The 72,089-nt window shown below is 36.1% G+C and overlaps 2 protein-coding genes and 1 non-coding gene across 15 annotated transcripts in view; 1 reads left to right on the top strand and 2 right to left on the bottom strand.

Moving 5' to 3' along the window:
* The first annotated feature begins 16,869 nt into the window (after positions 1 to 16,869).
* On the top strand, positions 16,870 to 44,048 carry LOC125656401 (pleckstrin homology domain-containing family G member 7-like). Of its 4 annotated transcripts, none has more exons than XM_056144809.1 (20): positions 16,870 to 17,618; positions 17,711 to 18,398; positions 20,757 to 20,899; positions 20,991 to 21,028; positions 21,124 to 21,219; positions 21,629 to 21,708; positions 24,121 to 24,260; positions 24,549 to 24,589; positions 24,727 to 24,825; positions 27,292 to 27,444; positions 27,526 to 27,621; positions 27,707 to 27,808; positions 32,239 to 32,355; positions 36,503 to 36,677; positions 37,239 to 37,354; positions 37,454 to 37,547; positions 39,429 to 39,511; positions 39,585 to 39,720; positions 43,580 to 43,677; positions 43,764 to 44,048. In XM_056144809.1, the coding sequence occupies exons 2-20, from the start codon at positions 17,950 to 17,952 to the stop codon at positions 43,860 to 43,862; spliced, it is 2,355 nt and encodes a 784-aa protein (XP_056000784.1). In that variant the 5' UTR covers positions 16,870 to 17,618; positions 17,711 to 17,949; the 3' UTR covers positions 43,863 to 44,048. The 4 variants fall into 4 exon arrangements, with proteins under 4 accessions (XP_056000784.1, XP_056000785.1, XP_056000782.1 ...); XM_056144807.1 differs by having other exon boundaries at positions 16,958 to 17,356; XM_056144808.1 differs by having other exon boundaries at positions 16,958 to 17,270.
* Trnaf-aaa (transfer RNA phenylalanine (anticodon AAA)) lies at positions 38,314 to 38,386 on the bottom strand. The gene has a single exon. It is a non-coding gene; the product is annotated as a tRNA-Phe (tRNA).
* A 5,429-nt stretch (positions 44,049 to 49,477) lies between the features above and the next one.
* The window catches only part of LOC125655910 (voltage-dependent calcium channel subunit alpha-2/delta-2-like), a 134,263-nt gene continuing 111,651 nt past the window's right edge, over positions 49,478 to 72,089 (bottom strand). For all 10 annotated transcript variants that reach the window (XM_056144819.1, XM_056144816.1, XM_056144818.1 and 7 more), the window contains 11 exons: positions 70,020 to 70,103; positions 68,019 to 68,191; positions 60,298 to 60,365; positions 55,511 to 55,589; positions 55,280 to 55,341; positions 54,555 to 54,581; positions 54,425 to 54,462; positions 52,925 to 53,036; positions 51,462 to 51,592; positions 51,203 to 51,273; positions 49,478 to 51,098 (listed from right to left, as the gene is read on the bottom strand). In XM_056144819.1, coding sequence (XP_056000794.1) covers positions 50,997 to 51,098; positions 51,203 to 51,273; positions 51,462 to 51,592; positions 52,925 to 53,036; positions 54,425 to 54,462; positions 54,555 to 54,581; positions 55,280 to 55,341; positions 55,511 to 55,589; positions 60,298 to 60,365; positions 68,019 to 68,191; positions 70,020 to 70,103 — 947 coding nt within the window. In that variant the 3' untranslated portion in view covers positions 49,478 to 50,996. The remainder of the gene's footprint in view (positions 51,099 to 51,202; positions 51,274 to 51,461; positions 51,593 to 52,924; positions 53,037 to 54,424; positions 54,463 to 54,554; positions 54,582 to 55,279; positions 55,342 to 55,510; positions 55,590 to 60,297; positions 60,366 to 68,018; positions 68,192 to 70,019; positions 70,104 to 72,089) is intronic.

Here is a 72,089-nt window from a genome sequence, read left to right on the forward strand (position 1 = left end):
TAAATTGTGCGCTGGTGTACGTAATCTTGCAAGTGCTTTACGTTGTGCAGGTGGTAAGAGTGTTAAGTAGTTTTCAAAAACAAAATTAGTTTTAAATTTAACATAAGTTTCAAGCTTTCCATATTGTAAACTTCTGATATATCAAATAATGATGGCATAACAATTCCTTACATTTTTTCTTAAAAATTGATAGGTTATTGATTGCAATATGATTGTTTCTAATTCCAACAATTCCAAATAATTTTTGTACCACACCATGCCATGACTGCGATTTTAATGTACAAGCATTATGCTTACTTCGCATGTATGCAGCATTTAGTAGAGGAAAAGAAGTACCCAGATTTTCTAATCTGTTTACATATTTTATTATATTTTTCACTACATCAAAATGTAGTGGAAACCTGCCAAGTTCGGATAGTGTTGCAAAGTTTGAGCCTTTTCTATGAAGACCTAGAATAAATTTACAGAATTTCACATGGAGGTTTTCACATTTTAATTTAGAGTAAAAATCATGTAAGGAGATATCATTGCGATTGAAAAAAGAAGGGCGATTAAAAATTCCCCAAATCTCACTGCCATAGAGTAAAATTGGCTTGATTGTGTGATCAAAGACATGAAGGGATGTTTTAATGCTAGGTTGTAATGATAAAAAATCTTTATGTAATTTGAAATATGCTTTCATTGCCTTTTTGTACAGATCCTCTTGAGCATTAGAAAAATTTCCAGCTGTATTGAAATATATTCCCAAATATCTGTAAGAGGGGACACACTGTATTTCCCTTTTCTCCAAAATAAAATTTTGCTTGAGAAATCTTCCTGCCTTGTTAAAGATTAAAACTTTAGTTTTATCAATATTGACTTTCAGGAACCAATCAGAACAAAAATTTTGCAATTTATCAAGGTTACATTGTAAACCAACTGCTGAGCGTGACAGTAATATTACATCATCTGCATACATTAAACAGTGTATTATTTTATTGTTTAGAACTATTGGGTCACTTGTATCTTTGAAGTACTCTGGTAAGTCATTGATAAATATATTAAACAAGTTGGGACTGAGGTTGTCTCCCTGTTTTACACCGAGTTTGATTTGGAAAAAGTCTGTATGGTGACTTTTTATCTTAATGCATGATTTACTATTATTGTACATACTTTTAATAAGCATATAAAATTGGGTTCCAACACATAATTTGAGTAATTTGTATTTGATACCCGAGTGTATGACTGTATCAAATGCTTTTCTAAAATCTACAAAACAAGCATATACTCGCCCCTCTTTATTATGGCAATAAGTTTCAATGATATTTTTAAGAATAAACATGTGGTCTGATGTCCTTACAGATTTTGTGAAACCAATCTGGCATTCATTAATTATTTTATGTTTTTCAAGAAATTTGTCTAGCCTCCTATTGAGGATACTATTTAATGATTTACCTATTGCACTAGTTATGGTTATTCCACGATAATTGTTTGGGTCGTGAGCATCACCAGACTTGTGTAGTAAAGTTATAATACCATATGACCATTGATTAGGATAAATACCTCCCGATAAACAGCCATTAAATAGTTTATGTAAGCTATCGATAAGTGCGGTTTGTCCATGTTTCAGTATGTGACTAGTTAATCTATCTAATCCTGGAGATTTGTTACATTTTAATTTACATATTGTTTCAGAGATTTCTGTTTTAGAAATCCTAGAGTCTAATTCATTAAAACATGCTTTAGATTACATGAACACTAAAGACGGCATCACAATCTTCATTGAGTAAATTAATATATAATAAACCTATTTATTCTTATTCTTTAATTTCATGGCATTTAACTAATGCATGCGTGTCCGAAATAGACTCTACCAATGAATTAAAGGAGATAGAAAATCTGCATTGTACGTAGGTCTACTGACAGGAGTGGATCCAGGAATTGCAGTTACGGGGGCGTCACTTTATAAGGCAGGGGGTCTGGGGGCCACCTTGAGGCCCGCAATGGGTCCAGGGCGAAGCCCTGGTTGGGGTCCAGGGGGCGAAGCCCCCGGAAGCTCCTGGATTTTACAGATTTTAGAGGGCTTGAAATATGTCTCCTGTTTAGTCATTTGTACTATTTTCTATCATTTCTAATAAGGTGAAATTAATACACGTATTAACACTTCGCGAAAGTTACGTCCCTTGTCCGCCATCTCCCGGATAAAAATCGTATTTCCCTACGTTGGCCTTTGTAATTTTCCTATCTGTAGCTTTGACATGTTGTTTTTCCATCAATTGCAGTCAACTACAATAATGCCCCAGATTGGGGCAACCCATTAACTTGTATGAAAATTTGGTAATTGGCTGAAATTCAAAGTAATAACATCTTACATATGGTAAGGTAACTATAGAAGGAAAACTTGGTTTTTCACCGATTGACCTTTGGATGACCCCGCAAAGGGACGTAACTCGCGGCGAAGTGTTGATACGTGTATAATATGACGCAAATTTTAAGGGTTTTTGGAAAAGAAATTAAGTTCTCCCAGTGAAGTTATTCAAGAAATCAAAAGATTTTGTCATTTATTTCTCCGAGAGTAGAAGAAATAATTGCTTCTTTTATCGTTTAGTACATTTTTCTAAACAAGATACCGCTATTTACTTTGAAAATTTTAAGGGGCGCGCGCCGACTGCGCCCCCCCCCCCCCCCTTAAATCCGCCACCGACTGAAAACAGCACAACAGGATAATAAAAATCACCAGAATTTTATATTTATGCCCACAGGTACTTGGGTTCAGGACCGCCACCCCCCACCTCCGAATAACCTACATGAGTTGATTTAATTATCATTTCTTGTTGAAAATCTCTCTAATGCATGTCAATAATGTCTTGTATACCCCTATCAAAGTCCAAAAATAACTCAAAATAAGCCTCTTAAAAATACCCTCACTGGTTATTATAACAGCTAAATCGCTCTCGCTCTCTCTCTCTCTCTCTCTCTCTCTCTCGTTTTCATTGTCGATCGAATTTAACAAGGAAACCCTATAAGACTTGTGTCTATCACGTTATTGTAGGTGAACTGATGTCACGGACTTCTATCGAGTACCGAATTTTGACATCAGAAGAAATAAAAAATGATTGGGGGGGGGGGGGGGCAAAAATGTAGAACCATTTTCTAGAAAGAAAAATGGGTATTTTCGCTTTATTTCTCTGCATACTCAATCTATAGAAACTGAAACTGAATATTTTCGTTGGAAATTATGCAATTACTTTTAGAGTATCAATATAAAAGATCATGTGCAACACTTATAAAAGGATAGAATTGGGGCCAATCCCCATCTCCTCTAGTCCACTGACTATACGACACGCACACCTCGATATTTTGTTGATGGGAACAAGTATACGATTAAACTTATATATATTCCTGATTGAAATTCTGTTGTGAGGCCTATTCGTTTGAGTATCAGTGATATCCTCTGATTTCCTTGGCAGTAGAACCGTTGGTTTATGATTGCACTCTATAATCCCCGTAGTTTATGACCAGGAGCTGCACACAAAGTTTGCTGTCTTTTACAGAAATCCCCCTCCATCTACACTGTCAACTCAAGTACATATAAAATTATTCCACAATTGTCTTCTATTCTCCTGTAAATTATCCCTCATAAACAGTACTCTTCTACCATCATAGTCGTCAGTGGTCAAACAAACACAGTGATCGACCTGAGCAAGCTTGTCTAGTGCTGTAGTATAATTCATCACTTTTGTTTGGTAATACAAAGAGAACTGCATTAAATATCGCTCAGGGTCTAATTGCTGAAATGATCACGTGATCTATGATATAATTCAGATTTTAAATCCAATGGGACAACAGGAGAGTCAATTTTTCGACGATGACGAAGGTGAGTAGCCATGAAATTTGTTTTCGTAGGTAAAGAATTTAATTAAGATCGGATGATCATTAACTACATTATAATTAGAAGTAAAATAAATAAAACTCGGACTATCTTCACTGAGTCAGCTATTCTACAGTAATGACGTTTTATCTAACCTGGATCCCCATTACATACATCTTTAGGTCAGCTCATATTGCTATTTATTACTATTCATTCGGAAAATAAAATATCTCTCTAATTTAATTATATCTCTTATTTTTAAAGAGATTTTTTTTTTTAGAAAACAGAGATATCTTTGAATTAAGATGTTAAATTTATACGGTACCAATTTTGATGCATAGATGCGCATGTCGACAAATAATGTCTCTTCAGTGATATTCAAGCCGAAATTTTGGAAATCCGAAATAATAGCAAACTTGTAAGAGCTAAAACGAAAACTAGAGTGCCAAAAAAACTGAAGCCAAATTCCTCCAAGGATCAGAGCTATGCATGAGGGAGATATCATCCTTAATTTTGAAATGAATTTCTAAATTTTATCCCAGCAATTAAATTCGTATTTTCAAACTAGTAACGAAGTACTTAGCTACTGGGCTGTAGAGACTCTCAGGGACTAACAGTCCACCAGCATAGGCCTCGACCTCTCTGATATTTCTGTAAGAGAGATATGAAAGAGATGCCTCCAAGCAAAAGGTATAACTTTCACTTTGAGAGATATCTCTTTTACTTTGAGATATATCTCTTTCACTTAGAAATATATCTTTATAAGAATCTGCATGAAATATATCTTCAAGAGCAAGAGATATCTCTTTAAGCGTGCAGAGGCGATCTCTCTCTCTCTCTCTCTCTCTCTCTCTCTCTCAGATATAGAGGTACTGGTTGAATGTACATGTATGGGATGCTTCCCTAACCGGAAGCTCGCCAAAACTCACCCAAAGGTTTAGAGACAGGGTTTTAAATATGAATATGAATACAAATACCATATGAACGTCAAACTTGACGACTAGTCAGTGAAGGAATTGCTAGTAATTTTAGATACGGTGATCGAAAATGGATAATGATGAAGTACAACTTGGTAATACTGGTGCCTCTACAGGCATATTTGATGATCTTGCAATATTCATGAATATATTCATACAATAGATGATTCAATTGTTTTTAATATTTGCTTATTTCCCCTTTTGTCAAGGGATATAGGGGATACCAATATAAATATATCCGAATGAAAGTTTAATCCTTATAGTTCCTAAAAGCAAGAGAATCAAACGCCTGCAGTAATTGTCATATGTACTCAGCCTGGCAGGAAAGTTCGCACGGTAAATGTCTCAACGACCTCATCAAACTTTCCCACCTTTTTTGCATTAGTCTAGCATATTTTTTATTTCAATTTCAGAGTACTTGTGCGTGGAATCAGAGTGGTGTTTAACAAAGTAATTTTTTAGATGACTGATACGAATATTTCCTTTTTCCATTTTTGTTGAAGAAGCAACTGTCTTTGTCAAAAAGTCTAGTCATTAATTTATCGTGAGGAATGGTCGTGTAGAGTGTTGAAAAGTCATACCTTTTGTTTTGTTGATTTGAGAAAAGTTTTGCGATTTCATATTTACTAAAAGTCCGTTAGAATTTTTTCAGAATCCACATTTGATTCACACCACTTCTGGCATATGTTGTGACACAGTACGTTTGAAGTTTCTCCTTCACAGCTACTAATATTTTCGTGAGGAGCAAAGCGAGGGGCTTGGTAGAACATTTACTCGATCCAGCAATGTATCTTCCTTTGTAAGTTTTTTTGGTGAAGTTTAGGAATCCAGTATAGGTAAGGTAACTCATATCCATTCATCCCACTGAGTGGGCTATATTAAATGTGTCTAAAACTGAAGCATATTACGTTATATGAATGGCGAATGTCACGAATGGGAGAAATCATTGTAGTCAAATGGAAACTAGAAATATGTCCATTGGACATGAATGCCCCGCCTGATGTGACATTTTTAATGCAATATGAAAATAAGGGGCCCATAGGCCACATCGCTCACCTAAGTCACCTTGGTCCATATTTAAAAATCCCCCCTATATATTCGCATGTAAAAATTTTAATCCCCTATTGTGGCCCCAAACTATCCCCGGGGGTCTTGATTTTTACTAACATGAATCTGCACTATGTCAGAAAGCTGTCATATAAATTTAAACTTGTCTGAACCAGTGGTTCTTGAGAAGAAGGTTTATGAAGACTTTTCCCTATATATTCGCATGTAAAACTTTGATTCCCTATAGTGGCCCCACTCTACCTCCAGGGGCCATGAATTTAACAAACTTGAATTTGCACAATGTCAGGAAGCTTCCATGTAAATTTGAATTTTTCTGGCCGAGTGGTTCTCGAAGATTTTTAAATGACACTACCCTATTGTTGCATATTTATGGTTATCTCCCTTTTGAATGAAGTATAGTCTTTCATTTGAACAAATTTGAATCCCCTTCACCCAAGAATAATCCGTATCAAGTTTGATTGAAATTAGCCTGCGGGTTCTGGAGATGAAGAATTTTTAAATTTGCCAGTGTATTTTCACTATTTCGCTATCATTTGTCCTTGGAGAAGGGCATTGTCCCACATTTGAATAAAGTAGAATCCCCTTCACCCAAGGAGGCTTTGTGCCAAGTTTGGATGAAATTGGCCAGGTGGTTCTAAAGAAGATGATGAAAATGTGAAAAGTTTACAACAATGGAAAGGTTTGATCAGAAAAGCTCACATGAGCCTTTGGCTCAAGTGAATTAAAAACCCCAGGGATTATCGGTACCTTCTCATGGACTTATATTCTGCCCCATTCACACTGGAAAACAGGTTGAATTTTTTTCATTTTGTGGAAAAAGTTAAAATACCGAACCCTTTTTAAAAAGAAAAGTATGCAGATTAAGGATGACTATAGGTGCGATTGAAGGAGAAATATCTTCTTCCTTTAAAAAACTTTATAGCTTTTCAGTGGAGTGGGGAAGTTTCTGCACACTTTTTCATTCACCTTATTATGAATTAGAAGAGAAATACAGAGCTTTCACAATAGAGAATACACTTTGTTGTGTTAGTATCAGGGTTTAAACCTTTCGTGAACTTAGTCTGGTATGGTGCTAACCTATATACAGGTAAATCTTGAGTTATATTCAAGTCGTATCACTAATTAATGTATATAATGTAAAGAGAACCATTGAAACACTCTTGTCTATTGTTATTTACTCTAAAAGCTTAAATTATACAGTTAAATGTCAGTTGTTTACAAGTCATATCATGATCACACATAAATAAAAAGGAAAACCTTTCCAACACTCTCCCTTATCAACCTAATGCATTATTGCTATGGTAAAGTGAAATGTTCTAATAAAAAAATCACGTTTTTCTAAATGTTTATCTTTAAAACTTTTTTACTCAAGTATCACCCATTCATTTCACTCTGAATATTATTCATATTTACCAAAATTCTATGAAAATTGCTATAAAGATAAATAGCAATTTTGAATTGGTTAAATGTTGCCTAGCTATCAATAGAAATGTTATCATTATTCAAAATTACCTCTAACAAAAGAAAAAAATACACTCGCATGAACAGGGCATTGATGTTTAGCTCAGTAGAAAGCAACTATTGACAATGTTTTTATGAAAACTCTTACACTGATACATATATGTGGTAGCTATTTAACTGTGGTATACTTGTGTGAAAAGGTTTAAAGATAAAAAAAAAAATTGAAAAAAAGGTGACATTTTTATTAGAACATTTCACTTTGCCATAGCAATAGTGCATTAGGTTGATAAGGTAGAGTTTTCATGTAAGAGCATGTACAGGGGTTTCAACAATCTCGTTTAAAGTCAGCATTTCGCAAATTCTACGGTCGTTATAACAATCTAGTTTGCCAATACAATCTATCATTGGGTCAAATGCTGTCTGACGTGTTTCATACAGATTGTTAGACCGCTGGTGGCACACTGATTTTGACTACAGATAACTCCGTTTACCTGATCAAGATATAGGGCTCACTGCGGGTGTGACTTGTCGACAGGGGATGCTTTCTCCTCCTAGACACCTGATCCCACCTCTAGTATATACAGGGGTCTATGATTGCCCAACTCTCTATTTTGTATTGCTTATAGGAGTTGTGAGATTGATCACTGTTCGTTATCTTCACCTTTCATGCTGATCCTCAAACTGACATGACAAACACCATTCTAATTAAAATTAGACTTGTGAATCAGCTCCTCAACTATGTGCTCTGAAAGAGACAACAATTCTTCATTAATTGCTTTGAAACTGAGCTAAGCACCAAAATAGGAAATGGTGAGGTCAAGGTCACAGGAAAGGTTAAGATCATAGATAAATACCACAGTTGAATAGCTACCACAAATGTGTATCAGTGTAAGAGTTTTCATAAAAATATTGTCAATAGTTGCTTGGTAACTGAGCTAAACATCAAATATGGAAAAATGAGGTCAAGGTCAAAGGAAATGTCAAGGTAAAAAAATATTGATGCAATTGAATAGATGATACCAATATGTATCAGCATGTAAGGTTTAATGAAAATATCTTGAATAGTTTCTTTGAAATTGGTCTAAACACAAAGCTAAGCGCAGTGTGGCAGAAGGACAGACGGAGGGATGGAAGGGCAGACGACGGACATGACAAATACTTTATACCCGGCCATATTTATGGCGGGGCATAAATTTTCTATAGTAATAGAGATAATCTGTAAGATTTTTTTTTAATTTGAGAGATAAAGAGATATCCATAAAGGTTAAGAAATATATAAGAATCACCTTTGACCTTTTGACCTGAAAAACAATAGGGATCCTCTTCTACTTATAACTAACCCACATATGAAATATCATTATCATCAAGTGAATGGTTCTCAAGATATTGAGCGGACAACGTGTGGTCTACCGACCGACTGACCGACAGGTGCAAACCAATATGCCCCTCTTCTTTGAAGGGGGGCATAACAATGACCAAAAGTAACACTACAAACTGAAATAAAACCATTTACCAAAGGTCAATCTACTCTGGACATAGGAATATAATGTCCGCTCAATATATTGAGAACCCTTTGCTTAAAAGACATCAAACTTGGCACACTGGTACATCCTAAAAAGTAGATGACCCCTATTGATTTTGAGGTCATATAGTCAAAGGTCAAGGGTCAAATTGGGCATAGGAATATACTGACCATTCAATGTCTAGAGAACCATTTGCTTGACAGACATCAAACTTGGTACACCAGTACATCTTCAGAAGATGACTCCTATTGATTTTGAGGTCACATGGTCAAAGGTCAAGGATCAAACTGGACATAGGAATATACTGTCCGTTCAATATCTTGAGAACCCTTTCATTGACAGACATCTCACTTGGTACACTGGTACGTCTTCAGGAGAAGATGATCCCTTTTGATTTTGAGGTCACATGTTTAAAGGTCAAGGGTCAAACTGGACATAGTAATATACTGTCCACTCAATATCTTGATAACCCTTTTGCTTGACAGACATCAAACTTAGTACACTGGTACATCTTTAGGAGAAGATGAACCATATTGATTTTTAGGTCAAAAGTCAATATTTGAACTGGACATAGTAATATATTGTCTCCTATATTTTAAGAATTATTTACTTGATTGACACCAAACTTGGTACACTGGTACAACATAAGGAGTAGATGACCCCTATTGATTTTAGGTCACATGGTCAATTCACTCTTGACATAGGAAGATATTGTCTGCTCAATATTTTGAATTGATGATACTACTATCAATTAAATGATGTGTGTGTATAACCCTTTTCAATTTTGCACCATGGGGGGCATGTGTTTTACAAACATCTCTTGTTTGTATTCGATTTGTAATCTCATATCTATAGTCTGTGTTTCAGTTTGTAATCTCATCTCTAGTTTATGTGTTTCAGTTTGTAAAGTCATCTCTAGTTTATGTGTTCCAGTTTGGTATGCCATCTCTGGTAGATGCTTGTATTTCAATTTATAATGTTACCTCTGGTGAATATTTGTATTTTAGTTTATAATGTTACCTCTGGTGAATATTTGTATTTTAGTTTATAATGTTACCTCTGGTGAATATTTGTATTTTAGTTTATAATGTTACCTCTGGTGAATATTTGTATTTTAGTGAATGTTTGTTTGTTTGGTGGTTGTTTGTTTGAAAACTACGTCTCGTCGATAATTTTTCACCCATATTGAGAAGTCACTAGTTCTTGGTGAAGTACCACAAATTTAGACCTATTGCTTAGCTCTTACGGTGGTAACAGTGAGGGTTCTTTAACGTGCCAGCGCCTGTCGCGACACGGGACCTCCTATTTTAAGGTAATATCCGAAAGATCCGTGATTTTCACAACTAAATGCCGAGCGTTTGGCAAAGAAACAATCACTACCTTTGTTTACGTCTTAGGTTTGACACGCTGGCACGAGCGGGACTCGAACTCACGGCCTCCCGCGAACGATTGTATGATTGTATGATTATTAGTTGATATATAGCATTAAATGATTTATCAGTGGCGTAACTACCGATACATTAAAGCACTGTAAGCACGTGTTTACAAATATTTTTTGCATTTAAAAAAAAAACCAATTATATTTTCATAGCAAGTCCTGACAACGCTTTTCATTATAAAAAAAATAATCTAGAGAAAATATACACTTGTTCACTAACAATAGTTTACCAAATTTTTTATTTTATGCAGTGAATAAAATTCTTTTAAAAGATATATTTCTATGATGCCGCGAATAAACTGGTTCCCCGCTGATTGGTGCTACACACAAACACTCGAAAGAAGCGAGGTCATCAGGGTACCAGTTTATGCCCCCTCCAGACCCCCTGCTTACAATTATTTTATCCCTAGCTAAGTCACTGGATTATTAGTTACAGGAAAAGCATATCAGATCGATTGACTGATTGTATATTGTTTAATATCCCGCTCGAGAATTTTTTCCACTCGAATATGGAGATGTCACCATTGCCGATGAAGGGCTGCAAAATTTAGGTCTATGCTCGGCGCTTACGGCCTTTGAGCAGGGATGGATCTTTATCGTGCCACACCTGCTGTGACACAGGGCCTCGGATTTTGCTGTGTCGTCCGAAAGACCGCCCCATTTAGTCGCCTCTTACGACAAGCAAGGGGGTACTGAGGACCTATTCTAATCCGAATACTCACGGAATTCAGATCGATAGAATATGGTATTGAATGATAATTAATTCATTTGATATTGTATGATCACTAATTAATATGGTATTTTATAATCATTCGTTAAAATGATATGGTATGATTATTATTAATTATATGGGGGAAACATGGCAGAGTGATGGAATACGGTATTATATGACCTTTAGTTATTTTCGTAAGGTAAAATTTTCATTATACGAGAAAAATTAGCGTATTGTTTTTTCTGGTAGATCGATTTATCTGATAGCAGCTAGACTGATTTTTCTGGTAGATTGATTTCTCTGGCAGATTGATTTCTCCGACAGATTGATTTCCCTGACAGATAGATTTTTCTGGTAGATCGATTAATGACTCTGGTAACCTTTTTTTCTGTGGTAAATTCATTTCGTTGGTCAATCGACTCCTCTGGCAAATTCATTTTTCTGGTATATTGATTCTCTGATCGATTGATTGCTTTGACAGATTGGTTTCTCTGATAGATTACTTTCTCTAGTAGATTGATATTTTTAGTAGATTGATTTCTCTGGTAGTTCGATTTCTTTGGTAGATTGATTTTTCTGGTCGATTAACCCTTCGGTAGCAGGATAAACAAGAGGCCCATGGGTTACATCGCTCACACGAGTCACCTTGGCCCATATTTAAAGACTTTCCCTACATATTCCCATGTCAAATATTGATCCCTATTGTGGCCCCAACCTACCCCTGGGGGGCATGATTTTTACAAACTTGAATCTGTATTATGTCATTTTTAAAGATCTTCCCTATATTTTTGTATGTAAAACTTTTATCCCCTATTGTGACCCCACCCTACCCCCGGGGGCCATGGTTTTAACAAACGTGAATTTGTACTATGCCAGGGAGTTTTCATGTAAATATAATCTTTTCTGGCCCAGTGGTTCTTGAGAAGAAGATTTTTAAATATTTCCCTTACATATTTGTATGTAAAACTTTGATCTCCTATAGTGTCCCCACCCTACCCCTGGGGGCCATGGTATTAACAAACTTGAATATGCATTATATCAGAAAGCTTTCATGTGAATATAAACCTTTCTGTTTCAGTGGTTCTTGAGAAAAAATTTTAAAAGATTTTCCCTTTATATTTCTATGTAAAACTTTGATCCTCTTTTACGGCCCCATCCTACCCCAGGGGTCATGATTTGAACAAACTTGTATTAGCACTAAGTCAGGAAGCTTTCATGTAAATTTGTACTTTTCTGGCCCAATGGTTCTTGAGAAGAAGATTTTCAAAGATTCCCCCTATATATTTGCATGTAAATCTTTGATCCCTTATTGTGGCCCCATCCTACCCCCGGGGGCCATAATTTTAAAAACGTGAATTCGCACTATGTCGGGAAGCTTTCATATGAATTTCAGCTCTTCTGGACCAGTGGTTCTTGAGGAAAAAAGATTTTTAAATGACCCCACCCTATTGTTGCATTTTGTGATTATCTCCCCTTCATTTGAACAAACTTGAAAGTCCTTTACCTCAAGGATGCTTTGTGCCAAGTTTGGTTGAAATTGGTCCAGTAGTTCTGGAGAAAATGAATGTACGACAACAACGATGATAACGACGACATACAGCGGACGATCAGGAAAAAAACTTGAACGTTCGACTCAGGAGAACTGAATAGATCAAGCTGATTGAAGGAAGGGGCCTTGAAAGTCCAATATTAGAAATCTTGATTGTAATACCCCAAATATATTGAATCCCATGGGGATCCGGGTTAGAATAGGTCCTCAGTACCTCTTACTTGTCGGAAGAGGCGACTAATTGGGCGGTTCTTCGGATCGACTGCAAAAATCGAGGTCCCGTATCTTCATCAATGGTTATGTTAACGTCTTATCTGTAATGATGCAGGAGAGTTTTATTGAATTTTCCCATGGTGTACGGATAGGGCAAAGTCATCTCCTATCCTGTGTTTCTCTCTGTTCCCCTGTCGTCAGCGCAACCAAGAACTGGAACCCTGCAGGCCTTACTCCGCAACAAAGAGCTGGACACCTGCAGGCCTTACTTTGCAACAAAGAGATGGAAACCTGCAGGCCTTACTCCGCAACCAAGAAAAGTAACCCTGCAGGTCTTACTCCGCAACCAAGAAAAGTAACCCTGCAGGCCTTACTCCGCAACCAAGAAAAGTAACCCTGCAGGCCTTACTCCGCGACTGACTTACATCTATGATGTTCTGTTTCAGATGACCAATCAAGGATCACATCGCTGTACTGCCTGTTGGCTTTTATACCTGTTTAGTGGGTTCGCCATCTTCCTGTTACTTTCAAAATTTGCATGTTCAACAATTCTACCTATCACATGCTAAGTAATAAAGAGTTTGAACATTTCTGAAATGCTGCTGATATGACTGATATCAGTCAGTTTTTGAACTGGACCCCTCATCACATTGTGTTACGGAACTGGACCTCTTATCACATTGTGTTGCGGAACTGGACCTCTTATCACATTGCGTTGCGGAGTTTTGGTCTGTACTTATGGGTGTCTAATTCTTACACTGTACCATCCATGTGAATTTGGTGTACATGTATCCCTTACATCACCTTCACTGTTGTCTGAATGGCCGTTAACTTCCTCCGTATTATTCAGTGGATCCAATATTGGGAACATATAATCTGGATGAGGTTCTCTATTCTCGGTGTGGTGTTAACGTTCCAAAACTTCTTCATCTTTGTCTTTTGAAATTGCATTAAACGCCTTAAAAATGTTTCTGTGCACCTTTCTCACATAGAATTACTATCTGAATTCCAATCAAACCATTTTATTATTTCATGAAAATTATTCAAAGGGTCCGGGCCTTCAAGACCCGACATTGCAATCAGGTATTTAGAAATGAGTGCGTATTTTAAATTGTAAATATCATTTGGGCAAATGACATCATTACCTTTCTGGTGTATATTTAGAAGAATACTAAAAAGCACAAAGCCATAATTGTTCAGAATAAAAAACTTAAAGCAATGTTGCAGCTCGTCGGGCCTCAGAGGCCCTAAGATGCTGTCGAAGGGTTAATTTCTCTGGTGGTTCTATTTCTGTGGTAAATTCATTTCTGTGGTAGGTCGATTTCTCTGGTTGATTAATTTCCCTGTAGATAGATTTCTGTGTAGACTGATATTTCTGGTAGATTGATTTCTTTCGTAACTTTTACTCTATGGTAAATTCATTTCGCTGGAAGAGTGATTTCTCTGGTCAAACGAGTCTTCTGGTAGATTGATGTTTCTGGTAGAGTGATGTTTCTGGTAGATTGATGTTTCTGGTAGAGTGATTTCTCAGATACACTGGTTTCTCTGGAATATTGATTTTTCTGTTGATTGATTTCTCTGACGAATTTATTTTTCTAGTAGCATAGCATATCATAGATTTTTCTAGTCGATTAACCCTTCGGCAGCAGGATAAAACAAATCACGCTGATTGCAGGAAGGCGTCTTAAAAGTCCAATATTAGAAATCTTGATTGTGATCCCCCCAAATATATTAAATCTCATGGGGATCTGGTTTCGAATAGGTCCTCAGTACCCCATGTTTGTCGTAATAGGTGACTAAATGGGTCGGTCCTTCGGATCAAACCACAAAAACCGAGGCCCCGTGTCGAAGCAGGTGTGACACGATAGAGCTCTCTACCTTTCTCATATAAATTTACTTTCTAAATTCCAATCAAACCATTTTATTCATGAAACTAAATCAAAGGGTCCGGGCCTTCAAGGCCCGACATAGCAATCAGAAGATAATTAAAAATGAGTGTGTATATTTCGAATTGTAAATATCGTTTTGGCGAATGGCATCATTGCCTTTCTGGTGTATATTTAGAAGAATACTAAAAAGCACAAAGCCATAATTATTCAGAATAAAAAAGTTAAAAGCAATGTTGCAGCTCGTCGGGCCTCCGAGGCTCTATGATGTTATGGAAGGGTTGATTCTCTGACAGACCGATTAATTAGTCTGGTAGAAATCTATTTCTCTAGTAAATTCTTTTTTCTTATATAATTGTATTTTCTGGTTAATCAAATTTTCTGGTAGGTCGATTTCTCTGTTATAGATTGATTTTTCTGCTATAGATTGATTTCTCTGTTAAAGATTGATTTCTCTGTTATAGATTGATCTTTCTGTTATATATTGATTTTTCTGTTATAGATTGATTTTTCTGTTATACATTGATTTTTCTGTTGTACATTGATTTTTCTGTTAAAAATTGATTTTTCTGCTATAGATTGATTTTTCTGCTATAGATTGATTTCTCTGTTAAAGATTGATTTCTCTGTTATAGATTGATTTCTCTGTCATAGATTGATTTTTCTGTTATACATTGATTTTTCTGTTATAGATTGATTTTTCTGTTATAGATTGATTTCTCTGTCATATATTGATTTTTCTGTTATAGATTGATTTTTCTGTTATAGATTGATTTCTCTGTCATAGATTGATTTTTCTGTTATAGATTGATTTCTCTGTCATAGATTGATTTTTCTGTTATAGATTGATTTTTCTGTTATAAATTGATTTCTCTGTCATAGATTGATTTTTCTGTTATAGATTGATTTTTCTGTTATAAATTGATTTCTCTGTCATATATTGATTTTTCTGTTATAGATTGATTTTTCTGTTATAGATTGATTTCTCTGTCATATATTGATTTTTCTGTTATAGATTGATTTTTCTGTTATAGATTGATTTCTCTGTCATAGATTGATTTTTCTGTTATAGATTGATTTCTCTGTCATAGATTGATTTTTCTGTTATAGATTGATTTTTCTGTTATAAATTGATTTCTCTGTCATAGATTGATTTTTCTGTTATAGATTGATTTTTCTGTTATAGATTGATTTTTCTGTTAAAAATTGATTTTTCTGCTATAGATTGATTTTTCTGTTATAAACTGATTTTTCTGTTGTAGATTGACTTTTCCGTTATATATTGATTCTCGGGTAGATCAATTTCTATGATTGATTGATTTTTCCGGTAGATTAATTTGTCGGATAGTTTGATACCTCTAGCAGAATTGTTTTGCTATGGTTCTTGAAGGATTTAAATTAATGAGAACATCACTACAATGAAAATACCAAAATAATTCCCAATGAAAATAGTTTTTTAATGATTTTTATATTATTTGAATACGTTGTACCCTGGACAATTTTTAACTCACGCGCTTCTTTTAACATTTTTAACATTAAAATAAACAGGACTAACACATTTGTTGTATTTTTAAATAAATTGAAGGCTCTTTTCTTAAAACTATGAATGAAACTTGTAATAATCTTTTTCACGATAATATCATGCAGAAATAGTAGAATTATAATATAAACAGTGTAATCTTATTGAACTTTTGAAAAATCAATGTTTGCATGAATATGTGCACGTGCGTTACAGAATCTTCTCGCAAGTCATATGCATACATTGCACTACAGCTGTACACGAAAACAATGTCATTTACAAATTACCTGAATGAAGACATTTAAACAAAATAGAATGGAATGTAAATCAGGGGTGTATTTTGAAATAACCTTTTAGTTCACTACTGTGGACCTGTCTACATCCCCTGATAAAATCATTGACATATCATTACCATCAGCCCTGGGTCACCATTCTATGACAAAGCACAGGTAAACTGTGTTCGTAATTTATTGTTTAAATAACTTTATCAAACAGAGGATGATTTTATACTGAATTCTAAAACTGTCGTGTTAATTTTTTGTTGTTAGATAATACACAAGGAAATGAGATGAGTTTATTGTTCTTGTGCATAACTCAAGGAAATGAATTACAAACTGATTTCCTTTCATTCAATAGGGAAGGAATACTTCACCGTGACTAAAACTGGCTGGGTTTTATGATTTAATGTCACTAAATAGCAGGCGGTGACCCTACTTTTTTACTTCAAGGTCAAACTAAACCATCTCAGATTGAAAGAACATCTTGTCACCGCATTTTTTGAAAGTCTTAAAATATTACAAAATATATGCAAGTTTTTAGCAAGGTCATAAAAGAAATACGAGTCGCAACGATCATAGTTGTAACCATGATCAAGATAATTTAACGACTGTAAAAAGTAAAATCTGATACTTAAACTGACGATATAGGTGGAAAAGAATTACAGGTCTCAGATGTTGTTGACTTTGCCACCATAGATTTATTGTCCTTATGGTAGGAACTTCCTCGGTAGGCGTGACATTATGTAACGAGGAACCAGATTTTCAACTTTCCTCCATTGCATTTTGTTTACAGGAGGTAAGGTAGAACTGCTTTATAAAATCTACATCCTTACCTCGCTGAAACACTGTGTAGCAATACCCAAGTATGTGTATTATCTGCAGGTAAATTAATATTTTCTTTTGTGTTGTATTTTGTTTAAAATGCCAATACAGTGTCAACGGGCAAGGTACGTATATCTACCGGAATATATGTACTGCATTAGTGTGGGAAAACTAATATTGAAGCTAGAACATAATGCACATTTGTCGGCGATCTCTATCTTAACGTCCACGTTTTTTGAATTGGATGTGCAATAACAGACTGAAACAAATACTTCCAAAAAGACTGTTTTATCTTCACTGAAGCAGAACTAATATTGACCAGGTCTAGTTTTCAGCATTGAACATGGAAAGTAAATTGATCAAAAGGAATAAAGCCATATTAGTGTTACACACTTAATATATTTTCCATTACAGATAGAGAGGTGGTTTGCGGTCGTCAGTGCAGAGCAAAATCAAGCTTTGTTTCTCCGGAAGATTCAGCAACCCCGAAGAAGAGAAAGCAAAGACGTTCTCTACCAACACACACCTCGGACATTGTCAATCTTGCCTCAAAATCCCCTTCCAAACATAGAAAGGATCTTGGCACAAAACGGCGATCTTCCGCCTCTGTGGCGACACCACCTTCGCGTGGCTCCCATTCCAATCTGTCGTCTATGTTTGAATGTGATGAGAATGATACCACTTTGGCACCTTTGACTTCGTACAGCAAAGAACAGGTTGTGGATGACCATTTAACCTACGGTCACCGGAAGTGTGGCTACTCCAATCTTGCCATGTCGTTTGAAGATTTTGACATTGTAGGGGACAGTAATGAACACAGATTTCCATGGCAGAAAGATATATCGATTCAGTGTTGTCTTGGAGATAATTTAATTACTAACGGAATGGGATACTTTCCTGCCTGGAATTCGTACCTTCCCCGAGATAGGACTTCATCTCTCACCCGAGATGAAATTCCGTCTCATCCTAATATGTTCCGGCCAAAATCCACCGGATGTCTGACCACAACGCTGTGTAAGGAAGACCTCCAGAAACTGCATCTAAAACATGCTAGTAATCTGACGTCGCCACCAAACCGCGAGAAGACAAACCTTTTAGGAAGGTATGCCTTCTACAGACTAGTATCATAGATGTTGGGTAAAAATACATTTCATTTAGTTATCACTATCGGTATTAGCAAAAATAATGCAGCTGTTGCTAGAAATCTATCTTTGTTGCTATCAATTTATTTTGGTTAATTTCAATGAAAAGACAAGGGTTTGAGGGACCGTTTTGCAGTCGGAAGTTGGCGTAAGACAAATCTAGGCCTGAAAAGAATGAAGTCGCCAGAAGACTGTTTTTAACAAAATTCAAAATTAAAGTTTGAGATACAAACAGTCAGATATAATGTGATAAATTGGTAAATGAATGTTTGAACTAAATTGATGCAAGTAAAAATTCTTAAAAAGAAAAATCCTCTCCTTGCGTACAATTATGACGTCAAAGAGTAACGAGTGTAAAACGTCATGATAAGATTTCTTGAGAAATACAACCATGTTCTTTGGGGATAAATACTTTTTTACCAAATGTGTGCAGTGTTTTTTTTTATTATTATATAGCTTATAAATAGTCTAATATAAAATCTGCGTAAAATCTAGAGAATGTTAGCGTTATATATCATTTGTTTGTTTGTTCTACGTTCCATTCAGTAGAGAGGTTTCCAGCTTTAGGTGAAGCACCATAAATGTTGCTTACGCAAGGCTCTTCGGGTCGTCATAGTGAGGGTTCTTAATCGTGCTAACACCTGTCATATCAAACAGTTAAACCAGTGCATATTACTGGATTTTTTAAAAATAAAAAAGTGGAAGTAAAATTCTGGGTCCAAAATTAGTTGTATATCTTGATACGTGAATGCTTCTAGTAATGCTGTGGATTACTTTCTTCTTGTATTAAACTGTTATCATTATTTTGATATTTTTCTCTCTTCCCTTTCTTCTTGCATTAAACTGTTATCATTATTTTGATATTTTTCTCTCTTCCCTTTCTTTGACAATATAAGGAAAGCAATGTTAGCTTACCTAACGAAGCAACACCCACCCATCCCCAACTTTGCCGTATCATCTTTTTGTTTGACATTTACACATTGTGCTATCGATATTTCGTACTTTCACTGGACAATTTTATATTGTGATATTGGGGCATCATTTTTATCGGTGTTCCATAATTCTATTTTGTATTTTCGCATTGTGATGTCAATGTAACAACATCATGTTCCCGTAGGGATCCACGTTAGCATAGGTTATCAGTACCCCCTTGCTTGTCGTACGAGGCGACAAATTGGGGCACCAGTGTTATAGAGTCAGACCCCCCCCCCCCCCTATAGTGAGACTTCCCCCTGGAAGTCTGGCTCCAGAGTGAGCCTTCCCCCTGCGGAAGTCTGGCTCTAGAGTGAGCCTCCCCCCTGCGGAAGTCTGGCTCTAGAGTGAGCCTTCCCCGGTAGTCTCGCTCTAGAGGGAGCCTTCCCCTCAGCAGACTTACTCTAGAATAAACCTTACCCCCAGGGGGAAGACTCACTCTAGAGCCATAAAACCCTCTTGAAGTCTCGCTCTAGTGGGACACCCCCGTTTTCATCCCCTTCTGTGCAAACTATGAAATAAATTTTAGTTTATCGGACAGGGAATTACCTACCTACCTACCTACATACCTACATACATACATACATACATACCCACCCCGGGGGTTCTCCTGCTCTAGAGGGAAGGCTCACTCTAGAGCTAGGCTTTCGGGGGGAAGTCTCATTATGGGGGAAGGCTCATTCTACAACACCGGCAGTGGTGACATCTCCATATGAGTGAAATATTCTCTAGCGCGATCAATCAATCGGATGAGACCGCAAAAACCGAGGCCTCGTGTTACAGCGGATATGGCACGATAAAGATCCTTCCCTGCTCAAAGGCCGTAAGCGCCGAACATAAGCCTAAATTATGCAGCCCTTCACTGGCTATGATGACGTCTCCATATGGGTGAAATATTCTCAAGCTGTAATGTATGGTTGTATATGTGTACCCAGTTCGCAGCTATGTATATGGTTGTTTAGCAATATACAACTAACAACATCGTGTTTTACAGTTTCACTTTGTGATATCGATGCAGTTTTCCAGTTTCACTTTGTGATATCGATGCTACATCATACCAATGGTGATGCTCCAAAATTTCAGCAATTTCTTATTCAATGAATACAACACCACTCACAGCTGTGTGGGAAAAATACATTAACAGCCACTGTCGTGAACTGTCGATACGTTAACATGTATGTAACTATAATATACTTTATAAACGCGGCATGCATTATCATTTTGAGTGGCTCTTACAAATGCGCTCAGGTACAGGTCCTAAATGTTGGAGAAGTCAGGAAGTTTCTTTTTTATCAATCAGCCACACTTAGTGACGGGAAACTATTTAAGCCATGTACTACTTGTAGATATATGGAGGCAATCAGTGGACAGGGACCCGCACAGCTGGACGAGTCTGAGGGCTACATCCTTCCCTCCCCGAGGATCTCGCCCATCACTATCCCAGACCGACCCGAGTTCGTGTTTGATTCGGACTCTGATCCCCACCAAGGTATTCATTTTTGCCTCCTAATGTATAGCATGTGTTGTCTGGTTGCGGTATTTCTAGTTCGTCATTCATTTGAGTTATATGCAAATTTTAGATCAGTTAACCGAAAGCAGATTTTCACCAACTAAGAAGGTAAGATACTCTCTTGCTTGACTGTATCGTTGCATGACGTATATACACGAAATATATACAGAAATCCAAACTTTCGTCGATTGTTTTCAATTTAGTCAGCGTCAAATGATGGTATGTACAATTCCGACGATAAAGAACCGTCTCCTTCAAACGTCAGACGTGGCAGACGAGCGGCCATTATAGATACCAAGGTAGTCCACCTTAACGATACTTGCTATTCTAAAAATGAAAACTAGATTTATGTTTTTATCAGTAGAATGAATACAATTTACCTTATGGAATGTACTTTCTTTCTTTGATTTCTCCAAAACAGTGTGGGAAATTCATGTAGAGTTATATAGGGAGGGGTGATGTATCTTAACTTTTGAGCATCATAGAAAAAATGACAAGTCTCTATATTTTGTGGTTGTTTCTTTATATTTTTTTTTAGGAACTTTATATTTGTACTTATTACAACCAAACTAAGCCAAAAATATGTATCCTCCCATATCTTCATTTTTTTTTTATCAGGCATGTGTCCTTAATTTCAATATTGAAATCGATATTTAATTTATAGAACCATTTGTTGAAATTAAAAACATGTTCGTCCATTTGTAACAGAACATTGGAGATGTTTCTCCTACCAATATGTCCCCCGTATCATCGCCATGTTCTTCTGATGACGAAACAGACAGATCCAGGTAAGCTAAGCATACTGCAGTACTGTAAATCACAGATAACATAGTCGCCGTCATTCTAATTAGCATGTTTAACTTTTTATTCGAGAACAATTGTAGAGTTAATTTTGTTTCGAAAATATTCCTCACATGAGGAGAAAGGGCTTTATCAAAATTATTGCTAGTCGTTCAGGACTGTGGACAAAGTTGTTGGTGATAAATAGGAAAATGATTAAATCCGTAAGAATTGTAACTCCTGCAGCCGAGAACTGGGCGCATATAATTACAACAAAGTTCTAAATCCATGTCTCTGTTGTGAAAGGTTTATAACTCCTAAGGTGGTGCTTTAAAAATATTTAATAATTGTAGGTATAAATATGTTCATCAATTGAAAAATGCATTTAGTTTAAACCTTATTCACAGTATTTAAAAGTAATCCAGAAAGTCTGTGTGTGCTTTGTTTTACGCCCTATTGGAGACTTTTCCCTCTTGTATAAAGACATCTCTAGCTGTAGGTGAAGTGACACACTTTTAGACCTATGCATGGTGCCCGGGACTGTGGCAGTAAGAGTTATTTATTGTGTCAACTACACGTTTAAGGTCTTGTTCGAAAGACCCGTGACTATCACTTCTTTCACTTCGGACGTCATGCAAATTAACAGTCTCTACCTATCGTAGCTTTGACGCGTCCATCGGGATCGAGTATCGAACTCGGAACCTCCCGGTCAAACTCGGAACCTCCCAGTCGAACTCCGAACCTCCCAGTCGAACTCAGAACTTCCCGGTTGCGAAGCGAGATCCCTAACAACTAGCTAACGGGGATTGTCATGTAGTGATGCATCCTTGAAAATGTTTTGATGAGTGGAAAGATTTTGAATATCTTAGTTTGAAAATGGCCATCCATAGGGTGGGAGGACATGATATATCTCTTGGAAGGTATTCACTTGCAATATGGTCAGACAAGGGGTGGGAGGACATGATATATCTCTTGGAAGGTATTCACTTGTAATATGGCCAGACAAGGGGTGGGAGGACATGATATATCTCTTGGAAGGTATTCACTTGCAATATGGTCAGACAAGGGGTGGGAGGACATGATATATCTCTTGGAAGGTATTCACTTGTAATATGGTCAGACAAGGGGTGGGAGGACATGATATATCTCTTGGAAGGTATTCACTTGTAATATGGTCAGACAAGGGGTGGGAGGACATGATATATTTCTTGGAAGGTATTCACTTGCAATATGGCCAGACAAGGGGTGGGAGGACATGATATATCTCTTGGAAGGTATTCACTTGCAATATGGCCAGACAAGGGGTGGGAGGACATGATATATCTCTTGGAAGGTATTCGCTTGTAATATGGTCAGACAAGGGGTGGGAGGACATGATATATCTCTTGGAAGGTATTCACTTGCAATATGGTCAGACAAGGGGTGGGAGGACATGATATATCTCTTGGAAGGTATTCACTTGCAATATGGCCAGACAAGGGGTGGGTTGATATACTGCGTATCAATAGGAACGTATGGAATCGGAATGTGGTCACTTCATGGAATGAGATTGATGCAAATTATGGATTGTGAATGAAATGGAGAGATACTAGTATTCAAACGATCGTGATTTTACACCCCTAAGCAACAACGACGACCAGTTGTTGTACAGGCAACACTTTAATTTGTCGTTGAGTGATACCATGGTGACTATTGAGGCCCTTTTTCTTTACAATAAGCATTTTCATTCACATGTCGATTCGATATATCCCTGTGAACTCGAGATAAAAGACACCATGGATTCCTCCACATCTGCTTCGTACTTAGATATTTTATTGAAAATGAATATTAACGGCAAATTAACAACTCAACTTTATGATTCCAGCTTCTCCATTGTCAATTTCTTATACATGTATTTATGTAGCAATATTCCATCATTACCTGCATATGGAGTCTATATCTCTCACTGATTCGATCTGCGTATGGTAAGTTTTTTAAAAATCGAGGCAGTTGATGATGCAGGGGTTTCAACAATCTCGTTTAAAGTTAGCATTTTGCAGATTTTGTGGTCGTTATAATGATCTAGTTTGCTAATACAACCTATCATTGGGTCAGATGCTGTCTGATGTGTTTCATACCAATTGTTAGGCCGTTCTCGGTACACTGATTTTGACTACGAATTACTCCGTTTACCTGATCAAAACATAGGGCGCACGCCGGATGTGACCAGTCGACAGGGGATCCTTACTCTTCCTAGGCACATGATCCCATCTCTGGTATGTTCAGGGATTCGTGTTCGTCTAACTGATCTTCGCCTTTTATCTATTACAGCATGGTCATTCAAAAGTTCTATTGGTGAGCAGGTTGAAAAAGGTTTTTATAATTCAATAATGAACACGTTACACACTGACAACAGAATGTGTTTTAATTTCGTTTGCCAGTGACGTAACGGACCGTCTGGGTTCGCATGGTTCCTTTGATGTTGGTACTGTTCCTAGCGAATTCCTTTTGTCGGATCCTAACAACCGACTGGTGAAGAGGAACACCATAGCAGACTTCTCCACGCCTCCAAAAGCGGAAGGTAGGTTTAGAATAGCAGACTTCTCCGCGCCTCCAAAAGCGGAAGGTAGGTTTAGAATAGCAGACTTCTCCGCGCCTCCAAAAGCGGAAGGTAGGTTTAAAATAGCAGACTTCTCCGCGCCTCCAAAAGCGGAAGGTAGGTTTAGAATAGCAGACTTCTCCACGCCTCCAAAAGCGGAAGGTAGGTTTAGAATACTTCCAGGAATAGTGTGTTTTAGATATATCAATATTCGACTCATTACATATTTTAAAAGATGGATAATCATTACTTTTTCCTTTGGAATTTCAGATCATCGAAAAGGAAGATCGTCATTCAGTTTGATAAAAAAGGTCGGTCATAATGATGCCATTATCTTGACCATATATACACATTTGTTTTATTTGAATGATGATCAGTCTGATATATTCGCCTAGATGACTACATCTTCTATACACGACACTTAATAACATACGATTTTTGTCTGCAGATGAGGGCTCGCAGTAAAGATTCACTTCATCAACTGGAGGATTTACTAAGGAAGATGAAACCATCCGAATTCAAAGACAACCATTTGTCGATTTATAAGGTGAAAACTAATAGTCCTCAGCATAGATCACAAGACGATGTAAAAATAGAACAGTTGTGGAAGATCTATTTCATTAAAACTTAGATGATAAACACAAACAAGGATATACTCGTATATATGCCTGAAGAGCCGTAAGCGAAAGTACTAGCAGGAACTGATCGTTGATTATTAGGTGATCATTTTGGATCGTATTCTTTTAAATTATTTAACAACTGTGTCGATTACTTCATTCATTTTTTGACATTATATATATACATTTCAAAGCCAAGTCTCCTTGTCAAAGTAATGGTTTCCATGAAAGAGACTTGGCTTTGAATGGTTTTATACTGAATTTACATCCTGAGAAAAACAACTTATGAAACAGAACGTAACTAGAATATAAATTCTGGCTTTATGTATTCAGTTCATGGATTCAACATAAAGCAAACTTTACATAGATTCAGTAATAACAGCAGATGCTTCCCTCTCCATCAAAGCCGTCTTCAATTAAAAGCTGTGATATCAAACACTTCAGTGATACTAAACAGAATATTGATGAATCCAGATGTGAAATTTGTTGTTTGGGGTTATTTTAAACGAGTTGCAGAATTATGGATTTTTAATTTTTTTTAAAGAAAATGTAATCAAACTACAGGTGCACCTATCCATTGCTTTAGCAACATGAGAAAAACAAACTGCTACTGAATCAACAATCACATCGGGAGTGATTTTCGGTAATAATTCTGAATGATAAACTGCTTTAGAATGACCTTTCTGAGCTGTAGAGCAGCACTGATTACAATATAGAATGCTGAACAGAGTTATTGTTACTTACATGTATGCTATTGGACTAAAATATTTTAAACAGTAATCTGTATTGGGAATCTTCAGTCCTTGTTACAGAAACTTTGGAATGTGATGTTTGAATACAAAGACAAATCAAACATTCTATAAATTTAGTATTTATTACACAATTTTTTTCCCAAAATGATCATATTCTTTAAAAATCTAAATTTTATCTATTTTATGTCAATTAACAAACGAGTTCAATATCTCATATCATTGATGTGGGGTGAACCCGGAATACCTGGAGGAAACCCAGTTGTCCGAGTGGGCAACCACAATACCCTCTTAAGTACAACCAATGCCTGTCACCAACTTCTGCCGATCAAGTGATTATTGCAAACAAGTACTGCTGATCACGTGGTGATTATATACAATTACTGCCGATCACGTGATGATTACATACAACTACTGCCGATCACGTGATGATTACATGCCGGTAACCTCTGAAGATCTTCACTATCATTTATTTTATTATCGATTGTTAGGCTGATTTTGACAACGGATTACTCTGTTTATCTGATCTAGAAGATATAGGGCTCACGGCGGGTGTGGCCGGTGGACAGGGGATACTTACTCCTCCTAGGCACCTAATCCCACCTCTGGTATATCTATGGGTCCGTGTTTGCCCAACTCTCTATTTTGTATTGCTTATAGGAATTATGAAATTGATCACTGTTCGTTATCCTCCCCTTTCATTAGAAAAAAAAAAGAGAACGGAATTAAAATGACCAAACAGAAATATCACTATTTTTTATTTTATTTTTTTTTTTTAGATTTGGACCAAAGCAAAGAAAAATGTACCGGTCCCCATCAAAATTAATAGAAATGACTAAAATAATCAAATACTGCCAATTTTATGCACTTTTCATCAAGAAATTAGTTTGCTTTTATATATTTTTTTTCCATTTGTAAACAATTTTACAGCAAGGGGATGTAGTTTTCTGAATGTTGGCTTATTCATTTTAATATCTTTTCAAAATACATTTGTCTGATATATCTTTTTTTTCCCTAAAAGACATGTTTTTGAAGATTTCAGTCGTAGATTTAAGAAATATTAACAAATAGTTTTTAATTTTCATAAATGTTTTTTATTTTAAAAAATAAGAACGTTTATCTGAGTCTTTTAGCATGTTATATTCATATCATGCATCAAATCACAGCGAAATTTGGACTCTTAGTTGCAAACAAAAACCTTTTTCATCATTTCCAAAAATACTCAAATAATTCATATAGAATAATTGTAAGTTTGTATCGCTCTTTCGATAGTTGATTAATTGAATATTGTTTAATGTCCCTCTCGAGAATTTTTCACTCATATGGAGACGTCACTAGTCCATTGCCGGTGAAGGGTTGCAAAATTTAGGCCTATTGCTTGGCGCTTATGGCCTTTGAGCAGGGAGGGATCTTTATCGTGCCACACATGCCGTGACACGGGACCTCGGTTTTTGCGGTCTCATCCGAAGAACAGCCCCATTTTGTCGGCTTTTACGACAAAGCAAGGGGTATTAAGGACCTATTCTAACCCGGATACCCACGATGGAATCATACTTCATAAGGGGTGCATTAATGAGCCATAAAAATGTAGCCAATAAAATGTAGGTGTAGTGAGCCACGTTAAATTGCATGCAATGTTTTTTGCAGTCCTTGCATTGGACAGACCTGATTGCTAGCTCCGACAAGTCACCCACACACATCGATCTCCCAGAAAAAGAACGTAAGCGCCGTGAGGCAGTGTGGGAACTTTTCAAGGCAGAATGTACATATCTTATAGACCATCTGATGGTGCTAAAGCATGTACGTATTCTCATGATTGATACACCAACACGACAATTCCATAAATCTATACAACCCTTCAGCGAATCTTTCTTCTTTTAGTGTTTTATGGAACCTCTGAAAAAGGTGCAGGTGGAGGGATATTTAATGTTTGCTGAGCCGCAAGATCTTCTAGGGAACTTGGATGAATTGTGCTACGTGCGTCTGCAAATTTTCCACTTTAATTCATTTTAAGCCACTGTCACTTTTATTTGATTTTCTGAAGTGCTAGATTATTTTACAGGTAAGTTACACCTTTTGTAAAGATTTCATCGCCTCTCTCCTGAAGGACATCAGCAACACAAAGTTCGGAAACACAAACGTTTTACTTCAGTCGTTTGAGAGAGTGAGTAACCCGGCTTCAGGCCACAGGATCATAAAGACCGCGCTAAAATCGTATAGTAATCACAAAGCCCAAAATGAAATGGCAATTTTTTAAATATTTCATCAGAGTGTTGTTAAAAACAATAAAAGTTTCGGTTTTACAATTAATAAGCATCTTACTGTGATTATAATTTTGACTATTTTTGCATTTCCCACGGATATGAAATCATGAAATATTTTTATTATCTAAAAGAATTAAACTCCTATATACGAGGGTTGTTTGATATGTAATGTGTATTTTACGATATCTCAAAAGCATTCGACTCAAATAGTGAAATGAACATTACATCCCTTCAAAGTATTCTCCACGGTTTGAAATACATAATTTCAATCTCGGAATTCTTTTCTGAAATGCGTCACGGTACGCTGATTTAGGTAGACCTCTGAGGCACTGACTGATGGATGAGCCAAGGGCTTGTCGGGACTTGTAACGACGACCAGATAAGAACTTTTTAAGTTTTGGAAAAAGGAAAAAGTCGCGTGGGGCTGGATTTGGAGAGTATGGCGGGTGTGGCAAGACGGAAACCTCCGACTTCAAATATTGTTTCACAAGCTCAGATGTATGTGATTGAGTATTATCATGAAGTAGACGAACATGCCTAAATCCTGACACAGGGCGTCGTTTATGATCATATTTCTTGAGCTTTTGTAGTATAACATCTCGGTAATACCGACCTGTAACACTTTTGCCCTTCGGCACCGGAATTTTTACGGCTATACCATCACATGAGAAGAATATGCAATAAAAAACCTTCTTTGTGCTTATGGTTCTAATGGCAAATACAGGCCTTCCACCGTGTTAGTCCTATTTTGTTTCCAATTTTTCTTACTGGTTCGAAATAGTGAACCCATGTTTCGTCACCAGTAACAATGTTTGAAAATTGTCTTTGATTGAATTTGGGAAACATTTTGAGCAATTGCTTAGTGGTTTGTACTCGTACCCGTTTTTGTTCATCTGTCAATATATGCGGTATCCATCTATCAGAAATCTTTCGTACTTTCAAAATACGCTTCAAAATGAAATGCAGCTTTGGCAATATCACGATTCGTATATCTGCCATCACTTTCAATTATGTCCCCGACTTTTGAGACACTTGTTACAGTCACAGGTCGGCCAGATTTTGCTGCATCCTTGACGGACTCTGTGCCAGCAAAAAATTTCTTTCTCCACCTACGAACTGTCTCATAATATACCTTATCAGACCCATAAACTTCCCCCAATTCAGTAAAAATCTGCATTGCCGAATGACCGAGTTTTATGAGCTCTAATTTCTTCAATATTCTCAACCCGCTTCCCAACCATTTTTACAACAGTGGTCAACGACAGGCTCTATTGAAATAACTATAAGTTTAAAACTACGTGGAGCTGAAGGCTCGTGTTTATACCGTTGGAAAGGTATTGAACAGAGCTATTCAAGAGTATCATCAATATGAAGTCGTGCAAAGCGTTATCGCGTTGTGATACAATACACATTTCATATCGAACAGCTCTCGTATTTTAACAATTAAATGATATTATCGATAAGCTAAAAATCTTCGCCATTGATGAAAGTTAGTATGAATATACCCTATCCTCAGTGATCCTTCAGCATTTAGATCATGTTAAGGTTTGGGCATAAACGATTCTACAGATGGAAATTTGAATGAAGGACGATATCAATCACTGCATCCATAGTAAACACTACCAGGAACTTCACAAATCGTTGTTATGCTGTACCCCGGTGTTTACTATGGTTATATTAATGACAGGCCTGTTTCTCAAAGACCAAAACATAACATTCGTATACAGGGTGAATGGGAGGGAAGATCACTGATTACCATCACATTCGTATACAGGGTGGATGGGAGGGAAGATCACTGATTACCATCACATTCGTATAATGGGTGGATGGGAGGGAAGATCACTGATTACCATCACATTCGTATACAGGGTGGATGGGAGGGAAGATCACTGATTACCATCACATTCGTATAAAGGGTGGATGGGAGGGAAGATCACTGATTACCATCACATTCGTATAAAGGGTGGATGGGAGGGAAGATCACTGATTACCATCACATTCGTATACAGGGTTGATGGGAGGGAAGGTCACTGATTACCATCACATTCGTATACAGGGTAGATGGGAGGGAAGATCACTGATTACCATCACATTCGTATACAGGGTGGATGGGAGGGAAGATCACTGATTACCATCACATTCGTATAAAGGGTGGATGGGAGGGAAGCTCACTGATTACCATCACATTCGTATACAGGGTGGATGGGAGGGAAGATCACTGATTACCATCACATTCGTATAAAGGGTGGATGGGAGGGAAGATCACGGATTACCATCACATTCGTATAAAGGGTGGATGGGACGGAAGATCACTGATTACCATCACATTCGTATAAAGGGTGGATGGGAGGGAAGATCACTGATTACCATCACATTTGTATAAAGGGTGAATGGGAGGGAAGATCACCGATTACCATCGTCATCATCTCCGTGTCTACAACCAAGCCTGTATGTGTATAGAATGACTGCTACGTCACATGTACTTCTGTATGTGTATAGAATGACTGCTACGTCACATGTACTTCTGCTCCGATATTAACCAGTGAGGCTATTACCCTATTCTCAGTGATAAATATCCTCCAGCATTCAGATCATGTTAAGTTTTGGGCAAAAAAGACTCCACAGGTCACCATTTACTCTGTCAAAAACTAACACAACCTTCTCCTAATACTCAAATACAATTTAAAATGTAAATTTGAACGCATTTGGTAGCAGGCAAGGGGACTCTCCCTTCACGTGTGTTCATTCCCACCAGCTGTTCTCTAATCTTTACATTCATAGTTTTTAAATCCCATATGGATCTGCAAAATTATGATCATTAATCATTATCTAATAAACAGTTCAATACAATCAGCACCAGTCTTCGCTAGTCAAGGGTTTTCACTCCGTTCCCCATAAACCCTTGGCTAGCGAAGATGATCAGCACCATGCAGCATAGGCGGATCCAGGAATTTTTGAAAGGGACCCCACTTGATCTTTTCACAACCTCCACCCGTAACCCATTTACAACCTTTGCTTGTGTACATAACATCATAGGGGAGATCTTGAGATAGTTTTATAAATGAAAATGTTTAGTTTTTATTTACTACTTGTTTTTAAAGTTCTAGTCATTCTTATCGCCGTACTCAGATCTAATTTTGCATTAATATAAAAAGAAAGGGGGGGGGGGGGCTAATTTAAAGGTTATTCCAAAGAGGCCAGGGGTCGGCTGGGGGTCTTCGCTTTGGGGTAAATGGTGCAAAATCTGCATTCTGAGCATTTCCTGGCACTTCTTTTTCATTTTCAAATTGTCTTCTTCTAAACAAAACTTTTATGTTGCATATACTTTTTATATTAAGAATTCTTACGTGATACTTGTTTCTGACAAAAATATCGTAAATCTATATCAGTATGTCGTCTTACTTATCCTAGAATTAAATGATACATTGAATTTGAATGATCCAATTACACGTAAGAATCCACCTTTCATATCGTTAAAATTGAATAACTCTTAAACTTTTTGGTCAGCAAAAAGGGAGCGAGGGGGGGATCTGGACCCCCTGGATCCGCCCTTGATGCAGTCACACCTTAAGGAAGAATCGCTTTGCTTGCAAGACAAAAGAACTCATCCAACACACAGGGGCTCGGTTTTCAGATATTGAAGTTTTGTATTATTTGTTCCCGAATTATAAATAAAAGTTTTGTATTATTTGTTCCCAAATAATGAATTATATGAATAAAATCCACCACCAAAATCCGCATTTTTCGTCTCGGGTGTATCATATGTACATGATTTTATTCATATAATTCATTATTCAGGAACAAACACAACTTCAATATCTGATAAATAAGCCCCTGTGCATTAATTTACACTTTCAATCTCATGAAATTTAAACCAACTTATCTAGAAAACAGAAATTAAAAGTTTCTCAAATAGTATTTAGATTTTGTAATGATATCTTTTATGTATTTTACGTAAAAAAAAAAAAAATCCTTAGATAAGTTCAGTTTTACATCCGAAAGCATCGTTATCCAGCAGTTTTTTGTCAACTCTAACTAGGATTTCATCATTTATACACAAAACATTAACTTTTTGACAAGTGCTTTTTATCAACTTTTAACAGAGGCATGTATATGTTATATACATCTCTGCCTTTAATGCTTGTTTCAGACCCAGGCTCAGAACCTTGTTACTCTCTAACATACACCAAAATTGTCTTGGAAAATTGTATTTTTAAAAAGATGTTGAATTTTCTGGACCCCAGTGTAAGTTTATTTTGTGATCTCCAATTGATAAAGCATTTTGTAAAAGTTTGAATTGAATCCATTATTAGTGCCAATATTTATTTAGTTTACCACTCACTCACGTGATGGGGGCATCTACCATACATATTGTCTGAATTACGTCAACGCCCTACCTTACCTACACCTGCTCCGGAAAAATGAAGAATTTGTCGAATTCGAAAAGGTAACACAAAACAGTAGAAAATGTATCTAGATAGTCCTACTTTAACGATAATGTAACACAAAACAGTAGAAAAATGTATCTAGTTGTCCTAACGATAATGTAACACAAAACAATAGAACAATGTATCCAGTAGTCCTAACGATAATGTAACACAAAACAGTAGAACAATGTATCTAGTAGTCCTAACGATAATGTAACAAAAAAACAGTAGAACAATGTATCTAGATAGTCCTACTTTGTTTGTTTGATATTCGTAGGATTGGTTAACTATATATCGTTAACCGATTGGTGACTGTATTATCTGCCATAATACTATCCATCTCATTGCGATCCAGCCTCACCCTCCAACACCTCCCAAATGCACCAACATAGTGAAGTTGAAGTGTGTTGTAGTAACATACATATGCTCCGTATGGGACGTATGGGTTGTCCCATGGTTTTAAAAATAAATAAATATAAATAAATAAGGACCATCGTGTACCAACACGTCTGATGACTGCGGTACTGTCTTTTGATGGCCGGACACATACATGTGGTCGTATGTCATAAATCATAATGAAATAAAGAAGTAACTTATATTTTACAAAACTAAATAAAAAGTAAGAAATTAATTATATTTTTTATTTATATAATAAATTTAATAATAACTTTTATTTAATTTATTCAATAAATTAGAATTAAAAAAAAAAAAATTTAAGTAAATTAAAATTAAATAATTAAAATATGAAGAATTTGTCGAATTCGAAAAGGTAACACAAAACAGTAGAAAATGTATCTAGATAGTCCTACTTTAACGATAATGTAACACAAAACAGTAGAACAATGTATCCAGTAGTCCTAACGATAATGTAATACAATACAGTAGAACAATGTATCCAGTAGTCCTAACGATAATGTAACACAAAACAGTAGAACAATGTATCTAGTAGTCCTAACGATAATGTAACACAAAACAGTAGAACAATGTATCTAGATAGTCCTAACGATAATGTAACACAAAAACAGTAGAACAATGTATCTAGTAGTCCTAACGATAATGTAACACAAAACAGTAGAACAATGTATCTAGTAGTCCTAACGATAATGTAACACAAAAACAGTAGAACAATGTATCCAGTAGTCCTAACGATAATGTAATACAATACAGTAGAACAATGTATCTAGATAGTCCTAACGATAATGTAACACAAAACAGTAGAACAATGTATCTAGTAGTCCTAACGATAATGTAACACAAAACAGTAGAACAATGTATCTAGATAGTCCTAACGATAATGTAACACAAAAACAGTAGAACAATGTATCTAGCAGTCCTAACGATAATGTAACATAAAACAGTAGAACAATGTATCTAGTAGTCCTAATGATAATGTAACACAAAACAGTAGAACAATGTATCTAGATAGTCCTAACGATAATGTAACACAAAACAGTAGAACAATGTATCTAGATAGTCCTACTTTAACGATAATGTAATACAATACAGTAGAACAATGTATCTAGTAGTCCTAACGATAATGTAACACAAAACAGTAGAACAATGTATCTAGATAGTCCTAACGATAATGTAACACAAAACAGTAGAACAATGTATCTAAATATTCCTAACGATAATGTAACACAAAACAGTAGAACAATGTATCTAGTAGTCCTAACGATAATGTAACACAAAACAGTAGAACAATGTATGTAGACGTCCTAACGATAATGTAACACAAAAACAGTAGAACAATGTATCTAGATAGTCCTACTTTAACGATAATGTAACACAAAAACAGTAGAACAATGTATCTAGTAGTCCTAACGATAATGTAACACAAAACAGTAGAACAATGTATCTAGTAGTCCTAACGATAATGTAACACAAAACAGTACAACAATGTATCGAGTTGTCCTAACGATAATGTAACACAAAAACAGTAGAACAATGTATCTAGTTGTCCTAACGATAATGTAACACAAAACAGTAGAACAATGTATCTAGATAGTCCTAACGATAATGTAACATAAAACAGTAGAACAATGTATCTAGTAGTCCTAACGATAATGTAATACAAAACAGTACAACAATGTATCTAGATAGTCCTAACGATAATGTAACACAAAACAGTAGAACAATGTATCTAGTAGTCCTAACGATAATGTAACACAAAACAGTACAACAATGTATCGAGTTGTCCTAACGATAATGTAACACAAAAACAGTAGAACAATGTATCTAGATAGTCCTACTTTAACGATAATGTAATACAAAACAGTAGAACAATGTATCTAGTACTCCTAACGATAATGTAACACAAAACAGTACAACAATGTATCTAGATAGTCCTACTTTAACGATAATGTAATACAAAACAGTAGAAAAATGTATCTAGATAGTCCTAACGATAATGTAACACAAAACAGTAGAACAATGTATCTAGTAGTCCTAACGATAATGTAATACAATACAGTAGAACAATGTATCTAGCAGTCCTAACGATAATGTAACACAAAACAGTAGAACAATGTATCTAGATAGTCCTAACGATAATGTAACACAAAACAGTAGAAGAATGTATCTAGTTGTCCTAACGATAATGTAACACAAAACAGTACAACAATGTATCTAGTAGTCCTAACGATAATGTAACACAAAACAGTAGAACAATGTATCTAGTAGTCCTAACGATAATGTAACACAAAAACAGTAGAAAAATGTATCTAGTAGTCCTAACGATAATGTAATACAAAACAGTAGAACAATGTATCTAGATAGTCCTAACGATAATGTAACATAAAACAGTACAACAATGTATCTAGTAGTCCTAACGATAATGTAACACAAAACAGTACAACAATATTAATGTATCTAGATAGTCCTAACGATAATGTAACAAAAAACAGTACAACAATGTATCTAGTAGTCCTAACGATAATGTAACATAAAACAGTAGAACAATGTATCTAGTAGTCCTAACGATAATGTAACACAAAACAGTAGAACAATGTATCTAGTAGTCCTAACGATAATGTAACACAAAACAGTAGAACAATGTATCTAGTAGTACTAACGATAATGTAACACAAAAATAGTAGAACAATGTATCTAGTGGTCCTAACGATAATGTAACACAAAACAGTAGAACAATGTATCCAGTAGTCCTAACGATAATGTAATACAAAACAGTAGAACAATGTATCTAGTAGTCCTAACGATAATGTAACACAAAACAGTAGAAAAATGTATCTAGTAGTCCTAACGATAATGTAACACAAAACAGTAGAACAATGTATCTAGTAGTCCTAACGATAATGTAACACAAAACAGTAGAACAATGTATCTAGTAGTCTTAACGATAATGTAACACAAAACAGTAGAACAATGTATCTAGTAGTCCTAACGATAATGTAACACAAAACAGTACAACAATATTAATGTATCTAGATAGTCCTAACGATAATGTAACAAAAAACAGTACAACAATGTATCTAGTAGTCCTAACGATAATGTAACATAAAACAGTAGAACAATGTATCTAGTAGTCCTAACGATAATGTAACACAAAACAGTAGAACAATGTATCTAGTAGTCCTAACGATAATGTAATACAATACAGTAGAACAATGTATCTAGATAGTCCTAACGATAATGTAACATAAAACAGTAGAACAATGTATCTAGTAGTCCTAACGATAATGTAACACAAAACAGTAGAACAATGTATCTAGTAGTCCTAACGATAATGTAACACAAAACAGTAGAACAATGTATCTAGTAGTACTAACGATAATGTAACACAAAACAGTAGAACAATGTATCTAGATAGTCCTACTTTAACGATAATGTAACACAAAAATAGTAGAACAATGTATCTAGTGGTCCTAACGATAATGTAACACAAAACAGTAGAACAATGTATCCAGTAGTCCTAACGATAATGTAATACAAAACAGTAGAACAATGTATCTAGTAGTCCTAACGATAATGTAACACAAAACAGTAGAAAAATGTATCTAGTAGTCCTAACGATAATGTAACACAAAACAGTAGAACAATGTATCTAGTAGTCCTAACGATAATGTAACACAAAACAGTAGAACAATGTATCCAGTAGTCCTAACGATAATGTAATACGTTAATAATCGAAATGTCTGTCTATTATAGTGGTGCTGTCACGATCCCAGATGTAATCGATTACAGCTAACAGACTTGATGGTTGCTCCTCTCCAGCACTGCACAAAGCTTCCTCTCCTGCTGGAAAACGTCAAAAAGTATACATCTGACGAGACGGAGAGAGACGCACTGTCCGAACTTGTCGTCAAAGTCAATACGTCATTACGTGAGTGGCTGGCTACCCTAATCCTGTTAGCTGAGTATCGTCATTATTGTTCCCCCCAGTAACACTGCCATCTATACACATCTATACATCACAGATCCACAAAGTTTGTATCTGTTGAAAAATCAATGAGAAGTTAAAATCTGGTCTAATTCAAATTCGCAAAACAATATGCTAGTCTGCGGTATTGTACAAATCGTTTTAACAAACGCACAAACTAATCTTGTAACAAAAACATATTTGTATTTGAGAGAAAATTATTTGAGGTGTGAAAACATTAGAAAAGAATTAAAATATACACACCCAAACTGCTATAATGTTTTAATGTATGATCACAGGAATTTGTCAAAAAGTTGAAATATGTTGCTCTTGGCGAAATGATTTGACAGAGAGTAATCCCCATAAGGACAATTTTAACACCCATGTGTATATTTTGTCATTTGTTTTGAAATTATTCATGTCCCCAATATTTTTCTGCTTTTTGCATGGATTTCAAAGGAAAGTCTCCTTGTGTAATGTTGTTTTCAATGGACAGAGTAAAGACTAGTAAATGATCTCTTACAGAAAAAATGGAAGATAAAATGAAGTGGGCAAAAAACTTTGAAAGACTACAAGAAATACAAAAGCAGCTAATATGGCCCCCGGTCTCGGACTTGGCCCCTAAGGCCATGATTCCTGAGGTATGTATATCTCGTATATTTCATTCTTCACTCATGACATTATTCATTTACATGTGTGTTATATTCGCTGATTTAATTTGAAAATTCCTGAAATATCAGTTTCTCAGGTCCAGTCTCTTGCATCAACCATGTGAAAATTTCCTGGCGACCCAAGATCGACAACTGCTGTTTGAGGGATACGTTGTTCTCCACGGTACACGAGTATTTGTAATTTATTAATTAACGGTACACGAGTATTTGTAATTTATTAATTAATGGTACACGAGTATTTGTAATTTATTAATTAACGGTACACGAGTATTTGTAATTTATTAATTAACGGTACACGAGTATTTGTAATATATTAATTAACGGTACATGTGTACATGTATTTGTAATTTATTAATTAACCACACATGTGTATTTGTAATTTATTGATTAACGGTACACAAGTATTTGTAATCTATTAATTTACGGTACATGAGTATTTGTAATCTATTAATTAACGGTACACAGTATTTGTAATCTATTAATTAACGGTACACAAGTATTTGTAATTTATTAATTAACGGTACACGAGTATTTGTAATTTATTAATTAACGGTACACGAGTATTTGTAATTTATTGATTAACGGTTACACGAGTATTTGTAATTTATTAATTAACGGTACATGTGTATTTGTAATTTATTAATTAATGGTACACGAGTATTTGTAATTTATTGATTAACGGTACACGAGTATTTGTAACCTATTAATTAACGATACATGTGTATTTGTAATTTATTAATTAATGGTACACGAGTATTTGTAATTTATTGATTAACAGTACACGAGTATTTGTAATCTATTAATTAACGGTACACGAGTATATTTGTAATCTATTAATTAATGGTACACGAGTATTTGTAATCTATTAATTAACGATACATGTGTATTTGTAATCTATTAATCTGTAACGGGAAGGGAGAAAATGCAACGGACCAGACCGGGATTCGAACCCGGGCCCCCTGAATCTTTAGTCAGGTGCTCTACCAACTGAGCTAACTGGCCACCTGTGATCGAACCCGGCCGACCGCTACATTCCTCCCTCCTTAAATTGTTTTCGCCCCTGAAGACACAACCCAAGTTCTTATTTGCCCCTGGGAGGACTTTCACCTCCAAGTCCAGGGGTGGTCAACGGCACCAAATCTGTAACGGGAAGGGAGAAAATGCAACGGACCAGACCGGGATTCGAACCCGGGCCCCCTGAATCTCTAGTCAGGTGCTCTACCAACTGAGCTAACTGGCCACCTGTGATCGAACCCGGCCGACCGCTACAAATTAATGGTACACGAGTATTTGTAATTTATTGATTAACGGTACACGAGTATTTGTAATCTGTTAATTGGCGGTACACGAGTATTTGTAATCTTTTAATTAACGATACATGCGTATTTGTAATTTATTGATTAACGGTACACGAGTATATTTGTAATCTATTAATTAATGGTACACGAGTATTTGTAATCTATTAATTAACGATACATGTGTATTTGTAATCTATTAATTAACGGTACACGAGTATTTGTAATTTATTAATGAACGGTACACGAGTATTTGTAATTTATTAATTAACGGTACACGAGTATTTGTAATCTATTAATTAACGATACATGTGTATTTTTAATCTATTAATTAACGGTACACGAGAATTTGTAATTTATTAATTAACGGTGCATATGTATTTGTAATATATTAATTAATGGTACACGAGTATTATAATCTATTAATTAACGGTACACGAATATTTGTAATATATTAATTAATGGTACATGAGTATTTATAATCTATCAATTAACGTTACAAGTGTATTTGTAACCTCTTAAAATTATCGGTACACGAGTATTTGTAATCTATCAATTAACGGTATATGTGTATTTGTAATCTATTAATTAACGGTACATGTGTATTTGTAATCTATTTATCATAAGGAAAGTAGCAGAATCAAACAGTGATTACTTACCTCCACACGAAATATGGCGTAGATAGTAATAATATTGATACAGTGAAACAATTCAGCTTCTTATGAGTATTTATTTCATATTGGTTGTAGAAAACGCAAAGGGATTCGACATTTACCTGTTTCTTTTTAACGACGTTCTACTTTTAACGAAACCGAAGAAAATCCACAGAAAGGTAACTGATGTTTCAAACAATGTTGCTCGTTTTTGTAGGCCAGATAATTCATTTTTCTCTGACTTCTCAATAGAAACATTCCCTGGACAGCTCAGCCATGACAGTACAGACGACATCTTCCAGTGAGAAGCAGACGTACACCGTGTACAGACAACCAATCGCCGTGGACCGACTCTGCCTCTATGACGTCAGTCACTCTGACGCCTCTGGTATAGTTTCTACGTATTGAGCAGTTACTAAATATAAAACTAGAATACCATTCCCTGCTACTCCCAAGAAAATCTTATAAGTCATCATTTGTATAGTTGAATGTACATTGGTGTTATTTCAAATAATAGAGCGATGTTTATGACAATAATTTACAGAATTCAAAATTTAAAATATAAAAAAGATGCATGGGTTTATATATATATATATCTTTTTTGTGTAGATATATATATATATATAATCCAAAAAGAAAGAGTTAATATAACACATTTCATATTTAAAAAATATAACAGAAAAGTGCATCCCCTGTAACAAATACGGGAGTAAAAATGAAATGAACACCTCCGGCAGTTGCTACAGTTCTTTCGTTTCTTTGAAGCACAGGACGAGTGGGAACGCATTTTACCCTATCCTCAGTGTTTAGTATCCTCCAGCATTCAGATCATGTTTAGTTTTGGGATAAAAAAAACCTCTGCAGAGAGAAATCTGAATGTAGGACGATACCAAACATTGCATCCATAGTAAACATGGCCCAATGACTAATATTTTACAGCATATAGATATTAGGACCCAAAATGCAAAATCATCATCACCCAAAATTGTGGTACTTGCACGTTTACTGGTAAATAGTTCATTTCCTACAAATCACATTTCAACCATACATAAAGGGTGGGTGGGTGGGTAAATTGAAGTGAATCATCATCATCATCCCACTGGTGTACGCTACCTACAAGCAAGCATGGATGTCTAAAAATGACTAATACGTCACATGTACTTCCGCTTAGATATTAACCAATGAGGCTCTTACCCTATCCTCAGTGTTTAGTATCCTCCAGCATTCAGATCATGTTTAGTTTTGGGCATAAAAAAAACTCTGCACTTCCTCAATCTTCCTCTTCCATTCAATCATTTAAACAAAGCTACAATACCCTTTTCCCAATACTCAAAATAAAAATAAAACAATCTATTGTCATGTCACCATTGATTACTTCCTCTTCGCGAGGTAAATGGGTTGTAGGCAAAGGGACTCTTCCTTCAAGTTGTAATCCATGCCGGTTGTTCCCTAATCTTCACATTCATAGGGTTGAAACCACTATTCAACCCCCAAGTCGAACTTTCGTGAAAAACATACTGTCTGGAACAAACTTCATTCTCTGTAAAATTATAATCATTGATTATAATCTTACATACCTGACAACACAACCAGCACTAATCACACCGAAAGGAAGAATCCCTTCGTCCACAATCCACGTGAAAAATCACTAAGGCATCAGTGTCCCTTAGATTGCAAGACAAAAGAATTCATTCCTCTCCAGGTAAATTTCACATATTTAAAAACTCATATTTTCCAACAGTATAAGATCACGTAATGAATGCTTTTAAATACCATTCAAAACACAATGAATAAACTTGAAGATTCATAACTGATTCCACCAGGTAAACTATACACCAGTTAGTGAATGCACGTGCTACTTCAATACTTGCCGCCTCTATAAAAAATGGCCACCTAGGTCAATTTAAAAAATGTCCTGAGGCTATATCAAAAAACTCATAAAGCCAGCGATATATGTAAAATAATCAATGTATATTTCGCCACCTAGGCCTGCAACGAGAACTACCAAGGTTCACAATCGAACACTCAGCCACCAAGGCAATTAATACTGCTCACCTAGGCTAAACACGAGACCACCTAGGTATGTAAAATTATGGCCACCTAGGCATAAAGAGAACCACTAAGGTTCCGCCACCAAGGCAATAACATATAAAGTTTTTAATTTCCTTTCCTAATATGTTGAGCGACTCGAGCAGCAAAATCCCGACGTCGGCAAAACACGTCCTTCCACGAGCATGGATGTCTAAAGAATGACTAATACGTCACATGTACTTCCGCTTAGATATTAACCAATGAGGCTCGCAAGAGACCTTGAGATTCAAAGCGTTGTCAGTGGGTTTGAGGTCAGGTGAACTGTTCTGGTCACTTTATGAGCAGACAACTCCCCTCTCCTCCGATCATATACGAGTCAATCGATTATCATTGCCGTCTAAAAGATATCATTGTACCCTACAACTAAGGCGTCTCACAAATGGTATGAACGATATTGTCCTGGCATTTTGATCACAGGCACCTGAAGTATGGATACTACTACCCCCACCCCCTCAGTTCTTTTGCGGCGATGATTTCTCCAAAATGTGTGGATTCCCTGCTTATCACATCCCAATTTCGATTTAAGTAATCGTTTCACGCTTTTTGTAAGCTGTAAGTTATAAAACCAGTAGAAGGCCAATCTCTAAAGCTTACAAAATGCGTCGTAATGTATAAGAAAGGAGAAACTCTATGATAGTAGTGTCCATACTTCAGGTGCCGATGAACTTTATGGTAGTAGTATCCATACTTCAGGTGCCAGTGAACTTTATGGTAGTAGTGTCCATACTTCAGGTGCCAATGAACTATATGGTAGTAGTATCCATACTTCAGATGCCTGTGAACTTTATGGTAGTAGTATCCATACTTCAGGTGCCTGTGAACTCTATGGTAGTAGTATCCATACTTCAGAGTGCCTGTGAACTTTATGGAAGTAGTGTCCATACTTCAGGTGCTTGTGTTTTGACCCAATCAAGGAACAAAGATGATGTGTTTTCAGCTTTATATTCAAACTAATTCCTACTGATTCCAAACCCCACCACGAATCCACCAATGTGCTGGGAATTACAGCAATCGGTGTAGTGTTATCATTTTGCACAACATCAAGCCTTCATGCAAGTATACACAAAGCTGAGTCTCATCTGTGAATAACACCAGGTGATATTGCGATTGGTGTCAGTTATATATTGTTTTGCAGTTTCCAGATGCTTTGGATCGGCGTACCTAACACTGGTTTGACAAAGATATTCTGTATGGAGGGTAATCGTGTTAGAATAATCTAAGCATGCAAACTTGTTAATCCAAACTTGCAACCGTGTTCATTTTTCAGCTTCAGCTACAATGTATGTATATGTGTAACTCAGGGGGTGTACGTTATGTTTCTCAGAAATGTAAACCTCAGTGTTGTACTCTTCATTTCTGTAATCGTTTGATTTCTTATTTTACATTTCTCTTTATAAAAATGCATCATTGTTTCTTAAATTATATGCGGTCATCCCTACAGTATTTCCGTTTGTAGACTTAGTATTTACATAGATGTACCTTACAAAATCAAACGATTACAGTTCTAAATGAAGAGTACAACACCGAGGTATACATTTCTGAGAAACATAACGTATGCCCCTTGAGTTACACATCTACATAGCTGAAGCTGAAAAATGAACACGGTTGCAAGTTTACATGCTTAGATTTTTTAACACGATTACTCTCCATAATTCTGAGGCGCTTATATTCAAACTAATACTAGATTTTAAAAGATATCCTACACCCCCATGATGATTTTTCTTTCATTTAGTATCAATTCCAAACTTGACGGCCTCTGCTCTGTAGGGGTTACATCGAGAGGAGGAATGGAGAAAGGATAATATAGGCGAGCAATGCGTTACTGAAAACAAACTACTGTTAATATTGATGCAATAGAAAATAATGTGTTTTACTCCCAAAACCGTAGTTACCTTGTTACAGGAGAACGGTTCTGTGAAATAAAAGTTACGAGTGTTACGAAAGTTGAATATCCAGGTCGAGCAATTTCTTGAAGTCAAAACTTTTTTGTCGAGAAAGAAAATTCTAAAGATAGGAATTGGGGTTTGTATTTAGGTCACATATTAGATATGATTTTTGCTTTCGTTAAACAAACCTCTACAGAGATTGTGTTGGTTTCTTGCATGTAATGTAGTGGCTTTGAATTAATTAAATAAATGTAATTTACTTACCTCCAGTAAATGGACTGAAGAACGCTTTCGTGTTGGTGCAGTATAATCGCTACCACCAGATCATCGATGTCCTTACGATCCAGTGTGCCTTACGGGCGGTAAAGGTAGGAGTCATTGTTTAAATATATCAATTAGGACGTCCATACACAAAGCTCTTCGTTTTTATTTTCCTCCTAATGCAATATTGTAGAATTCCCTGATGGAAAAGATCCACGAAGCCACTGGAAATCAGCGAAACGCATCAGGCCTCACAAGTCGGACAAATTCTATTTCGGAAGTTTCTACATAACCAAGGCCTGGAGTTTTAGAATCCTGGTCTTTCAGAGGTTATCTTGATTATAAAAGAAACTTCTTATGCAAATTGCTATGCTTTTTAATTTTCTAGGAATGAAATCTATTTTGAATAGAGACAACAAACCTGCTTTATGAATGACAGAGTTAGCGAGACTCGTTAATATTAAATACCAATTCACCATTTGTGTACTTCTTTTTTGTATCGGTTAATGCCCTGACAATACTCAGCACACACACCGGTGACAACATGCCACAGTGGTGACTTTTGGAAAGTATAACATACATTGTATGGCTAGCCCTTTTACTATGTATTCGTAAAATAACATATCTATTTAAATAAGAGAGATATCTCTTTACACTAGAGAGATATCTCTTTGTTGTAGAGATATCTCTGTAAGTTAGAGAGATATCTTTTTACGCTAGGGAGATATCTCTTTAAACAAAAGAGATATCTTTTTAATTAAAAAATCTCTCTATCTCTCTCTCTCTCTCTCTACGCTAGGGAGATATCCTTTTCTCTTTGAGAGATATATCTTAAAACTAGACAGATATCTCTCAATGGGAAAGAGATATCACTCTAGCGTAAAGAGATATATCTCTATCAAAGTAAAAAGATATATCTTTAAGTTAGAGAGATGTCTCTTTGAAATAAGAGATATCTCATTAATTTAAAGAGATATCTTATTTTTCGAATAAATAGTAAAATGGCTTGCCATAGTAACATGCCACGCCAGACTTTTAGAAAGTTTAACATGTCACACCATTGACTTTTGGAAGGTGAAAGATGAAGGTAACAACCAGTGATCAATGAAAGGTGAAGATAACGAACAGTGATCAATCTCATAATTCCTATAAGGAATACAACAAGAGGCCCAGGGGCCTTATAGGTCACATGAGTATCATGTAACAACCTTCCAATGTTTGAATTTGGATTGTGTTTAAATATAAGAATTTTACTTTTGGATGGAAGAAACATTGAATAGCTATGTGGTCGGCCCCGCCTTTGTACCAGAACCCCTGACCCAGGGGCCATAAATTTCAGTTTTGAAAGAAGCATCCTTGATCATCATTATCATACTATTAGTTTGTCTACTTAATACCCAGCAGCAGAGGAGAAGATTTTCAAAGAAATAAAATGCATTTTCACTATATGATCAATAGGGCCCCACCCTAATACCAGAACCCCTGACCCAGGGGCCATGAATTTCACAATTTTGAAAGAGGCATCCTTGCTCATCATAACCATGCTATTGGTTTGTCTACTTAATACCCAAGGACAGAGAAGAAGATTTTCAAAGAAATAATGCATTTTCACTATATGACTTATAGAGCCCCACCCTAGCACCAGAACCCCTGATCCTGGGGCCATGAATTTCACAATTTTTAACAAGAGGTACTGTGAGCAATGCTCACTAAGAATACCCCCCACTTACCCCAATCTCCCAAAGGGTGTTGGTAATAGGTATAAACTACCTCTTTTCTGAGTGTTGCTACTTCGATGTCCAGTGCGCGTGACCTTTGACCTTTTGACCCCAAAATCGATAGGGAACATCTTCATCTTATGGGTAGTCCATATGTATGATATGGTGACTGTAGGTGGAAAGGATAACACTTTAGAGCCCGGAAACCATATTGCTACTTCAATGTCCAGTGCGCGTGACCTTTGACCTTTTGGCCCCAAAATCGATAGGGATCATCTTCATCCCATGGGTAGTCCATATATATGATATGGTGACTGTAGGTGGAAAGGATAACACTTTAGAGCCCGGAAACCATATTGCTACTTCAATGTCCAGTGCGCTTGACCTTTGACCTTTTGACCCCAAAATCCATAAGGAACATCTTCATCCCATGGGTAGTCCATATATATGATATGGTGACTGTAGGTGGAAAGGATAATGCTTTAGAGCCCGGAAACCATTGCGTCTACAGACGGACGGACGGACGGACAGACGGACAACCCGATTCCAGTATACTCCCCACAACTTGTTGCGGGGGGTATAAAGAGGCATCCTTGCTCATCATTACCATGCTATTAGTTTGTCTACTTAATACCCAGAGACAGAGAAGAAGATTTTCAAAGAATTTCTACACTTTCACTATATGACCAATAGAGCCCCACCCTAACACAAGAACCCCTGCCCCAGGGGCCATGAATTTCACAATTTTGGTAGAGGGCTCAACGCTCATTATAATTATGCCCACAGTTTGGCTTCTTGATGTCCAGGAGTAAAGAAGAAGATTTTTTAAAATTACACTCATTTTGATGGTTTTTGCCCCACCCCTCAGGCCCCAGGGGGGCAGGGACCACGAATTTCACAATTTTTGTTCCCCTCCACCCACAGATGCTATATGCCAAAATTGGTTCAGGGGTTTCAGAGAAGAAGCTGAAAATGTTCAAATGTTAACGCACGACGCACGTCGCACGACGCATGACGACGGACAAAAACAGATAGAATGAATTCAGGTGACCTAAAAATAGAGAGTTGGGCAAACATGGACCCCTTGATATACCAGAGGTGGGATCAGGTGCCTAGGAGAAGTAAGCATCCCCTGTCGACCTGTCGCACCCGCCATGAGCACTATATCTTGATCAGATAAACGGAGTAATCCGTAGTCAAAATCGGCGTACCAAGAACGGCTTAACAATTGGTATGAAACACATCAGACAGCATTTGACTCAATGGCAGGTTGTATTGCCAAACTAGATAGTTATAACGATCATGGACTTTGCGAAATGCTGACTTTAAACGAGACTGTTGAAACCCCTGTAACATCAACTTGTTTGTCAGTAGCCTGCCTTGATTTAAAAACTGATCATAGGCAGAACAAGTTCGTTGAGAGATATAAACACCATATGTAGATGATTAAGCACACTACATAAATATGGGAAGTTGACGATGGAGAAGCTGAAATCATCCCGTTTGTCATAAAGTTGAGTTGTTAGTTACCGTTAATATCTTTTTTCAATAAAATATCTCAGTACGAAGCAGATGTGGATGACTCTGTGGTGTCTTTTATTTCGAGTTCGCTGGGATATATCAAATCGACATATGAATGAAAACGTCCTCGGTATATCTAAATGTCGAGTTGAAGGCCACAGCAAGAGATTTTTTCTTCTCATGTAGAAGGTTTTTAATAAATTCTTTCTCATAAGAATATAGAATAAAACAGGTCAGCTAACAAAGCACAATTCGTGCCCTTAGGAATTCTATCAGACAGCTGGAAGATCTGATCACCAAAGACTATGAAGATATTATCAACGAGGAACTGTAGCATATTTTTAATTTCAACTTCAGAGTACTTGTGCGTAGAATCAGAGTTGTGTTTAACAAAGTAATTTTTGGATGACTGATCCTTTTTCCATTTTTATTGAAGAAGCAACTGTCTATGTTGTCAAAAAGTATAGTCTTTAATTTATGGTCGTGTAAAATGTTGAAAAGACAAACGTTTTGATGTTAATTTGAGAAAAGTTCAAATTTACTAAAAGTTCTTATAAAAAAATGTAAATCCAATTTTCATTTACACTTTTGGGAAATGTTGTGGCACAGTACATTTGAAATATCTCCTTCACAACCATTACTATTTTCGCGAGGAGCAAAGATAGAGGCTTGGTAGAACATTTACTGGATTCAGCAATTTATCTATATTTGTAGGTTTGTTTTTTTTTGTGAAGGTTAGGTGCGGTAACTCATATTCATCCGTCCAATTGACTGGAATATTATATATGTGTCTAAAACGGATGATTTTGAAGAATTTTATCTTTTGATAGGGCATTTGGCGTATAAGTACGTTTACCAAATGTAGAATTAATGCAAAGTTCATTTAAAAATGAGCCTTACAAACAAAGACAATGTTGCTACAAGCTTTGTCAGCTGGAACCAACCATATTCCTCATGTAACCTATCTAATTCTTTTCTCATTTCTGATTTACTAAACACAGAAGGATAGATGGTACAATGTACCTACTTTTGTTTTGATGTCCAATACAGGATTTTAATATTCCTCTTATACTTTTAATCCATTCTGACAAGGTATCAAGTTCTTTTTCACATTTAGCCCATCGTCTGGCATAATTTTCCATTCGTCAATTAAAAGACCAAGGTTCTCTGATTGATTGTATCTTGTTAAACGTCCCTCTCGAGAATTGGAGACATCACCAAGACCAGTGAAGGGCCTCAAATTTAGGTCCATTGTTCTGAATTTAGGACCTTATAAAATAAGTGATTTTAGGTCCTCATTTTCAACTATATCATCACCAGTAATGACATATCCAGCTGGACTATAGTTGAAAGAATACAAAGAACAAGAACATTTAGGTGGATTAAGTAGAAGATGGTCTATATCTTGACTTTACACTGAAAAGTTTGTAATTAAAGTTTGAATGCAATAGTAGTATATCTGTAGGAAATACAGGGTGCAGACTTAAATCTAAAATATGTTGGAATACAAGACTTTTTATGACGAAGAATGTTGCTTATGTTGACAGCATCTATTCCTTTGTTAGTAAATTTTGAGTTTAAGGAACTGGCGACATGATTCAGAAGGAATATCATCTTGTTTAACGTCCCTCTCGTGATTTTTTCACTCATGTGGAGAAGTCACCAATATATCCGTGAAGGGCCTCAAATTTAGGCCCACGCACTGCGCCATTGAGCATTGAGGGTTATTTAGCGTGCCACACCTACTGTGACACGGGGCATCCATTTTTAAGGTCATCTCCGAGGACCCGTGACATTCACACCTGATGCCGAGCGTTTGGCGATGGAACTGTCACTACCTGTTTTAACGACTTGGGTTTGTCCCGGCCGGGATTCGAACCCCGACCTTCCGCATGCGGGGTGAACGCTCTACCTCCAGACCCACAGCGGCGGTTCGATGGTTTAAGGAGCCGGTGATGGACAACATCCATAATCATAAAATTCAGTCTATATTCTGGTGTTGAAAAATCTGAGTATGGACTAGCTTTGGCTTCTTCAAATAAAGTTTTCAAAACTCTCAATGGGGCAGTAAAGTTTCGTGTGAACCTAATTGTCTATTGACGTAAGGTAAAAGAATCAAGTGTGTCAAAGTGTATATTTGGTGTTTAATAGTGTTTATGTCTTTATGTATTTGCCATCACATTCACGTTATTTCCTTGTGGACTAGTCAAATTTCCTACATTGTATACATTATAATTGTATCCATATGGAAATGTAGTACCTAGTCTTGATCCAGTGATCTCATTGTCTACAAAAAGGGTACTTAAAGTTAGATTGTGATGTTAATTTTTTTCTAGAATCAAGACCCTCATGAACAAGATGAAATGGTCTGGTTACAATCATTTATGTCCCCAATATTCTTTTATTAAGTGAAAGTCGAACATGCGAGACTAGTGACTTTTGGAAAGTCTAACATGCCAGACTAGTGACTTTTGATCAGTTTAACATGCCAGACTAGTGACTTTTGGAAAGTCTAACATGCCAGACTAGTGACTTTTGATAAGTCTAACATGCCAGACTAGTGACTTTTAGAAAGTCTAACATGCCAGACTAGTGACTTTTGGAAAGTCTAATATGCCACTCTTTAACCTTTTTACATTCCGGCCATATACTCAAAACAACACGCTAGGTCGAATTATAATTTAATAGGAAATGGTGAAAACGAGATCTGTTAAAAAACACCCCTAGTTGCTCACTAAATGGGTGGAGACACAAACACGATGAAGATAACAAATACAACCATCTGTAAAGCATGAATGAGATTCTTAGCTATACATCTGAAATATCAAATGGCAGCAACCAGGAAAAAAACGAGAACGATGTCTCAGTAACAAAAACTGAGGCTGACATAATATCACACGAGAACAAATTACATTCAGATACACTATATGTATTAGACAATATCAGAAATATAATACTAGTAAAACCATATACCATAATTTCAAAAAAATTTCATTGCTCTTGTATAAAACTCGTAACAAAAAAATATAGCATCTGTTTGTAATCAGTTCAATGTTCTACCTTCAAAATGGTTTGAATGGGATTTCTATCAACTTCAGTCCACACAACACTGTGGAATATTCTCACACACTCACATTTTACCTTAAATAATACACTACACACATCTTTTGAACGGGGTTATACTTGATGAAAACTAACATGCAGCCAATTACCCAGCTATGGAGGTTTTGAAAATTTCCAGATCTGGAGATGGGAATGTTGAAATCACAACAACCACAAATGTAATGGTTAAATGGCAACATATATGTATATGGTAATGGTTGAAATAAAGATGGCCACAGGCAGCTGCGTAGAATTTTATGTTAAAATTTTAAAAAGCCACTATTTTGTCACAAGAAAATCCTGCGTAACCAAACTTGTTGGTACTGCATCAGAAAAACCTAACACGTACAAGTCACCACATGATAATGGTGATAAACAGTAAATCTGCTACATACTTCATTTTAAATTGTAACAACATAATTACAAATAAACAAATTTACAAGTGAATATTTGTCAAGATTTGGCACAAAATCACAAATTATGCATGTACTTTTGTTTGGTTATCTTTGGTGATGATCAGAGGTATGTATAATCAATTAATAAAGTTTCCAAACATTTAAAGAAACACCAAATATTGCACAAATTAAAACTATGTACAGTGTGACAAAATGATGTCAATAAGAGGACATGCAATCACTGAGAATATCGTCATTCATAACACATTAAAATTCAAAATATTTAAAGATAAATCCAAACAGGTTCTACATATATAAACTGCAAAAAGTAAAATAAACTCCAGTACCGGATTTGATTTCAAGAGTACTAAACGGACATCTTTTCATAATGATCTCATAAACTATTACAGTTTTATTATGTGTTACAATTATTGTGGATGTAAATGATGAATCACCAGGCCAGTGTTCAGCACAATACAAAATTTAAATACATGACAGTGCACATACACTGGCTCTTACAATGACTTTCATTTCCGAAACCACATACAACAGCCACTTTGAATCATAATAATTGCACTTTACCAAGCACAAACTCTGTATTAAAAGCAATTATTCAACAACAGTCTGACAGATATAATCTAGCCTTACAGATAATCCCTCAAACAGCAATCACAGGTGCTTGTTATAATCTCATGATAATCTGGCCAAAGCTAATGTCAGAACTGTGGCTATGACCACCAGCAGTACAGAGACCGGAGTAGAAATTGGTCCACCACAACCTGGGTTGGTCTCCTGCAAGATCAACATAAAGATAATGATAAATACTGAAAAATATAATACTCATACAATGCCAAAGCTGACACAGGTATACCACAATATGAGAACGTGACACTTGCCCTGTCATCAAAATCATAACATTTGGCAGGATTTCTTCTATATCTGGCTGTCTGGTTGCAGACATCTTGATCTAAAATATTAAAATTATCTTTTTATCCATAATTATTATTAATCATCCAAACTGTCAAAAACAAAACAATACTAGAATTATCTCTCAATGACATATATCAACACATTTTGTAAAACCCATAAATTAGGGTAACCTAGAGCTTAAAAGTTTGATGAAATGTCAACTTGTCAGTTTATTAGGCAACTAACCAGCAATTTGCATTTCTACGGGTTCCTGAATAAGATTCTTGGAATTTGCTGATTCATAACAATCTGGGCATGTTGAACTGATGACTACGAATAGAAGGTTGCTCTTGGGTACACGTCTTGCCACATAGTCTCTGAAACAAAAACCATCCAGTTAATTTACTATCAACTAGATGTGTCATGAGTCAAATGTAGGAAATCCATCGAAGTCTAGCATTGAATGTGGTATTCAGATTGTATGTTACATGCATTTAGTACTCAACAACAATCTTTTATATGTGTTAACATCCATAAAATAATAAAAGTTTCTTCTGAATCAATAACATCATACGATTAGAACAGTAATTTTTCTATGTTAAAGGGGAATAACTTCATCAACAATCAACTAACTGTAACAAAACTCAAACTCGATCTGTAACTCATCAATATACACCAGCATACAAAAAATCAATTCATTATCTCAAGGCATTTAGAAAAAAAGTCAGGAAAATTGGTTGCAATAGTAATTTTTCTAAGTTAAAGGCTGCATACAAAAAATCAATTCAATAAATCAAGTTGTTTAGAAAAAAAAAGTCTGGAAAACTGGGTGTTGTGGAAGGATGGACAAGGGTAAAACTATATGCCCTGACCACTTTGTGACAGGGGCATAAAAAAGTCTGGAAAACTGAGTGTCGTGGAAGGATGGACAAGGGTAAAACTATATGCCCTGACCACTTTGTGACAGGGGCATAAAAAAGTCTGGAAAACTGAGTGTCGTGGAAGGATGGACAAGGGTAAAACTATATGCCCTGACCACTTTGTGACAAAAACATAAAAATAAATTAGATCACTATGCAGCATGGTGGAAAACTTGCTGCTTTGAATAAAGAGACAAGTATTTATCAAATATTAATAAATATATTCTGGTAATTATGCTGATATGTGATACTGGCTGTACTACAGCATATAAGCAGATTACTTGTGGCTTCTTACTATTCAGTTCAGTACATCTGTGATGCAACAATTCTAAAGATGCACAGTGAAAATTGGTTTTCATTTTCTTTCCCCCAATAACAATTTCAGAAAGTGTGAGAATTTGGTGCCCACACGTGAGATGAGATGAAAAGTGTGAGACTTATGCATAAAGTGTCAGATATTTCAATGAAACTTTTCACAATTCTGTATAATGATTGCTTTGTTGTTATGAAAAATATGTAGAATTTGTAGAATAATGATGATGCTGCTTTCCCAGATTTGTCTTATTTTAGTAAGACTTTGTTATCATTAGTGAAGACTACACCGGGACACAGAATTCTTTATATTGACTTTGGAAGTGTTTCTGTTGGCACTTTAGCTGTACTGATCAGGTCTTAACAAACAGAAGCATCTTTGATGTTTTGCACAATTTTTAAAATTAAAGACACAGAGATTCATTTCCCCCCCCCCCCCCCCCCCTAAGTATATATGTTTATCATGCTGAAAATTACCTAGTACAGTTTTCATCACAGGGGTAGATAATTCCATTGGTGTCTTCTTTGAAATTTGGATTAAAATAGTACTGTGCCTTTTTCTTGCTGCAGATGTACTCCTTTGGTTCATCTGAAAAAACAAAGAAAACACTCTTCATGTAGAATATACAAAATTAAACATAAAGTGCATGTGCTAAAACTGTGTCTAGTACCAGAAGTGAACATTCTTGACTGTCTGTTCAGAATGACACTTTTGAGAGTTTAAATTCCTAACAAGAGTACTGCAAACGATACTTAATACACCTGTGAAAATGCTCACATAGGGTGTTTTTCTTACACCTTAATTTGTAGAACTATGCCTCAGGTAGTATCAGCCATCATCAGACTGTGACATAATTTCTTTGCATAATATGAATAGAGTCTTAGCTTTAAACTGTGATAGACAAACCAAGAGTTCTGTGTGCAAAATATTTCCCCAAATTCAACCATGTTCAACAACCTGTAAATATTCAAAATGTCAAAGAAAATTAAAAATTGTTGAGAATCAAAATCCTTGCACTGAGCACCAAGTTATTCACAAATACCCTAGCTTCTAAACTATGAGAGGAGTTATAAGGATAAACCATATCCTTTATCTAATATAATATTTCCTCAAAACTGATTTAAGTTCAACTGTAATTTTCTCAAAAATTGAAGAAAATCAAAATCCTTGCCACATGCACATCTTCTATACCCATACAAATACTCTGTAAAACAAGAAGGTCCTCACTTGAAAACTGTGGACACAAATCATGTACTCTCTATGCAATATTTCCTCAAAACTGACTAAGTTCAACAAACTGTAATTTTCTCAAAAATTGAAGAAAATCAAAATCCTTGCCACATGCACATCTTCAACATCCATGCAAATACTCTGTAAAATAAGAAGGACCTCACATGAAAACTGTGGAAGGAAAAACAGACAAATCATGTACTCTCTATGTAATAATTCCTAAAAATTGACCAAGTTTAATGACCTGTAATTTTCTCAAAAATTGAAGAAAATTAAAATCCTTGCCACATGCACACCTTCAATACCCATATAAACACTTTGTAAAATAAGAAGGTTGTCACTTGAAAACTGTGGGAGGAGGTCAATAAAAAATCAGGTACTCTCTTTGTAATATTTCCTAAAAACTGGCAAAGTTCAACAACCTGTAATTTTCTCAAAAATTGGAGAAAATCAAGATCCTTGCTTGCCACATGCACATCTTCAATATCCATACAAGCACTCTATTATTATTTTCAAATGAAGGGGCAAAACTCCTCCAAAAGAGGTCGAAATGGATCAAAATTGCGACAGAATCTATAGTGATCCACAAAGAAGCTACATAGCAAATTTCAGCTTGATATGTGACAAAGAAATGAAATAAGAAACAGAAAACCCCGAATGGACAGACGGATATACAGACATCGCTGTACAATAATACGTCTCGTTTAAGATATTTTTTCAATGAATTTGAAATTAAAAAAACTTACTTGTAAATGCTGTGACAGTTGGAGGAGAACTAAACCAGCTGTAAAAAGGATATATATAGAATTAATATCTTGATACATGGCAATGTAAAGAGTCATATTTCTGATTCTTTGATTTTTTTTTTGTACTTGCCTGTAAACATTCAAATTGACCATGGTCCTGGAAAAAAGAGGTGAAATTATTCACACGATGATTTCCAATAATTTAAAAATGGAAGAGCATTGTCAAACAAGCTGTTAATTCTCACTATATTTCAAGATAGAAAAACTTAATCAACACCAAAAAATTCACTAATTTCAATTTTCTACATTCCACTGCATATTTAGCTAATTCACCCTGAACACATCCACTCACACCAAACCCTGTGCAACATTTGTTCCTAATCTTTTACAAACAATTTTCAGTATGCCACAACGTCTTCTTGCAGTACTTTTATGATATTTTGTTTGAACTATTGGTTGAATATAATGATATATAGATGGATTTAATCACTCTAAGTGAGTATGATTTTTACCTTTCTGTTCTTAAAGGAACCCATGACCAAGTGTTAAATCAAAGTGAGTTCATGTTGAAATATTATTCATCTATAATTTCTAGTATAGCTATTTATTAAGATAGTGTTTCTTACAAACAGGTGTTCTAAAGTTTCTGTTGTTTGTAATTTGTCCTGTGTACAAAGAGCTATAATACCAGTAGCTTTAATCACAACCATTACATTACTACTTATTTACGTTTCTGAAAGGAGGAAATAAAGATTGAATGAATACTTACAAGAAGTAGACTAGTCACTACTATAACTGACATGGAGCAATGAACTCCAGCATTATTGATCAGGAGAAAGTAATGTCAGTACTAACCAGGTCCAAATACTGTTCCACCAATTAAATGTCAGAATCTCAAAGAGCAAATTCACGGAGGGCTGCAAGACAAAGTACAGGGTCATTTTACTTGCACTTTTCATAACATTTTATTGAGCATTTGGAATGATATAAATCTATGGTTTATAAATATTTCTTTACGTTAAGATTTCTATAGTGTTTCCTTTATCTAAAATAGATATAGAATAAACAACCCTCAGTGCAACTTACTATTCTAAATCCTAGTGAAGCAGCACTCGTCTGATTACCCCAGTTAATACAAGTGGCCTGGTAGTCAACTTCTTCCACCCTGCATTCAAAGTTCAGATGAATAATTAAACATGCTATAATTAATCTTATAATTTACCCTGAAGTCAAAGTTCAGGTAAATATCTAAACACATTATAACTATATATAAATCTTACATTCCAAAGGTGAATATTTAAAAACGTTATAATTAATCTTATATTCCATCATGCAGTCAAAGTTCAGACAAATAATTAAACACATTATAACTAATCTTGTATTCCATCATGCAGTCAAAGTTCAGATGAATAATTTAACACATTATAATTAATCTTGTATTCCACCCTACAGTCAAAGTTCAGATGAATATTTTGATGATGACAATCCTTAATCCAAAAATAGGGCACCACTAAACCGGAACATGATACGCCTGCATACAATATTGACCCAGGAATTTGAACAAGTAAGAAAGGATTATCCACAAAAGGATTTTGTCGGAGTTGTAATAACATTGTATTTTGCATTAAACAAATCTAAGTCCAAGGGCTGTAACTCCTTCAAAAATAGTGGGACAGCATTCCCCTTGTAATATGCACATCTCCACATTGTGATCTTTCTTTGTATCCCGTTTCATCAAAATCTCCCAAAGGGTTTAGGAGGAGTTGCAAAGACAAAGTATTTTGAATAAAAAAAACAACCCAAGTCCAAGAGCCGTAACTCCTAAGAGGCCCATGGGCCACATCGCTCACCTACCCCTGGAGGCCATGATTTGAACAAATTTGAATCTGCACTATGTCAGAAAGTTTTCATGTAAATGTCAACTTCCTTGGCCCAATGATTCTTGAGAAGAAGATTTTTAAAGGTTTTCCCTATGTATTTGCATGTAAAACTTTGATCCCCTATTGTGGCCTCACCTATCACTGGAGGCCATGATTTGAACAAACTTGAATCTGCACTACGTCAGGAAGCTTTCTTATAAATCTAGCTCTTCTGGCTCAGTGGTTCTTGAGAAGAGGATTTTCCCTATATATTTGTATGTAAAACTTTGATTCCCTTTTGTTACCCCAACCTACCCCCAGGGCCATGGTTTGAACAAACCTGAATCTGCACTATGTCAGAAAACTTTGATGTGAATGTCAGCTCTTCTGGCTCATTGGTTCTTGATAAGAAGATTTTTAAAGACTTTTTCTATTTATTCCCATGTAAAACTTTGATCCCCTATTGTAACACCAACCTACACACAGGGGCCATGATTTGAACAAACTTGAATCTGCACTTTGTCAGGAAGCTTTCATGTAAATCTCAGCTCTTATGGCTGATTAGTTCTTAAAAAGAAGAGTTTTAGAGATTCCCCCATTATATTTCAATGTAAAACTGTGATCCTCTATTGTGGCCCCAACCTACCCCCAGGGGCCATGATTTGAAAAAAACTTGAATCTGCACTATGTCAGGAAGCTTTCATGTAAATCTTAGCTCTTCTGGATCAGTGGTTCTTGAGAAGAAGATTTTTTAAAGATTCTCCCTATATATGTCTATGTAAAACTTTGATCCCCTATTTTGGCCCCATCCTATCCCCGGGGGCCATGATTTGAACTAGCTTGAATCTGCACTATATCAGGAAGTTTTCATGTAAATGTCAGCTCCTCTGGCCCAGTGGTTCTTAAGATTTTTAAATGACCCTACCCTAATTTTGCATTTTTGTGATTATCTCCTCTTTGAAGGGGGCATGGCCCTTCATTTGAACAAACTTGAAAGATCTTCACCAAAAGATGCTTTGTGCCAAGTTTGGTTGAAATTGACCCCGTGGTTCTGGAGAAGATGAAAATGTGAAAAGTTTACAACGATGCTCGAAGTCTTGATTATCTCATCTCAAAGTGTTAATTGATTATCTGATCTCAGAGCGTTGATTAATTATCCCATCTCAAATTGTCAATTGATTATCTCATCTCGAAGTGTTGATTAATTATCTTATCTCAAAGAGTCAGTCATCTCATCTCAAAGTGTCGATTGATTATCTCATCTCAAAGTGTCGATTATCTCATCTCAAAGTGTCGATTGATTATCTTTTCTCACATTATCACCAGTGTGAGATCGACTTTGCCCATGTGAGACAGCCATGTGAGATTTTTCTGTCTCACACTGCTGCGACATCATTTGATTGTGACGTCACATATTTTCTACGATATACGTTACACAGTGAAGATTTATGTTACAAGGTGAAATAAAATATTTTGCATTGTTTTCTTTACATTTTAATGTAGTATAGCTTTCTGGTGGATAACCTTGAGTTTTTTAGTTTACACTTACAGTGTAAACCATTTTCGGGTATGCTCTTTCTGCTTATCTAGTTAGTTTTTGCATCAAAGTTCAAATGAGGATTTTGATAATTTAGAATTTTCTCAAAACTCCTAAATTTATGCACTAAACTGTAGGTAAAATGTGAGAAAAATAATCCTTCATTATTTACTAGTGTGGGATTGGGAAATTCCACCTCTGGAACAAGCCTCGTCCTGGACTGTGAATCTTGTCCCCTCGGTGGAATTTCCCTATCCCACACTCATACTAATGAAGGATTCTATTAATCTCAAATTGTCAATTGATTATCTGATCTCAAAGTGTCGATTGATTATCTCATCTCAAAGTGTCGATTGATTATCTCATCTCAAAGTGTCGATTCATTATCCCATCTCAAAGTGATAAGGTAGCTCACTACACTAAAGCTTATACTCTGTATGACACCACGTCACAAGATGGCGATTTAAATGTTTTGTGAAATTATTTGTATCAATCGATTTGTTTGTCTATCATCATAGCTCAGTGGTTAAAGCATTGGGCTGGTGAATCCCAAATCTCGAGTTCAAATCCCCCAGAGTCTTTTATTCATATGTGTTGAAATAATTTTTTTGAAAATCATGTTTTTATCCAAATTTGTATATATTTTTCCTTTTTGGTATATATACTTCTTGTATATCATCATATCTTTTATAATTAAATCAATTGGTACTGATTTGAGAAACTATTTCTGGTTGTAGTGAGCCACCTTAATTGATTATCTCATCTCCAAGTGTTAATTGATTATCTCAAAGTGGCAATTGATTTTATTATACTTTCATGTAAAATACTCGAATCTGATTGGCCAAGAAACAGTTGAAAAAACATGTTTCCCTCTGAGAATAGAAAACATGCGCTCCAGGGTGATAGTATCTAACAAATGGGTAACATTACTTGACAACGGGTGATATCATAAAAAAATTAAAATTATCACATGCGTGAAACTTGTGCGCATACAGTTTGCCGTAGATTGTTTGACAACGTCGTTTGAGTGTTTCTAAAATGTGAATCCATGTACTGATATACAAAACATCGCATGACAGTGATTGATCAAATGTCAACAAATGTAAGTTTTTCTGCTTTGTTGTTTATATAACATTCAGTATAATAATACAAATATCGCATATAGTTGATTGATTGATTGTGTTGTCGATCAACAAGTTTAAATAAATGTGGATATGCCTATTCACTATCAGTAAACCTTGTATGAAGAGAAACATGCCTAATTATCTTATAATTATCTTATCTACAAAAACCTGAAAGTTGTTTTATAATAAAACCTGTGCATGATTTCATTTACTATTTTAGATTTTTTATGGTTCGATCAACAAGTTTAAATAAATGTGGATATGGAATTTCAAGTACATGTAAATCCTATAATCATTGCAAGTTAAAATTTGGATGCCTTCTAATGCACATAATATCAGATCAATACATGAAAAATCAATATATGCCCCCAGGGGTGCATGAGCCGAGTTGCATGGGATACATTGTAAAGTCAGGAATGATGTGGCATATTTATAATTGTGAAGAACTAATTTCAGTTTTGAACTTTTCGAGTTACTGTCCAGAAACCATATTTGTCTGAAGTTTTCAATCTATTTTTGGTCACTGTGACCTTGACCTTTGACCTTTTTTCTCCAAAATCAATAGGGGCCTTGCTTTGTTGGTATCCAATAATATATCTAAGTTTCATTTGATTCAAATTAAAACTTTTCGAGTTTTTTAAATTTTAAATCTATTTTTGGTCACTGTGACCTTGACCTTTGACCTACTTTCTCCAAAATCAATAGGGGTCTTCCTTACCTGGTACATCACAATATCTTAAAGTATCATTTGATTCGGATTTAAACTTTCTGAGTTATCATCCGGAAACCAAATATTTCTGAAATTTTCATTCTATACTCGGTCACTGTGACCTTGACCTTTGTTCTCCAAAATCAATAGGGGTCTTCCTTACCTGGTACCCAACAATATACCAAAGTTTCATTTGATTCAGATTTAAACTTTCTGAGTTATCATCCGGAAACCAAATTTTTCTGAAATTTTCATTCTATTTTCGGTCACTGTGACCTTGACCTTTGACCATTTTCCTCCAAAATCAACAGGGGTCTTCCTTACCTGGTACCCAACAATATATCAAAGTTTCATTTGATTAGATTGTAAACTTTTCGAGTTATCATCCGAAAACCAATTGTTGATGCCCAACCTCCCGCATCACCAAACCAATAGCCAAGTTCAACTTCGTTGCAACTCGGCTAAAAATTAAAATTCCAAATGACTGATTTATCTTAATCATTCATCTTGCATGATGAAATATCCATTGTGGTAAATACATAATTGATCTACATATTTCTTCTTCTTACATAATCCTATGACAGTAGTATGATATTTCTAAAATTATAATTATAATGAAAGGAAAACAGCATATTTTGTAATACCTCAGGTAAACATCTCCATAAAGTTGTGACATGAGACCAGCATCTACGTGTCCCAGAAATCGACCAATCTATGAATGGAGAAAAAAATTCATACATATAATTCATATCTATTATAATTCATGGCAAAGCAAGATTTTCAATCTTCAACATTAAACTTAACTTGACTTCTTTAAATATTTCTCATAAGGAGTTTAAGTGTAAGCTTAATAAAACTTTTGCTGACATGACATATGAACAATTGAACAAAATCTCATTATCTAACTCGGGAAAACTTTACTTCTATAGTAAAATATTAAATTGTAATGAATATAAATTGCAGGATTACTTTGAAAAAGTGTGAAAGATCACAACTTACAAAGTTAAGAATAAGTGCACATTCACTATTCATTGAAACAGGCAGATATTGTAAACCAATAATCCCAAAGGAAAACCGTATATGCTATGATTGTAAATTATTTGTTGAAAACGAAAAACATTTTGTACTTTACTGTCCTGTGTATGACAAACTTTGATTTCAATATTATGATATTTTTAGTGATAAATTATACTGTGGTACTGATCCCATTAGAGAAATTGTTAACCCATGTGATTATAATATTACAAAACGTTTGTGCAACTATTTAGATAGATGCTTTATACAGAGAAAACAAATTCATGGACTTTGAAGAACCGTATGAATATGTCTTACATGCCATAATCATTGTGCCATAATTTTTTTTTCTTTTCTTTTTGTTATATGTCATTTGTTTTGTTATTTTGACTGTATGCCAACATGGTGATGTCAATAAATAAATTGAATTGAATTATGGTGTGATGGAATTGTAATTCCGGAATTTTCTTATTTGTTCGTTTTGCAGTTGTTAGTTTTTTTATTTAGAATCACTGCATTTCCCGCAAACACGCTGTGTGAAGTTTTTTAGTTTTCCGAGCTATCAAGAGCCAAAGAGTAAGTGTTTATCAAGTGCATAATGTTAATCACATTGTTCGTGATGTATATTGATGCTTTCATGCAGTTTTTGAGTGAGATTTTGTGCATTTATACTTATTACTCAATACACATGTTGATCATTGGCTCAGGCTAGGTATAAAACATGGACCAGTCCAATGTAAAACATGGACCAGTCCAATGTATTTTGTGTATCAAATCTTTGATTAATATTACTGTTACTTACCGTCTCGCATATTTGTGTGTGTGTACATTGATTTTTTGGTAGGTAAGTTTGTAGAGTTTAAAATTATGAATCGCTTCTGTGTAAAACTTCCATTTTCGTTTTATTTTCCAATTTTGGCATTGTATAAAATTCGGATTGGTCACTAGGATTGGAAATGGTTCGTAATTGTCATATAGTCAGTTATTTTCTATGTGAATATGTACCTTTGTTGTTATGTTTCAGTATTTCACCCTCTCAGGAGGAGGCAGAATAAATTTGGAACATTAAAACCAGATCTTATTATTGCACATATGGTAAATTGAAAAGCTTTCTGTTTTTGCATTAGCATATTATTTTCAGCACTTGAATCTTCACTCAAGTTTTATCATGACCTGTATATACATTTCCTTATTGAAGAATGCTATGAATGGGATGCAACATCTAACTCTATTGTTCATGTGTTTAAGGATTTGCCCCTGTGATCCACACGTCTTAATCTATTTATACTTACATTAATTAAGACCTGATCCAATTTCTTTTCAAATACAAATTAAAAGGTTAAGGTCACTGGAGGAGAGAATTGCACATTGCTAGGGGAAGCCCCAATTTGAAAAGCCCTATGACGATATTGATAACAGTAATACAATACATTCCCCCAGCCCCCTAAATCACAGAAAACAAACTGCACAGCTATAGAAAATGCCCCCTAAATCACAGAAAACAAACTGCACAGCTATAGAAAGTGCCCCTAAATCACAGAAAACAAACTGCACAGCTATAGAAAATGCCTTTTACAAAATTCCTGTTGAATATGTACCATAATAATTCTTTTTATGAAAAATGAATGTTTAAAGGAAATATAACATTACATGTATATTTCTGTTTCTTGCAAATGCATATGAAAATGGACTGATATTGTGATTACATATATGTATATATCTACATTTACCAATGGTTTCTTAGCAGTAATCTTACCTGCTTCAATGTCTTATATTTCTCAATAAAAGCATTGATCTTTCAACATAAAAAAACCCCCTATACACTACCACACAGAAATATTCCCACTTACTCCAATATCACATATTCAAATATTTCAGCTAATCTACAGTCCCTGAAACGTTCTACTTTACCATTTTCCCATTCGCTCACCGTGCGTTCACCGTTCGCTCTCTGTGCATTCACCGTGCGCTCTCCGTTTACAGTTTTGCACTCACCGTGCATTCATTGTTCACTGTCATTCAGAACCCCAAAGTCAAAGGATCGATTTTTACAAGTAAAAAATTAAAAAAGAACGTGTGCGCAAGAATAAAAGTAAACTAGCTGTCTTATTATATCAGAAATTTAATTCATAAAGTACAAATATCAGGATTATCAACTACGATAATTCAAGGAAAACTGCAGATCACTCATCAATAGCAAAGAATAGAATAAATCATTGTTATTATCATTACAAAACATAAGTATTGTTTAGTTAAAAAGTGAGATATGTTCTAAATAAGAGAAAAATGTAAGAGCCTGCAGTTATGAATTCAACCCTTAACGTGTATATGTAGTGAAGAATGAGCAACGAGCACTGGTAAGTGTACAAAAATGAGGCAGTTTCAGTTAAATACCTCACCCCCACCCAAATTATTGTTTTAACATTTTCAAGTTTGGACAAAAGCACAATCTATTATATTTTATTTTGTCTCACTTTTCAAGAATTCTATATAAGTCAATTAATTTCCTTAAGCCCCCCCCCCCCCCCCCCCCCCCTCCTACTTAAAAAAAAACCGACGCTACATTTCAATGCACATTTGTACCCGAATGTGAAATTGATTTGACAAGTATTTCTGATGATTTCAAGCCTATATTTATGACAGACATTGTCAGTAAATATATTTACTCCTTTACCTAAATTTGAAACTTTGGACTTGTTTGTCTCTGATATAAAGATGAAATATATTTCTCATACATTTCTGCCCCACATATGATATACGTATAGTTCAGTACAATAAACAGTTTTATCCACATCAAAAATATACAAATATTGCACAATCTAAATGTAGATTCATGGTCACACTATCTATTTTGTATATATACGTACATTAATTCTGGGATTATTTCCTCAGGTCGATAAACTATACAGTTTTTGCAGTAAAGTGAATTACGCAAAATCTACGGTAGAATAAACCTTTTATACTATTTAGAAGCGTTCAGGTGTCAACATGAGGTACCCGTTCTACCCGTGTTGGTTGTTTAATGCATTTTATCTAGATTTCTTTCGGAGATGTTTTTAATTGCATGTAATCCAAACGACCGTGCTCATAAATTTTGAAGTTATGCATGTACACCTGTAAATTCTTGACGCTAATTAATAGACTATCTTTATTCCACATGGATCGTTTATACTCTTGTATTAAGATACTAAATACTATGTTCTTAAGTTAAAATATATAATACATGTTGTATACAGAGATGACACACCAATATTCATGATTTATGAAAATGTCAAGAATTCTAAATATAATTAAATATATGTTTCTACTTTTCATGTATACACTGTACATGTATCTGTATATGTAATACTGTAAACAATATACATAAGAAATTTTCTTTTGTTTGTGCATGATTGCTACGTGTATTGATGTGAAATTTACGATCATTTTATGAGAAATATGCATCCAGTACTTGCACAAAAATGAACAAACAGATGTATTCATATGCTCTACCTGATTATAAACCAAGTACAATCCAAGGGAAAAATCCGAAACATACCAAATGAATAGACCATTTTGTGTTCACAGTTCACCAAATTGCGTTCACCGTTCGCTCTGCGTGTGTTCACCGTTCAAGTGGGAAAGTAGAACGTTTCAGACACTGTAATTAAACATCACTGCACCAAACCATTTTCTAATAAACAGACTTAAATCTTCAGTTTTGAAAGGCCAAGACAGAAAAATGTTCTCCAATAACATGGACCGTGCAAAAGATTTTGAATGAACTACCCACAGAAGAAGGTGCACAGTTCATCACTGAAGAGGCAAGCAGAAACCTCGAGAAAGACAGCAAAGAAGAAAAGATTCAACAGCCAGTGTCATCATCTGAGACAGAAAAATGCATGCAGTGTGTTTTGACAGTTCTTAGAGGACAATAATGGGGACTTGTAGTAACTATCATTTTTTTTTTTTTAAAACAGCGACTTGGTGATCGTCCAACTGAAGAAGCAGAAGAAGATCCCGAAGTGTTAGTATTGATCGTCCAACTGAAGAAGCAGAAGAAGATCCCGAAGTGTTAGTATTGATCGTCCAACTGAAGAAGCAGAAGAAGATCCCGAAGTGTTAGTATTGAGTGAACATTTGTACAGTAAATAATATAAATGGTGGGTGTTCTTGTTTGATACAAGTCATTGTGTCATATATATTGATACAGTGTTTGTTGGGACATATGACTAAATAAAGTCTAAGTAAGTAAAATGACAATAAATCAATATGTACAGAAACACCAATAGATATTTATCAATAAAATGTAATACTACCAATAATATAACAATAATAATGTGAAGAATTACAGTGTGATACCTAAATACACTAGAAAACTGACACGGTCAGCAAGGGTATTAGAGTAAAGTGACATCTGTATTTGATATAGCTATGTTTGGGGCTGGTATATAGATTAGAATTAATAATATTCAAAGATACGTTGAAATGTAAATTTGTGAAAAAGGAATCATGAAGCATATTTATGCAAATGTAAATTACTTCTGTTGGGCACACACTCATCCACTCAAACACAACAGAGTGCAACTAAAACCCATTGTAAGGGGATTCAAAATGGATAACTGGTATGAAATGTGGTACATGCTAACTGAAAAGGATTATGAATTTGACATATTGATGTCTAGGAAAAGGAAATTCTGACATGGGGGGGGGGGGGGGGGGGGGGGGTCTAAGCGTTTTCAAACACATTTGATAGAAGTGTTCTACATTTTTAAAAATAGAAATCAATAGATATGTCTTTACATACATAGGTGAGACAGTTTCCATTATTCCTAGCAGAGACAATGTTAGTCGGCTCAAGGGGGAAATCTCCCCCACCATCCAATATATGGTCTCCTTGGAATTTGACCAAGCTAAGGGGGCAACATCAACTCTTGCCGTAAATGTGCTGAGCTTAGTCCCTGCCTCATTGTGGGGGTTCACACTGCACACATTCTTAATGATTAAGTCTGCAGGTGCCAGCTCCCATGGTTCGGCCTCCAAGGCTGATCCCATCACACTGCCTCCGGGGATAGATATTTCCTCATCAGAAGCGTTGACAATGCTGGTCATCGCTGTGCTCTCCCTAGCATAAGTGTGTGGCACCAATAAGACGTCCGAGATCTGCTTGATATCTGGGCTGATTACAAAATCTTCCAACTCCTTATCCAAACGACAAGGACACCGGTTGACTGAGGCAGCTGGGACCTGGACAGTCTTAGTCAAGGAAACTTGGGCCTCCTGTCCCCCTCTTGGGCGTCCGAACGTCATTGGGACTTTCTCCTCTCCCAAGGTCATGGTGCTATGCTCCAGGTCTAAATGAGCCTTCTAAATGGGAATTCCCCCCAACCCAAGGGTCTTGCACATGGGAAGGATAGGCATGTGAGACTGGGGACCCTGTAAGCAGATCATAGCCCTGGCTGGGCTGTGGGGGCTGGTAATTCTCGTAGGTAATCCCTGGCTCCGAAAATGGGGCAACTGGGTAATACAGTCCAGGAGTGGGGTGCTGCAAGCATGAACCCAAGCCTATCTGGGGCAAACCCTGACTAAGCTGGCCTAGGGCCTGATCATCAACCCATGAATGAGGGGGTGGGGCTGGCCTCCTTGACACTGGGGTGTAGGAATGCAGAGATGGGGTATGATATTCCGGGAGACTCCTAGAGCTGGGTACATAACCACCCCCCTTGACTGGAGTAGGCCTCACCGGGACATTAGGAATAAATGACCCCCCACCAGGGGACAAGAAATCCTCCTCCCACCTATCCCAATCGCTAAACTGTGGGGTGTCATGTACAGAACCTTTTTTGGGTGAATCTAATCCCATTAGATTCCCCAGGGAGTCACTACTACATCGCATATCCCAATCTAAGCTGTAACCTTCTTCAGATCCAAACTGTGTGCCAGTAAACCTCACTCCTCCACTTGAGGCATCCCTAACCCTACCCCCCCCCCCCCCCCCCCTCAAACAGGAAGGCAAGGACGGCGTGAAATAACGTTCGCCACTGCCTGGGGATACCTGGGAGTACGCGGGTACATTCCGCGTGACCACAGGTGTGTCCGGGTGAGGGCGCAAGCCCAACCCGCATAACGCCTCATCTATAGGCATATCTATCTCACATGTAAATAATCCACCAAAAATGTATCAAAAATGCAATCAAGGAATGTCTAAATTGATTCAGTAATTAATAAAAATCCCTGCTAATCACTAAAATCAAAATCTATTCCCAAGTAGAAAAAAGAAAAATCCCAAATCTGACACTACCCTCCAATATGGCGACCTAACAACATGATGTGGGGAAAGCAAAAAAATGCAATAAGCCATCTAGGTAAGTCCGCGGCCTCGAGTTGGGCGCTAATAAAATATATGTGGTATTCATTACAGTGTATCTACATAGAACATGGCCCCACGGACCTAACTGCTCTGCCTGCTGTCGATCTCTAGCTTTGGGTAGGTCCTGCTGTACGTCTGACATGTACCATAACCACGGGAAATCTCGTGCTGCCGGATGTTGATCCTCTGCAATCCGGGAATAAACAAGTCATACTGGGGAAGACTCCCCAGATACTACATATCTCCCTTAGACAGTGGTAAATAGATACAATCATAATAAGAAAGATGATGCCATACAAACAGAAAGACAAAGTGACATGACTCCAAAATCTATAGGTGTCTTCCTCTTACTGTAAATCATTCTGTACAAAATTTGAAAACTGTACAATAAAAACTTTGAGTTATCGTGTCACAAAAAGACGGACAGACAATGTGATTAAAATTTATAGGGCTTCCCGCATTTCATGAGGGCCCTAATTATATGGTCTTCATATAGAGGTTTAAGAGGTATATAAAGTCTACTCGTTTGGTGAAGTAGGCTATTGAGCATTGGACTAATCTATTTTTCTCAACAAATGGACAAATGGATTAAAATACAAAGAACACAAGATGGCATGTTTGATCTGTAATATCAGGAAAACATTCAGATTCATTAAAGAACACTTGCACTTTGGGGATAATCATCCATAATAAATTACAACAGATGACTTGATCCAAGACATCTTGTGGTTTTACTGAAAAGCTCTATCTAAACTCTGGAGTATATAAATTTGATAGCTCAGTCAGTTCAGTATTGATTATGTGGCAAGTCATGAGTTACCTACCTGATGATGCCATCTAGAGGCGAGTGAAACATTCCCACTGGGTCAAATAACACCATATTACAATTAATATTTATTGAAACTGACTAGTACATGTATAACATTTCCAGCAGCGAGGCCTACAATTATCAGTAATCCTACATACTAATAATATTTTAGCTGAAATTTTTCTGCAACTTACCTGCTGTTTGTAGTCTGGGTGATTGGCTGCGACCACAAACGCCCCATCATCCACCAGAAAACAGACAGCGCTGTCCACGTCCTTACAGCTGTTCACCGAACTCGATCCACTTGTTGCAGATATCTCGTTCATATGCTCAACCAAGAAGTCATGGGTAACAACCATTCCGACAACTGTAAAACATAAACTAGAGTAATATTCCCCCCCGACTCGAAATTGGGCATGTGCTGTATATTCTTAAAACTTGACCCACATTTTAATGACCTTTGGTATAGGCCTGACTGAAATAAATTTCAGTCAATCAATTATGGTTTTGAAAATATTTCCAAAGGAATTTGACAAATATGCCTATGATAAACAGTCACTGTATAAGTATGTATTTCTACCATACACAAATAATAACCTGGAAACAAAGTGGGACTAGAGTGAGCATCAGATGAGAGCCTAATTAATGAGAGCCAAGAGCAGACAATAATAGACTGTGGTCATTCCTTTACTGATCACTGAGATGAGTATAAAGAAGTGAAGTAATTAATGAAGGAAACCTGCAAAGGTCCATAGGCCTTAAGAGTCATTTCCTGCTCACATACAATCTTTGTGCCAAGCATCAGCTTCTCCATTACAAAAGTGAGGCTCAGAGACAAAACAAAAGGTCCATGGGCCACATCACTCACCTGAGTCACCTTGGCCCATATCTGAACACTTTCCATAAATATTTGCATGTAAAACCTTAGTCCCTATGGTGGCCCCAACCTACCCCTGGAGGCCATGATTTTTACAAACTTGAATCTGCATTATGCCAGAAAGCTTTCATGTAAATGTCAACTTCTTTGGCCCAATGGTTCTTGAGAAGAAGATTTTTAAAGATATTCCCTATATATTTGTATGTAAAACTTTGATCCCCTATTGTGACCCCAACCTACCCCCAGGGGCCATACTTTGAACAAAATTGAATCTGAACTATGTCAGGAAGCTTTCATGTAAATCTCAGCTCTTCTAGCTCATTGGTTCTTGAGAAGAAGATTTTTAAAGATTTTTTCTATATATTTCTATGTAAAACTTTGATCCCCTATTGTGGCCCCAACCTTGCCCCGGGGGATATGATTTGAACAAACTTGAATCAGCACTTTGTCAGAAAGCTTTCATGTAAATCTCAGCTCATTGGTTCTTGAGAAGATTTTTAAAGATTTTCCCTATATTTGTAGGTAAAACATTGTGACCTTGTGTCCCCATCATACCCCCGGGGGCCATGATTTGAACAAACTTGAATCTGCACAATGTCTGGAAGCTTTCATGTAAATATCGGCTTTTCTGGCTCAGTGGTTCTTGAGAAGAAGATTTTTAAATGACTCCACCCTATTTTTGTGCTTATCTCCCCTTTGAAAGGGTCATGGCCCTTCATTTGAACAAACTTGAAAACCCTTCATCCAAGGATGCTTTTGGCCAAGTTTGGTTGAATTTGGCCCAGTGGTTCTGGAGAAGAAGTCGAAAATGTAAAAAGTTTACAGACGGACAGACGACGGACAACAGACGATCAGAAAAGCTCACTTGAGCTTTCAGCTCCGGTGAGCTAAAAAGATGGAAGGACACATCAAGGATGAGCAGGTACAAAGATACAAAGGCATGGTGATTTCTATATTCAAAATAAATTGTGTTTGCAGGGGCTATGCACTCAGTTTTCTTGCTAGATCTACAGGGCCAAAGTAGAAGATAAAATTTATTTTCACAAAATGATTCATGTAGCCCATCTTGGGGCCTGAACATTTGACACAAGGTCTAGGAATTTTATAGTTTGCTGATGGCCTGAACATTTGACACAAGGCCTAGGAATTTTAGAGTAGTCCATAAAGTTTGAAGAGTTCTCTAGTAACTGGCCAGACAACATAAATGTAATTTCTTCCCATAGAAGTAACACTATAACCATGCCCCTCTTGTCATAATACAAGGAAAGCTGTGCCTTGTGTTGTCCCTGATTTTGAACAATTCTATTCTAGGATGTACCTGCTGATGGTGTGCTCTGTAACTTTGAACCAATAACTGCATGTGTCACCATAACTGTGGGAGTAGTTTCATTGTCAAGAGGTCCTGAAATTGAATCACAGTTATTCATAACTCTTCATGCTGAATCTCCCACTCTCCCCTTGTGTAACCTGTTCTCCTCAATGATACATTCAGTGTACTGTTTCATTTCCAAGATTATACTATCAAATAAGATGAAGGGTGGTGCTGACTCTACTTAGAAATGTTTAAAAAAAGATGCCAGAATGTGCAATGTTTTAATTGCAAATGAGTGACCTTAATTCGGAGTTTTAATTCATTTTAAATTTGATGTAATATTCAACAAGAAATGTTTGTAAAACATATATGCCCCCTCCCCCATGGTGCAAAATTGAAAAGGGTTATACGAATGCATTATTTGATTTATAGCAGTGCCAAACAAATTCAAGATATTGAGCAAACAATATCTTCCTAAGTCCAGATTGGATTGACAAAGTGACCTAAAAATCAATAAGGGTCATCTACTCCTTATGCTGTAACAGTGTACCAAGTTTGATGTCAATTAAGCAAATGATTCTTAAAATATAGGCGATAATATATTACTATGTCCATTTTAACCCTTGACCTTTAACCATATGAACCCAAATTCTATAAGGATCCTTATGACTCCTTATGATGTTCAACTGTACCAAGTTTGATGTCTGTCAAGGAAAGGATTCTCAAGACATTGAATGGACAGTATATTCCTATGTCCAGTTTGACCCTTGACCTTTGACCTCAAAATGGGTCATCTACTTTTTATGGTGTAAAAGTGTACCAAGTTTGATGTCTGTCAAGCAAAGGGTTCTCAAGATATTGAGCAGTATATTCCTATGTCCAGTTTGACCCTTGACCATGTGGCCTCAAAATTGATAGGGGTCATCTACTCCTGAAGATGTACCATTGTACCAAGTTTGCTGTCTGACAAGCATAGGGTTTTCAAGATATTGAGCGGACAGTATACTCCTATGTCCAGTTTGACCTTAAAATCAATAGGGATCATCTACTCCTAACAATGTATCAAGGAAAGGTTACTCAAGATATCTTCCTATGTCCAAAGTGGATTGACCCTTGAACTTTGACCTGAAAATTAATAGGGGTCCTCTTCTACTCATAACCAATCCACATGTGAAAAATCATTACGATCAAGTGAATGGTTCTCAAGATATTGAGCATACAACATGTGGTCTACCGACAGACCAACATACCGACCAACCAACAGGTGCAAAGCAATATGCCCCTCTTCTTTGAAGGGGGGCATAATAACAAATTATACTGTGGTGCTGAGGTTATGAAAGAAAATTTTAATCCTGAAGATTTTGGTTCTGCAAAATGTGTGGAGCTATTTAACTGGATGTTTTATGCACAAGAAGCAAACTTATCTCCTTCCAAAGTCTGAACGAATCTATCTGTTGTCTTGCATGCCATCCAATATTGTTGTTAACAGTTTGTTTCTCATTCTTTAAACTGTATACCAACATGGTGATGTCAATAAAAATTGTTAGTGTAGTTATCGGGATTTATGTTGCCATGTTTCTAGCGGGACTTATATTTTAACACATTTGGCGGTGAAACATGAGTGATAATTTATGGTCACACTAAGATAAGCTTTATTTATCCATTTTGACACACAGAACAAACACCAAATCATGATTACGTCAAGTGGTGTATCAGCTCCAAATGTGCTAAATTTTAAATGCACTAAATAAGTACACATATCAGAGACAACATAACCATACATTCCACTCAGCAGCAACATTTCCTGTCAGTGCTGCAGTTAGTGAATGGCCGTACCTAGTGTCCTGTCAGTGCTGCAGTTAGTGAATGGCCGTACCTAGTGTCCTGTCAGTGCTGCAGTTAGTGAATGGCCGTACCTAGTGTCCTGTCAGTGCTGCAGTTAGTGAATGGCCGTACCTAGTGTCCTGTCAGTGCTGCATTAGTGAATGGCCATACTTAGTGTTCTGTCAGTGCTGCATTAGTGAATGGCCGTACCTAGTGTTCTGTCAGTGCTGCATTAGTGAATGGCCGTACCTA

Source organism: Ostrea edulis, chromosome 7, assembly GCF_947568905.1.
Source record: "Ostrea edulis chromosome 7, xbOstEdul1.1, whole genome shotgun sequence".
Lineage (NCBI taxonomy): Eukaryota > Metazoa > Mollusca > Bivalvia > Ostreida > Ostreidae > Ostrea > Ostrea edulis.

What these genes read in the sequence shown, in the direction of transcription:
- LOC125656401 (XM_056144809.1), top strand. Translation starts at nt 17,950, where the DNA reads ATGTTTGAATGTGATGAGAATGATACCACTTTGGCACCTTTGACTTCG. An exon ending in GGACTCTGATCCCCACCAAG is followed by an intron (nt 20,900 to 20,990) that starts GTATTCATTTTT and finishes TGCAAATTTTAG; the next exon opens with ATCAGTTAACCGAAAGCAGA. An exon ending in GTGCCTTACGGGCGGTAAAG is followed by an intron (nt 43,678 to 43,763) that starts GTAGGAGTCATT and finishes GCAATATTGTAG; the next exon opens with AATTCCCTGATGGAAAAGAT.